The 72089-nt window shown below is 40.1% G+C and overlaps 1 protein-coding gene and 1 pseudogene across 1 annotated transcript; both read left to right on the top strand.

Moving 5' to 3' along the window:
- Positions 1 to 34723: 34723 nt before the first annotated feature.
- LOC140455553 (muscarinic acetylcholine receptor M2-like) lies at positions 34724 to 35707 on the top strand (annotated as a pseudogene).
- A 23365-nt stretch (positions 35708 to 59072) lies between these two features.
- LOC140455021 (muscarinic acetylcholine receptor M2-like) lies at positions 59073 to 60485 on the top strand. Its single transcript, XM_072549693.1, has one exon. It carries the CDS (start codon positions 59073 to 59075, stop codon positions 60483 to 60485), a length of 1413 nt encoding a protein of 470 aa, XP_072405794.1.
- The last annotated feature ends 11604 nt before the right edge of the window (positions 60486 to 72089 follow it).

Below are 72089 nucleotides of genomic sequence, written 5' to 3'. Positions count from 1 at the left end.
AAGCGAGTTGTTGACAAATGGATGGTTGCTTTCAAGCTCTCTAAATAAAGTTTGTATAGCACTCATCAAGCAAAATGAAAATATCCGGTGAATGTCATGATGTATGAATTATAAATGGGCTCTTCAAAGGCACAAAGCGGATTCATACAGATACAGTATCATATGGATGATTCGGCTATGATTTCGGTCATTCTTAAACTCCGCAAAGTTAATGACAGGATATTTAGCCAAGGAAATTTAATTCGATGTCAAGGAGAGATAGCATGTCTCACTCCTATTCGGCATCTTCATTGCCTGACACAGAAATATTGCTTGTCACTTATAAGTCCATGCTTAAAGGTTATCTAAGTATTCCTGCAAGTCACTACCCTGTGTGAGGAATTGGGAATGGTAATGAACACTGTGTGATCATCAGGAAAATTCTCAACTTCTGACATTATCTTGCTGGAGGATCAATGATGAAGCAACTTAATACAGATGGCATCAAAATATGTGACTGTGCAATCTTCCCTAATGTTCTTGCACTGGCATTCTTTCTTTCCCACAAGAGAAGTCAAGTTCTTTCTTCATTCTAAGTTTCCTCCTACTCAGTAGAGAGCTTGTAATTTCAGCTTCGTGAGGAAACCTAAATATCAATCTGAATTAAACAGTGACTTGATATCAGGGAAATCACTTTCACATGAATACACTTTTTGTAGTTATATGCAAGACATGACCACAGGGTCCTTGTGATGCAGTGATAAGTTCAAGAGCACCGACTAGCCACCAGTAGGCATGACCAAATATCACTGGTATCCATACACACAGATGAAGAGTGACACCAATTCGACTGGAACAATAGATCCATGCTGGGATAGGCTAAACAAGGACACGTGTGAATTTGAAGAGGCCTGTCATTTAAACCAGAACGCCATCAAAAAAGATAAAGATTTGGACCCCAATTACCAAATTCTCAGAAACAGAACTGAAAATGATACAACCGACCAAAACCTCCCAAGGCACATAAATAAAAACCGGGACTGACTGTGTGGACTTTGCACGTTCTCCCCGTGTCTGCGTGGGTTTGCTCCGGGTGCTCCGGTTTCCTCCCACAGTTCAAAGATGTGCAGGTCAGGTGAATTGGCCATGCTAAATTGCCCATAGTGTTAGGTAAGGGGTAAATGTAGATGTAGGGGTATGGGTGGGTTACGCTTCGGCGGGGTGGTGTGGACTTGTTGGGCCGAAGGGCCTGTTTCCACACTGTAAGAAATCTAATCTAATCTAATCTAATCTAACACAAACGCTTCACCGAGGATCACTGATGATGCTTACTAGCATGGTGACGAAACGTCTGATTAAAACTCACCAGCTGAACAAGCAAACCTACAACAGATAATTCACATATACATGAAGGAATAAAATCGTTTAAGAAGGTAACAAGGAGTGATAGAATGAAGGTGGTCATGGATGCACAGAGATAGGGTAGTGAATACAACTAAATGCTATCACAAAAAATATGAGTCTTGTAGAGCTGAAGTATTACACTAACTGCCAGAAGTTTCAAGGATGGACCGAGACAATACGTTTTGGGAGTTATCAGAAGTAGAGTTTGGGATGAATAGGAAATGTCATCAGCCATGAAAGAATGGTGGAGCATACGTGATGGGCTGAATGGATTAATTTATGCTTCTTTGTCGTATGGTCTTAAGTGTGAAGATATTGGATAAAACTACAGAGATAAGGACATATATCATGTTACAGCAACACAGAATGCTGTCAGAAGATAAAGCGTTTTCAGAAAATGGAATGTGTGCCAAGGCTGAATATATATACAGGATTAAGGAGTTGTCCAAAGTTGCAAAAATAAGACGGAGCTTAGAGACTGCAGCGTGTTGCAGACAGAGAAATAATTTTCAGGCTTGTTGAATTTTACAGAAAAAAGACGGATTGTAGAAACTTAAGGTAGTTTCAGAGATAGAATGATAAGTAGATGTTTTATTTAAAAGAATTTTTGTGTAAAGCCAGAATGCTTCTTTTTTTTTGATTGAAGATTATACAGTGGGGGGGGGGGGGGGGGGAGAGAGATAGAATAAATATGTAGAGGATGGTTTCTACATAATTCTTCTTTTACTTAGCCTGTGCTTTGTCAACCTTTCGGACCCATCAACTAACAGTATAACTTAGAAAAACTGCACAGCCTTCGTGTCTTCCAAATGACTTGTTCTATTCTATGGTTCCAATTTAGTTTAAGTCCACTACAAATCCTTAGGAAATGTCACCATGTGGTCCTATTTTTATTCAGATGTATCCACTGTGATTTCTGGTCTCACATCCCCCCAGCAGCGATCTGAATACCTCTGAAATCTAACAACATCCTCCCCAAACAATCTCTCCAGACACACAATTATCTGTTCCACATTTATATTCCTATGATCAGTTCTCTATGATGTGACTACCATTACCGTTGACAAACTGATTTTTAATTCGCTAAGATCTGTTTGCAGAATCATATTTTTTTCTTTCTTCCTGTGTTGGTGATCTACATGGATCTCGTACATCGGATATACAACCTTCTCCTTCAAAATTTGCTGTAGCCTGTTTTGTGTCATTATTCACTGTCGCACCCAGAAGACAATATATCCATTCTGAAGCCACATCGATGAGGGCAGAAACCCTTGGCTACTGCTCTCATTAATGAATCCCGCTCTTCCACACTTTTTGCACCAAGTTCGAAAGCAGCTGGACCGGCCACGGAGTGGTGGTCTTGGCTCTGGCTTGCCTACTCAGAGAGCAACCACTCATATTATTTTCCAAAGGCGAAAAATGTTTTGCAAGCAAGGACCACCAGTGGGATTTCTTCAGTAATAACACATCAATCGCTTCTATCCAGTGACCACCAATTTCCTGTCAGTCTGCACATTCTTAAGCTGCGGCTGACCTTCAAAAGTGCACTATCCACTAATGTCTCAGTGCAGGCAATGCCTCCAGTTGTCAGTCCATTTCTTGACCTGGAGGTGGAGTTCTTCCAACTGAGTACTCCTGTGCATCTGTGCCAACAGCTGATTTCATGATTTCGTACATAGTTGCAAGACGTGCAAAATTAAAAGTCTGAGATCCCCAGGTATATCTCAAATGAAAAGAAATGAATCCACCCTCTTTTTAAATCCTACTTAATTATGCACTTGGAAAAGTCTTAATCTTGTGTATGTCACACAAATAACCAGAACCAGGCAACACCATCAACAAAAATAATTGTTACTGGGGGAGACATGGGGGACGCCCCTGATACCCCCTTCTCTGATGCTCGCTTAAAGCCTTAACTTACATCAATACCCATTCTCAGGAGAAAAAGGAGAAATGACCACTAATTAAAATCATGTTTCTCAGTAAGCTCACATTTCGACTTCTATGAAACATGCTGGGCTATGTCCCACCTTCCAGGACATCATCACTTCTGTTATTTCTGTTAACCTTGCTGCCAAAACTCACAAGTCACTTCTCACTTCTTTTGGGAACTTCCACACTCACTGTTTATTTTAACTTCCTGATTCGTCTCCCGAGTCCAGCACAGGGCTACCACTGGTTCATCTGTTTTTATGGGACTTCTTGACGTGCACTGCTCTTTTTGTTTAAATTTTATGTCCAGTCCTGGAATTCAAGACAGATTTTCCAACATCCCTCTCTACAACTGGGATGTCTTCTCTCTGGTGACATCACTTAACATTTTTGCTTCGGCTCTCTAGTTTCAAACCTTTCCAGAAGTGGCCTACTCCACTTCTTTGTTTTGATCCACAACTTGACTCCCAGGAATGTGGACTGACTGTGACAGGGTGCTTACCTAGCCCCCTTCTGTGAATTCAGGAAAACATTTGACCTTGCTTCCCTGATCCCAAAGTCAAGCTGCATCAATTCCTCATTTCAATTAAGTCAAACTAACATTCCACGTCAAAGAAACTAGTGGTGCAATCAGATAGAATAATCAGGACTGTAAATATTTTGACTATCAACATCAGTGATATTGTTGTCATGATCATCGACATTGCCATGCTACCATCCATCCATAGTAACAGAATGATTTAAATCGTTGTCGTTAACCTGAGCTATGTAGGGTTTAGAAGCTGTTTTCTTGGGAAGGCTGAAATTATAATGTACATTGCTAAACCAAACGTGTTATATGCAAGATGAGTCACAAAGCGTGCAATAACAATAAGAAGACTTGAGATTCGCAACTCTGAACAGCAACAGTTCTAAGTGTTCTCCTTTGCAGTGGTGACACAAGGACAACATATGCATGAGAGGAAGAACGACTGAATAATTGTCAGATTTGGTGTCTCAGTCAAATCCTTGAGTATTCATGACAGAAAAACATCACCGACTCAAACGCTGCACAAAATGGCTTCTGCATTGCTCAACTAAATTGCAAAAACAGCAAGAGACAAATGGTTCCCTATGCTTGACTACTTAGAGTTAATAACTAAAGCTATACAAATAACTGACGACCAAAACCACCAGCATGAAGCAGGAAATGGAATAAATGAAGAAGTACTAATCACATTTGCAAGCTGCAAGATGAGGAAAACATTAACCACATTTTGCAAGCTGTGAAAATGTGACACAAGCCATTACAACTTAATCAATATCATTGGTTCAAGCTTCTACACATGAAGTAATTATAATTATTCATTGGTTGTAACTATGCGATTATGCTCCGTGTCTGACGATGATTAATTTATATAAACCTTATGCAAACTCTCAATAGTATGAGAGGGTTGTCTCAGTACCCAAGAAACAGTCCTGTCCAGCCATCATTACGGCCACATTGTTTGCCAATTGATATCAGTGATTGTCACGGACGCATACTCATGCTAGGGCAGCAAGGTCTGAACTTCTAATACGCCTTTGCCTCCCAGCCTGAGTGATCCTGGCATTACCAGTCCAGGTCTGCAAAGTTAATGGTCTCCAATTCTGAGTATGCAGGCCTGGCGTCAGAGAAGGGGGTATCAGGGGCGTCCCCCATGTCTCCCCCATCCCCGCTGCCAGGAAAAGAGCTATGCTCCACATCTCTATCACTATCATTTCTAGAATGATCAGTATCCCCAAGGACTTCACCTATACCTTGTTAAGAAGGGGTACTAGCCTCATGTGTGCCCTGTCTGTGTCCACATTCTTCAGCCTCAACTCTATTTACCTAAGTTATTAAGTTAGTTTGTGCGGGTGGGGGAGCTTCAGTACAATGATTAAGGTGGTACCATATGTGTGGTCCTTCCACTTGGATGGCGGTAGGTGATGCCTTAGTCACTACAAAAGGTCCCTCTCTCCTCGGCTTAATCCAGCGTCTTCAAAAAACCCATATACACCAATTCCCGGGCTTACTGCGTCCTCTCTCATTGACAGGTGTTGGTTCCCTTTGTGTTTCCTGCAGGTGGATAGTCTCACATATCATAGCTAGCTGCTGCATATATTGCTTAGGTTCTAAACTTAACTGCTCCAAGTTAGGCCCTTCGTATGGACGTCTCCTCCTGGCACAGGTCTACCTGTGAGAATCTCATGCGGTGTTAGATTGGTCATGCGATTAGTCTGCATGTGATAACGTTTTAGTGCCAGCAGCAGCACATCAACCCAATTAACATTGGTGCTTGCACAAATCTTGCTTAATTTGGCCTTCAATGTCCCATTAATTGTTTCCACCATACCTGGTGACTGGGGATGATACACGCACCCAAACCTCTGTTTTATTCTCAAAGACTGCAGCACCAACTTAACTACTTTCTGAATGAAGGCAGACCCATTGTCTGAAATAATTTCCTATGGAATACAAAACCTTGGGGTAACTTCATAACTACTGTCCCTGCATCTTTGGAAGGCACAGTTTCTACCCATCGACTAAATCTATCAATCACCACTTACATGTACCTTTTCCCTCGAACTTTTTTTTATCATGTCCACGTAGTCAATTACTAAATGCTTAAACCCCTGGGGCATTCTTGTATAAGTGTATTGCTGACCTTTGTATGTAAAAGCAAACAGATACCGGCAGCGCTCTGCTAGGGGAATGCTAAAATTTGCAGAACATAAATCTACCACGGAAAACCAAGCGCCCCGTGGGGGCACATTATTTAGCAGTATGTGCAGATGAGGAATGACTGCTGGCCAATCCTTCACTACCTCATTTACTGCTCTTAACTCACGTTCAAGTCTGCATTTTGACCCTTCTGCCTTTCAGACTTGTAACAAAGAAATGTTGCAGGGACTAAAAGTTTCTTTGAGTACCCCTGCCTCCAGCAATCCTTGCATTGTTGCTGCTATTCCCTCTACTGCCTCTGGATCTAAAGAATACTACGGTCTCCTAGGCAGGATAGCTCCTGGTTTCAACCTTATTGCCAGTGAGCTAGCTGATTTCACTCTCCCCACAAATGTATCATGCTATGACCACAAAGTGGCTGGTAATGTATCCAATTGCTCATTACCATATTGCTCATCTTCCTCCACTGTCACTGGCATGCTCCACTGGGGTGTTACCTTGACTTCCTTCTGACTCCCTGTCATGTCGCAGCATGCTAGGGTTTTAATATATCTGCCATCCCCGGATTCTCAAACCCATGTCGTGAGCATATGCCATTCCCTTCTGTTTCTACATGCTTAGCCATAATCCTAAATCTTTAGATTGATATCCCTTATTTGCTAGTAAGGTTACATGTGGTGTGGTGCCTAGAAAATTACCACTTTTCTAGGAACACATTTCTCTCTATTTGCAGAATCACTCCCTGCTCCCCAATACTATTGCTTCGCTTATCAAATGTTGTGGGGCAGTGACTTCCTGCTGTCAATGCCTCTCTAACACCTCATCCTGAGACTCGTCAAATATCACTAGACAGTGCAGCTCAGACTTCGGTGGTCTTGCTTTCGTCAATACTCCTGCTTCCCACATCCCCCAAATGCCTTGATCATCACTTGCTATATCCCCTATCCAATACACATCAACACATTTAAATGCTTGCATCAGTAATTATGTATTGGCCTTTTCTACGACCAAGCCCTGCTGTGTGCATTCCAATCTTGCTTCTAACTTTAGTAAAGCATCCCTACCTTTCAAGTTATTTGGCATCCCTTTAGACACTAATATTGGCAGATCTATCTCCCTAACTTCCATTTCTAATCTCACTGGAACTGTAAAGCGAGTTAAATGTGATTTCCCTGAGAACTCTACAGTTTTAACAAATTTACTTGGCATGGGAAGGTGAGAGGTATACCGTGGCTGCACACAAAGTGTATCTAGCTCCAGTATCTATCATCACCGGTGTCTGCCGTCCTTCTATGTTGACTTGCAATGCTGGTTCTTGGTCAGCCTCCCACCCAAGTTCACATTCCCACCCAAGTTCACAGGGCATTCCTAGCACATCCCATACAGGTTAACAAGTCCTGCTGAAACTGTAGGCGTCTGGTAAGTAAGCACTGGGCATTCCCGCTGTCTTGGCCTGCTGTAGGGCAGAGAGGGCCCGGTCTAATAAGGATAATTCCTCCTAAAGTGGCCTAGTCGATGGCATCCCTAGCAAATCATTTGTGGTCTCCCTTGAACCTGATTATTTATCATGTAGCTTAGGCTCCCATTCCTACGTCCCTGTCCTTGGGGACTCCAGTTCTGTTAAGGCAGTTGTTTAAATCTGCCCTGCCCTGGATACATCAACTGCAGGAAAGCTTCTCTAAAAATCTCCATTGCTGCCATAGGACTTTCTGGTGCCTGTGTGGCGACCTGATAGGACCCCCCTTGCGTCGGCACTTGGTTCACGCCAGTGTTGATTACTGTGCCGGTTCTTAGTGGCAACACCTTTTCAGCCTTCCCTTTGTCTTTCTTTTTAAGCTCTTCGAGCTGCATTTGCGCCAGCTTCCTTTGCACCTCCTCCTGCTGCTAAGACAGTTTCTCTTTGTCTTTTCGAAACCTTTCAACTGCATAAGCTACATGATCTCTAAATTCCTGATGGCTCAGTGATGATGTCAGACCCAACACGTCCTCCAGTCTTGACTGACTTGTGGGCATTGCCTCAATGATGGAATTTCGGAACATTGTGGTCAGCAAGTGTTTCGTCTTCATGTCTTGCTCTATTTCCAGCCTCCACTTTTTAAAACTGTTTCTCCAAGTATGCAGACAGGTTTTCACTACCTGTCAGAGCCTGGGGGTCCATTTTGGGTGGATAACCGTCTCTTAAGGCCTGCCATACATTCTGTCTTACTCGATCAAACCTGACCCCATCAATCGTTGCTGCATTTTTCTAATGGGTTCGCACCATTATTTCCTTTAACATCAGAAGCCTACCAAACTCACCAGGATTGCCTCCACGTCTCCTCTATCCAGCAATCGCCATGTGGTTTCATCTTCAAAAGCCCTGATCCACTTTCCCGCTCACTGATGTAAACTGGGCAGTGCATTCTTCAGCCCTTCCCTTAGGAACGTATTTTGGGTTTTTCTATTCTTTTATAAGCAGCGGTAGCATTGTTCCCTGTTGGCCCCTTTTCCCTTCACCTGCACTGCTTCTCAATAAATCCTCCTCGGGCTCTGAATCTGACGCTATTTCTAATCCCTCCTATCCTTTGGCTACTGGGAACCTTTTCTTTCTTCATCTCTCATCATCCCTTTCTGCTTCCTCTGCATCACTTTCACTGCTTTTCTCTTCAGCCGTACTTTCATATCACCAGGACTATTCCTCAATTGCTTTTTGTTCCCTTAGCCAACACAGCACACTAATCTCATGCTTCAGCTTTTCTTGTTCTCGTTGTATGGCTTATATTTGCTCCTGCCTGTCCCTTTTCTGTCTTTCTGTTCTTTCCCTCAGTTCATTTTTGTCTTCCGCACTTCCATCCCATTCGAACTGACCCTTTATTTCTACTGTCCCCTTTATTACTGAACACTGCTTCAATGCCTCTTCATTCAAGTAGGGAGGAGGTCTATTGAAATCCTCCACATCTTGGTATCGGGAGGGAGGTGGGCGGGAGGTGGGGCTAATTCCTGCTTTTCTGTTTCCCATAACTGCTCAGCTTGTTCTTTTGCAGCTTTCCCAGTCAGCACAGGTGCCTGACAAGCTGCCATCAGTTTCTCACTCTCTTTCCTGAAAAGTTTCAATCTTTCCAGCTCCTGATCCCTCTTTTGGTTTTTATTTTTAGCTTTATCTTTCAGCTTATAGTTCTTAATTAGTCCTTCCATCTCATTGCACATATGTATATCAAAGGTATCTTCTTTTGGCCATTTAGTCAATAAATCTTTAGTTCTGTTTTCCAATTTCTCAGAATTTTTTACAATATCATTTCTTGCCAGTGGAAAGTTCTTCCTCAGTATCTCAACTGCAGTTCTTTTCTGTATCCTAACACATATTTCAGTCCAGCTAATGTATTGTCTCTACGCTCACAAATTACTTCCTCATACCATTCACCTCCAGTAGGGCTTTGTCAACATTATAAGCAATCCCTAACTTTATAACTTGCAATTGTCCCTTACCAATGTATCAATTCCTAAACGTTCTCAATTGCAGCTAGTTGATACAAACAATATATTCTCATTTGTTCAGTCTCAACCAATCTGACACTGCATCTTCAAAATGCACCAATCACTAACGGTTTCTTGAAATCTCTCTCTCAAAAAAACCCCTTTAATTCTTACAGTGCAAAACAAAATCAAAATACCCCAATTTTCCCCTACCAATCTATCAATTCCTAAACGTCCTCAGTTGCAGCTAGTTAATGCAAACAATCTATTCTCATTTGTTCAGTCTAAACCAATCTGACACTGCATCTTCAAACTCCACCAATCACTAACAGTTTCTTGAAATATCTCTCTCAAAAAAAATTATCTTAAATTCTTACGGTGCAAAACAAAATCAAAATACCCCTGGATCTCGAGTTCCAGGGAAACAAAACACAAGCATTTAACCACCAACAAACAATTCTGTATACAAATCAGATCACAATGATTAAATGATAAAGTCTCTCCTTTACACACACACACACACACACACACACACACACACACGCTGAAACATTCTGCAAGCTACAGCTACTCTCTCTCTCTTTCACTCTCTATCTCTCAGCCAGAGCTTTACTTAAAGAGACCTTTGTTCATTCATAAAAGTACAGTCTAATTATCCTACAGGCCTTGTCTAAAACATTTAACAGTCTACTAACACTTTACCACTATGACTATTCTCTGCTATTTTACTTTTAATCATTCACTACCAATCTGCTGGCTTTCTAAACACGTCTATCAGCGCTTTTAGTAAAACAATTTCTCCTTAGTTGTTCAGCCCTATCTATTCGGGCCCTCATTTACTGTGAGGCGACATCTATAGGGTCTTATATTCACCACGCGGAATTTTTACTACCACCACATGCACATTTATTAAGGCGATAGCTACGTTCTCTTCAGTGACAATTTACCCCTCGCCTCTGGATCTTGGATTGGAGATACCCTCCAGCAGGTTCCCGTACCTCCGAGTTCTCAAGTAACACTCCAAGCCAGCAGAATATAATCAGAATTCACAACAAACCAATCTAACATTTTTTTGTTGGGTACTCTTATTCTATCAGTCTGGGGAGTGTCGCCAGTGAACCGAGAAATGCTCTATTACTGCCAGCCTCTTTCCAGGTGGGTCTCTGCACGACCCTGCTCACAGCGCCAAATTTGTCATGGAGAAAATGTAGAGCATCAGCAGGAGGCGTAGAGAGTTCTTCAAGATGTAAGTCTTTTATTTGCAAACAAAAAACTGTGACACTGAGAAAGCAGATTTTCGAATGTCCCCAAGCCTCAGGATCCATTTTATTTTATATTTTTTCATCATGTTTCTGTTAGCTTATCAGCATTTTCAACTATATTACTCAAAGTACCTCACTCCAGCTACACAATAAACCAGTGATGTTAATTCCCATTGTCACTTTAGTCGTACATTCTACTGAATGTTATTCTAATGTCAAGGTTAGATATTTATTATCACCTCTGCTACAGTGATCTTCCATTCCAGACTAACCTGTCATTATTCGATATTTATCTATTCCATCTATTACAATAGTCTCCTGTCTCAAGCTGACTCTACTAATTATTAATTAGATATTTAATGTCATGTCCAAAATACGTGTCATAATGTCACTTAACAAGGAGACTACCTTTACTAACTGTTATCTCAACTCGCCATAGTGATCTTTCAGTCTGAGCCTCTGCTAATTGGTGTAAGAGCATTCCATTATTCTTATCCCATCCTGTCTTCCACAGACCACAGATTGGCAGTGGTGTTCATGCTTTAAACCTTCCCATGCTTTCATGCTCTTTATTTTCAAAACCCATTATAAATTAAAATCTATCTCTTCCTTTGATCTACTGTGACCCTGCCACCACAGAACTCTCAGGGTGATGACTTCCAAAGATGCATGATCCTGTGAGAGAAATAATTTCTCCTCATCTCCGTTAGTAATCTGCCACCCTCTATGCTCGAATTCTACATTGCCCCCCAAGGGAAAACATCCGCCTAATTTGTCAATTCCCTTAAATATCTACTGTACCTACATTAGATCTCTGTTCGTTCTTCTAAACTCCAGAGATATTTGATCAAAACTGTTCTTTTTTTTTCAAAAGTCAATGTTTGACACTGAGATTCACTTGAAGGTATTGAAATTCTCAACACAGGGTCTGTAAGAAAAGGACAAAATGTGTGCAATTTGATGTCTTTTCAGGTTCAGAACAATACATCTCCTGAGTGCATCCTGAATCACATTCCCAGTTTATCAAGTGAGCACACAATGCCTCTGATCAAAAGAGGTGAAAAGAGAAGTTTGAGAATGTTGGCAATGATTTGTGCAGAAATTTCGCAGATTTGGCCGATGACTGTGAGACATATTTACTGGAGGACAATAGGTTGAATTTTTTATGTGAGTTTTTGCAATTGTTATGGTGTAATGGTAAAGGACAAAAGTGTTTAAGCTGAAAACAATTACTGTGTGGAATATCGGGAATATTTTGCTTTTCTCTAATTCTTTTTTCTTCTTATTTTCGATTTTGCATTCTCCTGCTGAGGGGACAAAAACTGCATTTGCCAACATAATTCATACCTGCCTTCTTATGTTCGTTTCCTGTTTCATTTATCCGGAAAACACTTTTTGTAGACCTCGTATTATTACAGACTATCAGATCCTGCAGAAAACATTTTATCACGTTTGGAGGTTGTAACGTTTAATAAAGGATGTGAGGGTGGAGTGGACCGGACACACTCAGCCAGAAATGGAGATAGGTAATGTTCCAACCATTACAATGTGCGAGCGGTGATATGCCTGATAAGGAAATTATATACAAATGCACCCTCTTTTGGTCATGCAGGTGGTCTGTTTACAAAACCAATCGGATTCAATTCAGAAAAACCATTTGGCCAAAGAACTGATATCTTCTAGGTATCGGTTGCAGATCCTTTGACCAGAATACAATATCGGATTCCTTAGTTGGTTCGAGGGGTGTCCAAAGGTTTCATATTGACCAATCAAGATGTTTGTGTGTGTTGTTTCTGTAAGAATTGGGATGAGAAAGCAGGTTAAAAAATACCTATACTTCATATAGGGGAGGAGCGACTTTGAATTATAGTTGCAGCAAGAGATGTTCAAGCAGAAATAGAGCCATGGCTTATTCTTTTTTATGGCATTACATTTTCTGCTGGTGATATCTATGCTACTATTATTGACATCGAAGGTTCTACCTCTGAACTCGTAAGCTTGGGTTGTTGTGGAAGAATCACTCAATGCTCTATAAAAAATACCAGGAGATGCAGAAAATCCTTCATGAAATTAAACTTTAATCTTGAAAAATCAAAGCTGTGAGAGCCAGCAAAACATCTTCCTAACTCCCCACAATCTCTTTGTTCTTTTGCAATTATACAGGAAATCTTCCCACACTTATCTGATAGCATTAGCATACCCAATCATACTTGCTTGCTTTGCCTTTCCAAACTAATGATCGTCTGCCACACCAGTTCCCTCCATCACATTTAACCTATCACATTACAACAGCATCATCTTCAGCAACAGCTCATCTCCCTCCTATCACAATGCACTACCATCACCTGTTATTGGACCCCTGTAACATGATCCCGAGCATGCCTTGCAACACCAAGTTAACCATTTAACTGCCAGAATAACTTCCATATAGTTCCCCTTTGAGGCAAACATGTCTCACACAGAGAAAGAATACAAGGAGGCTGAACACCCAAAGGCCAAATCGATTCACAGAGCACCAAAAGCAGGAAATAACAATTTCCAGGGTCCAAACCTCAAAGGATTCTTCATCCACATCTGGGGTCACAGGCCAAAAATCCATCCCACAATAACAGGAACAGCAAAACAAAAATCCCGAAGACCCTGCACAATCTAAACGCGCATGCATCACTTGCAAGTCAGACATCTCCATTGGAACAAGGCTCCAGCACGACAGCAGATGTCAGATCTGTGAAACAGAGCAGCGATCCCACAGTGGAAGAGGTGGCTGGGCCAGAGTCCACTGGAATAACAGGGAACCATCGCGCAGCAAGACACACTATAAAAAAAGACTTAACAAGAGGAAGAACACAGCAACAGACAAAGGCAACAACAAGCAACACAAAACCCGCAACAATCCTAAATGTAGTGAACCAAGCCCCCGATCTGAACAAAACACCATCCAACCAGCCCAAGGCCTTCTGAGTCTGCCATGCCACCCAAACAGTTGCATCCAATTGGTCACCCAATGCAGGGAGGGCATCAGCAGAGTAATCAATAAAATTGCTGCTGATCGTAACAGATACAATTAATCTACGCAATATTCATACAAATTCCAAAGGCAGCAATAAGTGACTCCCAGCCCGTGGCAATCTCACTCCTGGCCCACAACATATTGGGGACACCCCTGGGTAAACCAAAACTAAGAATGTGTATTACCGGATCAGGGACACACTCCCGTTTAGGGCGGTGCAGAATCTGTTATGATAGGGCAGTGGCACAACCAACGAGATCTGCCAGGTCCACCAATCGGCCCCTTCGTGTTATCAGACACTCCCTCCCTCAGTATTTCCTTTGTGTGGATAGATTCATGTATCATAGTTAGCTGTTGCATGTGTTACTTAAGTTCAAGTTCCAGTTGTTCCAAGCTAGGCCCCTCATTTGAACCCCTCACATGCACACTGGCATGGTCGACCAGTAAGCATTTCATGAAATGTCAAGTTAGTCATGCAGTTAGTTTGCATACGGTAGCTCATTAGTGCCAGCAGCAGCGCATCAACTCATTTTATCTTAGCCTGTTGGCACATTTCCCTCATTCCTGAAGAAGGGCTTATGCCCAAAACGTCGATTCTCCTGTTCCTTGGATGCTGCCTGACCTGCTGCGCTTTTCCAGCAACACATTTTCAGCTCGAACAAATCTTACTCAGCTTAGCTTTCAGAGTGCCATTCATCCATTCCACAATAGCTTGCAACTGGGGATGATACACACAGTCAAACCTCTGCTTAATCTGCCAAGTCTGCATCACCAATTTAACCACCATCTGGATAAAGGAAGACACATTACCCAAACCGATCTCCGATGGTAGGCCAAACCATGGAATAACTTCTGTCGTTAAAACATTGCCACTGTGCCTGCCCCTGAATCTTTTGATGGGGTGACTGCTACCCATCTACTAAACCTGTCAATGACCACCAAAAATATCGCTTTTTTCTCACTGTCGGTATTATGTCTGCATATTCGATAACCAAATGCTTAAATGGCCAATCACGTATAGGCATATGCCCTATAGGGGTCGCTATCCCCTTTCTGACATTACTTTGAGAATCGACATCCCATTGCAATAATATATAACCCACTAAACCCTGCATGTAAGGTGACCAAAAGCCATCCATCTCTATTGACCTCAGCACTTCCGCTCTAGCACAGTGATACAACTCATGCGCCTCCGAGGTGAGAATGGTCGACAAAGGGATAGGTGCCACCTACAAACATTCTTCTATGTACCACAGGCCTTCCTGGTTACGCCTGCCCACCCCTACATCACCCTCACTTTGTCCCCACAGCAGCTACCCAGCTAGAGTCAAAGAAAGAACCAAGAACAAAGAACATTTGCAGCCCAGGAATAGGCCCTTTGGCCCTCCAAGCCCAAGCCGATCCAAATCCACTGTCTAAAAATGTCCATATCCTTCATGCTTTTGTAAACCTCAATCAGGCCCCCTTCAATCTCCTTTTTTCTAATTAAAACAATCCTAACCTACTCTTCATCGCCAGCACCTGCCACAACAGACAATATCCTCGTAAACCTTCTTTGCACTCTTTCCAAAGCTCCACATCCTTTTGGTAATGTGGTGACCAGAACTGTACACAGTATTCTAAATGTGGCCGAACAAATATCTTGTACAAATTTACCTTGGCCTGCCAGCTCTTATACACAATACCCCATCTGATGAAGGCAAGCATACCAAATGACTTCTTGTCCACTTTATCTACCTGTTCAGCAACCTTCAGGATACAATGAACCTGAACTCCCAGATCTCTGTGCTCAGCAACATTTCCAAAGGCTCTTCCGCTTACAGTATAGTTCACTCTAGAATTGGACTTCCCAAAATGCCTCACCTCACATTTGCCTGGATTGATCTCCATCTGCCACTTCTCACCGAACTCTCCAATGTACCTGTATTCTCCTGCATTCTTTGATAGTCCACTATGCTTTCTACTTCTTCGTGTCATCTGCAAACTTGCTGATCAGATCATCAGTACCCTCTTCCAGATCATTTATGTGTATCATAAACAACAAAGGCCCCAGCACTGATCCCTGTGGAACACTACTGGTCACCTTTTTCCACTTTGAGAAACTTCCTTCAACCACTACTGTCTCCTGTTGCTCAACCAGTTCTTACCGACCTAGCTAGAACACCCTGCACACGATGTGACTTCGCTTTCTTGATTACTTTACCATGGAGAATCTTATCAAATGCCTTACTAAAGTCCATGTTTTTACATTTACAGCACTTCTTCATCCATCAACTTGGTCACTTCCTCGAAGAACTCTATTAAGTTGGTAGTGCGCAATCTCCCTCGCAAAAAACCATGCTGCTGATCAATGATAATCCCACTCTTTTCCAAATATATATATATATATATATATATATATATATATATCCCTCAGTACCTTCTCCAGCAACTTTCCCCACCACTGTCGTCAGGCTCACTTGTCTGCAGTTTCCTTGAATAACCTTACTACACTTCTTGTACAGGGGGACAACATGAGCAACCCTCCAATCCTCTGGCACCTCACCTGTGATTAAGGATGCGGAAAGATATCTGTAATGGCCCCTTTTAGCCCACTTGATTCCTCCTTTAAGATTGGTCTTGCTCTCTCAATATTCCTTCGAAGACTGTTCTGTTCTTAATTGCCTGGACATCATGTACGCTTCCCTTTTTCTCTTGGCTTGTTGCACAATTTCTCCTGTAATCCACATTCACAAATCTTTAAAGGTCGTGTCACCTTGTATTGCAATGATGTCGGCTACGATTGCCTCCAGATCTAAACACACCTGGAGTGCAACAACAGCTGAAGCGCACACCGAACCCAGTCTAGCTGCTTCATCTGCTGCCTGATTACCCTTAACCACCAAATCACCATCTTCCTCATGTGTCAGACACTGTATAATCATCAATGCTGCTTCATCATAGCGGTTGTCAACTTGACCAGCTGCTGACAATGTTGTATGGGATTCTCACTGCTCCTCCTGAAGCCCCTTCACTTACTTATCACTATAGCTTCACTCTGTAAATGCTGTGGGGTGACAACTTCACAGTGCTACCATTCCCCTGAGACTTTACACCGAACCTCGTCAAAACAAACACTGTAAAATGCAGTTCAGAGTAGGGTTGCTCAGCCAAAGGCAGTAAACCTCCATTTTCCCCAAGATTCCCAAATATAACCATCAATACCGCCTATTCAATATACATTGGCCTGCATGGCTTCCTGCAACACCAACTGAGAAGTCGCTCTATCTTCATTAAACCCTTCATGTGTACATCCCAATGTTAATTCTAAATGCAATAAAGTGTCCCTGCAATCAAATTAATTGGTGCACCCCAAAGACGAATAAAGGCAAAACGACCAGTTAACTATCCTTTTGTAAACTTACTGAAACTGTAAACCTAGTCAACTGTGGTCTATCTGAGAGCCCGACCTAATAAATTTACGTGGCATATGAAGGTGGGGAGGGTGTGGTTGGATACTAGCATACGTAGCTCCAGTATCTATCATCACCGTGTAGCAGGTCAGTTGGTATCTAACCTGTAAAATAGGTTTCTGTTCAGCCTCCTGTATGCAATCGCAGGGTACTGTCCCTTCCCACTCGGGTTCCCTGGGCGCCCCAGCACATCCTATACTGATTAGCAGTCCCATTGGGCCCGTAGGGGGATTTTGTGGCAGGACCTATACGTCTACCTTGGGGCAGGGGCCGGGGGGGGGGGGGGGGGGGGGGGGGGGGTTGGGGGGGGGCGTGCAGGTCCAATACTTCTAAAATGGCCAAGTAGATAACACCCCCAACACACTATTCCGATCTTCTCTGAAGCTGATTTCTCTCCAAACCCCATGGCCTCGCCATCTTATCATCCATGTTCTTGGAGACACCAATTCTATCTAGGCAGTTGATTAAGTTTGTTTTGTCCTTCGTATGGTACTTGTGGAAAAACCCCTTCAAAAACTATTATTACCATCATGGGGATTTCAGGCCCTTGCAAGGTGGCATTAGACGGTGCTCCTTGGACCTGTATATTATTCATAACAGTAGCACCAACCAACCAAGTTGTCAGTGGCAACATTGTTTTGCTTTTCTCTCATTCTTTCTTTTTAAGTTCCTGAACTGCCGCAGTGTCAACTTTCATTGCACCTCTTCCTACTGGTCAGCCAGCTCCTTAATGTCTTTGTAGTTTCGTTCAACTGCGTGGACTACATGTTCTCTGAACTCCTGGCAGGCCATGGACGTCAGACCCACTACCTCCTTCAACTTAGATTTGACTTGAGGGGGCTTTGCTTCAGCAAAGCAGTCAAAAACATCGTGGTCAGCATCTGACTATCTTCCACAGCCTGCTCGGTTTCAAGCCTCCACCATTTCAATTGATTGTCCAAATAGGCTGTTGGGTTTCCACTGTATCCCAATGGATCCCCTCTCAAAGCTACGGGATCAACCTTAGGTAGGCAACAGTCTAAGGGCCTGCCATATCCTTTGTTTTATTTGATCAAACCCAGGACCATCAATCATCAGATTGTCCACCACATTCTTCCGGTGGGCTCTTAATGTCAGGAGTCCCACAAGCTGTATAAACAGTGCCTTCAAATCCCCCATAGTCAACAACCAACCTGTTGTTTCGTCTTCAAATGCTCTATTCTACTTTCCTACTCCACTATGTAAACTGGGCAACACATTTCTCATCCTTTCCAGCTACTGTGTTCCCCAAGGAATGTATAGCAGCTGTCTCCCCTCTTATCAACAAATGCAGCATCTTCCCCTGTGGAAGCTTCTTTCCCTTATTACATTTGCTGCATTGTGATTCCTCACCATATTCAAATTCTACCCTAACTTGTATTTCAGCATCCTCCCCAGTGTTACTGCCTCGTTACCTGTCCTGTCTCTTGTTACTTTTTTTTTCAAAAAAACGCGTTTTATTCTGGTCAGTTGCATCCAAATTCCCCCATTATCTCTGTTGTCCCCTTATCACAAGACAATGTGTTACATTCTCCGCACCCAAATGGGGGAAGGTTGACCCAAGCCTTTCAATACAGGATGTATACCCCTGCTGGGCCTCCATACGTGGAGATGTTCTCATCCCAGCCTTTGTGCAGAGAAACTGCTCATCCTGTTCTCTGGCACACCCTGGTCAAAACTGGTGCTTGGAAAATCATTCCCAAACTGCCTCTACAATTCCATACATCGATAAAATTTCCAACTGCTATTCCCTCTTCAGTATTGTCTTTTTTGATTTACTCTTATCTCAGTAACTTTTAATTAATCCTTTCATTTCAGTGCACATATTTCTATTAAAGATACCCTCTTTAGGCCATTTAGTTCATAAATCCTTAGTTCGTCTTTCATATTTTCTAGAATTTTTTATAAAACTGTGTCTTACTATTGGACGTTTCTTACTCAGTGTCTCAATTTCAGTCTCTTACCAATCTTATCAATTCCTAAACGTCCTCAGTTGCAGCTACCTAATTCAAACAATTTATTCTCATTCGCTCAGCCTAAAGCAATCTAGGAGTGCAACTGCAAATTGCATTAATTGCGAACGGTTTCTTGAAAAATCTCTCTCAAAAAATTCCAAAATTCTTACAGTGTAAAATAAAATCAAACACGCTTGGATCTCGGGCTCCAGGGAAATAAAACACAAACATTCAACCATCAACAAACAATTATGCATACAAGCCAGACCACAATGATTAAACAACAGCCTCTCTCTCTCTCTCTCTCTCTCACACACACACACACACACACACACACACACACACACACACACACACACACACACACACACGCGCGCGCACACACACACACACATACACGCACGCACACACACACACACACACATACACACTACAGCTGCTCTTTCTCTCACACTGACAAAGCCTTCCTACAAACCAGAGCCTCTCTCTCTCTCTGTCTCTTTCTCAGAGGCTTGCCTAAACAGACCCTTTGTTCATTTCCAAAAGTACACTCTAATTATCATACAGGCCCCATCTAAAATATTCAATAGTCCAGTAACATTTTAACACTATGACTATTCTCTAATATTTTACTTTTAATCATCCACTATCAATCTGCTGGCTTTCTAAACAGGTCTATTGGCGCTTATAGTAAAACAATTTCCAATTATTTATTCTGCCCAAGCTGTTCAGTGCCCTCGTTTCCCACAAGGCATTATCTATAGGGTCTTATATTCACCACGTGGAATTTTATTCACACCACGTGGAATTTTACTAATCCATTTCTTCGATATCACTCACCCCTCTGCATAGCGTTCCTGAACAATCCTCTGCGTCACCTCAAACTTTAATTTACCATTAAACTTCTGGTTCTTTGAATTGGAGAGAACCAGCAGCAGCTTTCTTTGCACTTCTGCATTCCCGAGGACCTCCCTTTCCTGAAAGATAACCGTCCGAATTAACAGCAAAATGTTTATCTTAGTGGTGGGTGGCCAGACCTTCTCTGTCTGCTTCAGGGAAGTTCTTGGTTCAGCTGAAAAATTCCATGAAGCCACAGAGGGAATGCCTTTTCAGAGGGAATGGTCTCTTTCTGATCCCATTCTTGTCGCGAAATCTTTTGTGGAAGAATCACTCAGTGCACCATTTTTTTAAAAATTACCAGGAGACACAGAAAATCCTTCCAGAAATTAAATTTTAATCTTGCAAACTCAAAGCTGTGAGAGCTGACAAAATGCCTTCCTGACTCCCCGCAGTCTCTTTGTCCTCTTGCAATTTATACAGGTATTCGTCCCACGCTTATCTGACAGCATTAGCATACCCAATCATACTGGCTTTTTTTGCCTTTCTAAACTAATCATCGTATGCCACACTAGTCCCCTCCACATTAACCTATCACATTGCCATGCTATCATCTTCAGCTTTAGCTCATCTCCCAGTGATTTAACTAACCTATCACAATGAACTACTATTATCTGTTACGGGAGACATGTAACATTATCCCGGCCATGCATTGTAACACTACATTAACCATATAACTCCCAGATTGGCTTCCATAGTGTTCAACCCCTACTTGGTCCAAAGAAGACATCTCTGCACATATTGATTTCAAGAACATTGTATTTGAAGATTGTAATGATGATACCTGCCTGCGGGTGATTTTATGCCAAATGAAAATGCAAAATTCTTGTCTGAAATGCGTTTGGAGGTGAATTAATCCGCCAAGAATCTGTTCCTCTAGCAAATGCGGGGCACTGTCGGGGGTTTCCATTATACACAGCAGTGCTGCAATTCCAGTGATTTCCAAATCACAGAAATCTGTCATTTAGCAATAAGATCAAGTAAGGGCATTGCAAGCGTTGTCATTGACTTGGGACAAAAATAACGTGAGAAATATATTTAGAAAACCATCAAAATCATACAGGGAAACAGAAAGTTAGACATTCCATATAAAAGCCATGGAGAGGTCTGTGGTGTGCAAAAATCGAACAGTAACTTTAATTGATGGAGAAACATCTAGTTTCACTTGCATCCCTCTGATGTTAGATTGTTAGAAGCAAAGATTTCCTGTCTTACTCGTATTGAATGTATTGATGAGTATGATGAGTATGATGTACCAGAAAGAAACATAACTCAGAAAGCTAATAAAATCACTGCTAAAGGAAAAAAATCTTTTAAACAAATGCCAATTCTGAATCTAAAATGTTGTTTGAAAATAATAAAGACTCCCTCACGAAACATTGCAAGAAATTTTATCTTGAAACAATAATGTTGTATACATTCAAAACATATTCCAAACAGAATAATCCTAGCGTGAAAGAGTACATGTACAGAAATAAACTATAAAAATTGAAATTATTCTCTTGGAGAGGAGATGGCTTACGCTAGATGTGATAGAAGTTTACAATATCATGAGATGTCTGAAGAGTAAAGAGGGAAAAGATGTCCTCACTTCCTAAATGATGGAGAACGAGAAAAGACATTTAAAGGAAGTGGAAAAGGTAGCAAATTTGACGTCAGAATAGAAACAATTTCACACAATAAGTGGTGAGGACCTAGAATGCTCAGTCTGGAAATGTGAGGGAAACTGTTCAACTGAGCCATTTAAGAGGGCCTGAGATTGCTTCTTGAACATAAATAACGCATAAAGGTATTCAGAACGTGAACATGTGTGATGCAAACTCACTCAATGGATACGGACTGTCCACATGATGGGAAAAATGGCCTTCTCCAGAAACGTAAACCTGCGTCATTGTGCAATTTTCAAACTGGTACAGAAGTCTCAATCAAAAGATACAAAAATTATTATTATCGCTAATTTAGAGAGATACGCCTCTAACCGACAATGCCACACTGCTTACTCGTCCTTAAGTGGCTTTCTGATGAACTGCAAGTTTGTCTACTTAAAATATTGCAGTCCGTATGGTAAATGTGTTACTATCTTGCTGTCAGCTCCAGATCTTCTTTCCCAATGAACTGAACTCATGGTGATTTAGTTCTATGAGACTATGACGTTTGACTTGCAATGCAAGTTGCACATCATGTTCTTTTAATATGTCTGCTGCCCCCGTCTTTCCACGATTTAGCTTTCACAGACTTTGAACGTGCATTAATGCAATGTTAGTGATTTTCTGCAGGTTGCTAACTAAGTCTGTGAGTTGTTGAGATAGTGCATATGAAGCGAGTTGTTGACATATTGTTGTTTAGTTTGAAGCACCCTAAATAACGTTTGCAGAGCACATATCAAGCAAAATGAAAATATCCATTGTGTGACATGGTTAAAGAAATATTGCTTGTCATTTATAAGTCCATGCTGAAAAGTTATATAAATCTTCCTGCATGTCACTAGCCTGAGCGAGGAATTGGGAATGGTAATGACCACTGTGTGATTGTCATGTGAATTCCCAGATTCTGACATTATGGTTGCTAGAAGATCAATAATGAAGCAGCTTAATGCAGATGACATTAGATTATGTGACTGTGCACTCATGTATGGTGTTCTTGTACTGACATTCTTTATTTCCCACAAGAGAAGCCAAGTTCTTTCTTCATTCTGAGCTCATCCCTAAACAGTGACGCGCTTATCCTAATTCTGATTGATTTCAGTTTGGTGAGCATGCTTAAATGTCACTCTGAATTAAACAGTGACTTGATATCAGGGAAATCACTCTCAGGTGAATGCATTTTCTGTAGTTATATACAAGACACGGCCACAGGGTCCTTGTGATCAATGATATGTTCCTGAGCACCAAATAGCCACCAAGAGACATGACCAACTATCACTGGTATCCATACACACAGATGAAGAGGGATACCAGTTCGACTGGGACAATAAATCCATGCTGGGATAGGCTAAACAAGGACGCACGTGGAAGTTTGTTAGAGACTTGTCATTGAAACCAGAATTCCATCAATAAACATAGAGATTTGGATCCCATTTATCAACCTCTCAGAAACAGAACTGGAAATTAGATCACCGACCACAACATCCCAAGACACATAAATAGCAACCGGGACAGAACACAAAAGCTTCAGCGGAGGATCACAGATGGTGTTACCTAGCATGGTGATGAACCGTCTGAGAGAAAACTCACCAGCTGAGTAAGCAAACCTACAATCAACATTTAACATATACATGGAGGAATGAAGTGGTTTGAGAAGGTGACAAGGAGTGATAGAATGAAGGTGGTCATGGACGCACAGAGAGGGCAGTGAATATAACTGAATGATATCACAAAAATATGGAGTCTTGTAGAGCTGAAGTATTACACCAACTACCAGAAGTTACAAGGATGGACAGAGACAATAAGTTGTGGGAGGTGTCAGAAGTAGAACTTGGGATGAATGGGGATAAGACACACTATCAGCTATGATTGAATGGCGGGGCAGACTCAATGCACTGTATAGCCTAAAGTCTTCTTCTATGTTGTATGGTCTTATGTGGGAAGGGATTCGAGGAAACTACAGAGATAAGGACACATATTATGTTACAGCAGTACAGAATGCTGAATGAAGATGAAGCGTGTTCAGGAATTGGAATGTGTGCCGAGGCTGAATACGTGCACAGAATTAAAACGTTGTCTACCATTGCATAAATAGGATGAACCTAAGAGCTGCAGCGTGTTGCAGAGAAATGATTTTCAAGCTTGTTGAATGTTATAGAGAAAAGATGGATTGCAGAAACTTAAGGACCTTTCAGAGATGGAATGAAGAAATGTTTTTAAAAATGAAATTTATAAAGGCCAGGATGTTTTTTTTTCTTGACTGAAGAAATAAGAATAAGAAGTGATAAGAATGGGTAAAAGAGAATAAATATGTAGAGGATGATTCCTACATACTTCTTTCATATCTAACCTGTGATTTGTCAACCGTTCGGACCTTTTAACTAACAGTATAACTTATTAAAACCGCACAGGTGTAGCCCCCTCCGAGTGACTTGTTTTATTCTATGCTGCCAATTTATTTTAAATCCACCAGAAATCCTTAGCAAACGTCACCATGTAGTCCTATTTTTTATTCAGTTGTCTCACTCCTTTCAGCAGCGATCTGAGTACCTCTGAAATTTAAAAACATCTTCCCCAGACAATCTCTCCAGCTACGCAATTATCTGTCCCATCTTTCTATTCCTAGTCTCAGTGCTCTCTGATTTGCATTCTACTACCGTTAACAAACTGCTTTTCAATTCCCTAAGATCTGTTTGCAGAATCATATTTTTGTTTCTTCCTACGTTGGTGGTGTTCAATGAATCTCGTAATTTGAATAAACACCCTTCTCCTTCACAATGACCTGCAGCCTGTTTTGTGACATACTTCATTGTCGCACCCAGAAGACAACATATCCATTCTGGAGTCGCATCAATGATGGCAGAAACACTTGGCTACTGCTCGCATTAATGAATCCCGCTGTTCTCCACGTTTTGCACGAAGTGCTACAGCAGCCAGTCCAGCTACAGAATGGTTGTCTTGGGTCTGGCTTGCCTACTCAGACAGCAGCCACTCTCATTATTTTCAAACGGTGAAAAATAGTTTGCAAACAAGGATCACCAGTGGGATTTCTTCACTATTACCACATCACTCTCTTCTGTCCAGTGACCACCAATTTCCAGTCAGCTTGCACTTTCTTAAGCTGTGACTGACCTCCAAAAGCATGCTATCCACCAATGCGACCGGTTGCCAGTCAATTTCTAGACTTGTAGGTGGAGTTGTTCCAACTCAGTGCAACTTCGATCCATCCGGACCAACAGCTGACTTCATGATTTCCTATATATTTGCAAGACGTGCAAAATTTAGGGCCTGGGATCCCCAGGTATTCCTCAAATGAGAAAACATGAATTCATCTTTGTATTGCATCCTACTTAATTATACACTTGGCAAAGTCTTAATCTAGTGTATATCACACAAATAACCAGAACCAGGCAGCACCATAAACAAAAAGAATTATTACGTTTACATGCTGCATCACTATCCAGTGTCACGACAAAAGGGAGAAATAACTACTAATTAAAATCATGTTTCTCAGTAAGCTGACATTTCGACTTCTGTGAAATGTGTTGGTCTAACTGACATTTTCTGGGACATCATCAATTTTGCAATTTGCTGCTACCATTCCCAGGTCACCTCTCGTTTTTTTTTTGGGAACTTCCAGGTCAAAGATTATTTGATCTTCCTGATTCCTCTCCCGAGTCCAGCTCAGGGCTGCCATTGGTTCATCTGGGACTTCTCGGCGTGCACTGCTCTTTTATTAAATTTCCTGTCCTTCCTCGGAATTCAAGGCAAGTTTTCCAACGTCCCTCTCTATAATTGCGATGTGCTCTCTCTGGCTACATCATTTAAAATCTTTGCCTCGGCTCTCTCAAACCACTCCTAAAGTGGCCTACTCCACTTCTTTGTTCAGATCCGCAACGTGACTCCCCAGGAATGCTGACTGACTGTCAAGGAGTCCTTACCTGGCTCCATTCTCTGAAATCAGGAACACATGCGACCCTGTTTCCCAGATTCCCAAAGTCAAGCTGCATCAATTCCTCATTTCAATGAGGTCAAATTAACATTCCACGTCGAAGAAACACCTAGTGGTGCAATCAGATAGAGCAATCAGGGCCATAACGATTTCGACTATCAACATCAGAGATACCTTTGTCATGATCGTCAACACTGTCATGCTGCCATCCATCTATAATAACAGAATGATTCAAGTCGTTGTCGTTAACATGAGCTATGTAGGTTTTAGAAGCATTTTGATTTTTGGAAAGCTGATATCGTAATGTACATTGCATGACCAAAGCTGAGTCGCAAAGTGTGTACTCACAATAAACTGACTTGAGAATCACAACTCTTAACAGCAACAAACTTCAGTGTTCGCCTTTGCAGTGGTGACACAAGGACAACATAAGTATGAGAGGAAAAACGACTGAACAATTGTCAGATTTAGTGTCTCAGTCAAATCCTTGAGTACTCAACACAGAAAAACATCGCTGACTCAGAAGCTCGCGTTAAAAAGCACCAGTCCCTAAGCCAAAGACATGTGTTCAACATCAATGACATTCAGAGGATAGACGATGTCTGTATACATGAAGACCTCTTGACAGTGAACTGACACTAACGGTGACTTCAGCTAAAAATCCATGCCTTCAGTACCTGGAGACTGAGAAAAGAGTGTGAATATTGCAGTATCGATCGAGATGAATCGCCACAGAAAGTCATGACTTCTGGACGCTCTGTATTTCGAGAGATTTGTGGGTTCATGAGCAGAAATAGAAAGATAAGGTGGCTCAGAAGAACCACCTGGGAAAATAAACGTCAATGATTTGCTCACTTCTACAAGATCCTTTGTTCCTCTTAAACAAAGAAAGCAGTGGGAAAAAATTGGATGACTGACCTATACGAGGCGATCTTAACACAACATCGAGCACCAAAGTTATGACATAAAGAAAACAAGTGAGACATTTCGAAACAGATTGTGTTTAGCTCGAGAAGATAATTGAAGTTCATGGTTGTAAATGCCACACAATTCACACACAATCAATATAAATGCTATGCTACAAGGTGATTTGTGGTTCAGTGTTAATATCCCAACCACTGACCAAGGAGACACACATTCAAATCTAAACTGTTCTAGAGATCATACAGTCATAGAGTCATAAAGATGTAGTGCACAGAAAGAGATCCTTCAGTCCAAGCCGTCCATGCTGACCAGATATGCCAGCCTAATCTAGTCCTTTTTTCCAGCATGAGGCCCATATTCCTCTAAATCCTTCTTATTCATATACGCATCCAGATGGCTTTTAAGTGTTGCAATTATACTAGCCTCCACCACTTCATGTGGCAGTTTATTCCAGACACACACCACTTTCAGTGTGTAAAAGTTGCCTCTCAGGTCTTTTTTATATTTTTCCCCTCTCACCCTAAACCTATCGCGTCTCGTTCTGGACTTGCCCCACCCAAGGAAAAAGACATTATTTATCCTATCCATGCCCCTCATGATTTTATATACCTCAATGTGGTCACCGCCCCGCCCCCCAGCCTTGGTTCCTCCAGTCAAAACAACCCCAGACTATTCAGTCTCTCTCTATGGCTCAAATCCTACAACGCTGGCAACATCATTAGAAATCTTTTCCGAACCCTTCCAACTTTCATAACATCCTTCGGATAAGAAGGAGACGAGAATTGCACGCATTATTCCAAAAGTGCCCTAACCAACGTCCTGTACAGCTGCAACATCTCAACTACTGTCCTCAATTGTCTGACCAATAAAGGAAAACATACCAAGCACCTTCATCACTATTCTATCTGCTTGAGACTCTACTTTAAGGAGGTATGAACCTGCACTCCAAAGTTTCCTTGTTTGGGAACACTCCTTGGAGCATACATTGAAGTGTATATCACCTGCTAAGACTTGCTTTCCCAAAATTCAGCACAACGCATTTATCCAAATTAAACTTGATCTTCCACTCCTCGGACCATTGGCTGATCTGATCAATATCCCATTGTAATCTGAAGTAACCTTCTTCACTGTCCATACACTTCCAATTTCTGTGTCATCTGTAAACTTACCTCTTATGTTCATATTCAAATCATTTATATAAAATGATGAAAAGTAGGGACGCAGCACCATCCACTGGTGACACTCCATCAGTGGCACTCCCCTGATGACCTGCCTCCAGTCTGAAAACCACCCCTCCACCACCATCCTCTGTCTTCTCCCTTAGAGCTAGTTTTGTATCAAAATGGTTAGTTCTCCCTTTATTCCACGAGATCTAACCTTGCTAACCAGTCTCCTATGGGTACCTTGCTGAACGCCTTCACTGAAGTCCAGATAAATTACGTCTACCACACTGCCCTCATCAATCCTCTTTGTTACTTCTTCAAAGAACTCAATTGCGTTTATGAGACATGATTTCATACGCACAAAGCCATTGTTCCATATATGTGTAAATCCTGTTCCTCAGGATCCCTTCCAACAACTTGCCCACCCCCAACGGCAGGCTTACCAGTCTATAATTCTATGGCTTGCCCTTACCAGATTTCTTAAATAATGGTTACATGTTAGCCAACCTTCAGTCTTACTGCACCTCACCAGTGACTATCAAAGATACAAATATCTCAGCAAGGGGCCCAGCAATCATTTTGATAGCTTCCCACAGAGTTCTAAGGTACACCTGATCAGTTCCTAGGGATTTGTCCAACTTTATACATTTCAAGACATCCAGCACGTCCTCCTCTTTGATATGGACATTTTTCAAGATGTCACCGTCTATTTTCCTCATTCTATACCTTCCATGTTTTTCTCCACAGTAAACACTAATGCAACATACTCGTTACTTATCTCCCCATCTCCAGCAGCTCCACACAAAGTCTGCCTTGCTATTGGCATTCGCTCCAAGTTAATGTATTTGTGAAAAGCCTTTGGGTTCACCTTAATACCATTTGCAAAACCTAACGTATGACGCCTTTTTCGCCCTCCTGGTTTCCCTCTTAGATATATACCTGCTGCACTTACACTTTTCTCAGGATTCACTCAATCTCTCTTGTCTACACCTGACATATGCTTCCATCAATTTCTTAACCAAACACTCAATTTCTCTAGTCATCCAGCATTCCCCACACCGACCAGCTTGTCCTTTCACGTGAACAGGAATATACTGTCTCTGGATTCTTATGATCTCATTTCTGAAGGCTTCCAATTTTCCAGCTGCCCCTTTACCTGCGAACATTTTCCCCAATCAACTTTTGAAATTGCTTGCCTATTACCATCAAAATTAGCTTCCTCCAATTTAGAACTTCAAATGTTAACTCTGTTCTATCCTTTCTCATTACTCTTATAAAACTAATAGAACTAATAAAAATAATAGAATTTTGATCGCTGGACACAAAGTGTGCCCCCACTGACATGTCAGTCGCCTGCCCTGCATTGGTTCTCAAGAATAGGTCAAGTTTTGGTCCTTCTCTCGTGGGTACATCCACATACTAACTCTGTGAACAGCTACATTCAGTAAATGCTATGATAATCAAATGGTTGAATTGGCCCTGTTTAACTGCACCTGTTATTTTTTTTCCTAGTGACTACAACACCAGTCTCTATAGAATTAAACTGTGCCATGAGAGGTTTTCCTCTTTTATTAATAAGAGGCCGCTTTCAATGCATTATATCGCTTACTTCAAGAAAGTGAAACAGCTCCAATACTAAGACAGGAATGAACGAGTGGAAGACAAGTTGTATCATCGTTCATGTGGAAAGCCTTCCCTGTACATTCGTTGCAGTCATTGGTATTCTTGGTGAATCTGCACATTCACATACTTTTTGTCTACTGTATTGCAGATTGAACAATTTTAATTCAGCAAATGCAGATATTTTGATCTTTATGCGAACTTATTTCCTGCTGTGAATGAAAATCTTTTAAATTGACTTGACTTGATTACCACACAACAGTTCGTTCTTTCTGAATCCAATCAATAACATCTGCCCACAGTCGCCAGATGTTTTGATGGCTCCTTCTCATGATTACGTAAAACGTTTCTGAATATGCAGCACATAAAAATCAGAAGCTATATTGTAACAGATACATGGAATACTTGCATGATTGGATAGCAGGTATGACACGTAAAATAAGGATAAATGTTGAAATCGTTTGCTTTAACGACTCAGAAAGCAGTTTCATTCTGCAGCTCACTACCTTCCATATCGATTTCATTCCAATGTTTCACCTTCCACATGGTGTGATGTTATAAAAAGTATAAATTGTCTTTCATAAAGCAGGTGACGTATTCCATTCAATTTCAATTGTGCGTTTCCGATCATTGCTTCAATATTATGACATTTTACGTTTTCGCTCACCTACTAATGACTCTGTCAGTCGGCCCCACAGGTAATATTCCATCAGGTCATTCTCACCTTGACTGAGGATGTTACCTTCTCCAATGTAATATTTTGTCCAACAATCAGATCTTCTTCCTCGAACATGGAATAAACTGTATTACTGAAATCAGCCTTAACACACTGCAGACGTGCATGAGCGATTTTATCCTAAGTAGTCATTATTTCATGTGTTTATTTTGAGATAGTTAATGTTTCAAACAGATAACGCAGCCACAAGCAGATCACTATTGATTTCGGGTCGGTTGTGTCTCCTGAGGGACAGTATTATAACAGGCTCAGAATTTAGTGAGGTCTTATGATGTCAACCGTTGTATGGTCTTGAGCGGCTGAATAGCTCAATTGCAGGAAGACAATGCGTAGAACAAATGTGACTCATGATTCAGACCTTATTTCAGGTCTCAGATCTGATTAGCACGGTCAGAAATCATATCTTAAGGAAGGAAATACATTAATAATCGCCCACGTGAGGCATTTTCCTCTACTGCACAATTCTTAATGCAAATTTCATCAGAACACAAATCAGCCTTCCAGGTGTCGCCCTGTGGACGAGTAGAAATTTCAGAACTCGGCAAGACATGGATTTCCCAAATGCTTGCCGACTACTGGCCAAAACGAATGGACGGATACTGTCCCAGTGAATATGAGCGAGCGCCAAAAGAGTAACGTCTGGGCATAATTCGCTGAAAAAAATAAAGATACATGCCAGCGTGATTATGAGAAGAAGAATCACTTTACATTATGAATGTAAAATTGACTTTTAAAAGGAACATGCTCAGCAATTCCTCTATCAACGCCATTCATTAGCTCTTCGTGCTCAGTTTTATTATGAGTAATTGTTCTAATAGAAGACTTTAAACATGTTAAAGCGTGAAATTATTTTGATAAAGTACAACATGATCGATTAGTTAGCAAAATTAATCGGGAGCCTGTATGATTAACAAAGTTCAGTTACGAATTCCATGTGAGATATGAAGCAGATTCCAGTGATGAATTTGGTCATTTGAAGTTTATAATTATGACTCCAAGAATTATTAATGTAGAAACTACCCTTTCTGGATATTTTACTGACAAGGAGTTTTCTCGACAAGGAGCATTCGATGCTAGTGGAGATGCAGAAGTCAATCTTAATAAAAAGAAGCTTGTAATATCAGATATTGACCTGTAAAATGTGCAACCACCTGGCTGATTAAATGTAATCGACATGAATATAAAAACAGTGCACAATGAGCACTGTTTTGGAACAATGAGCAAAATCAAAATAAACTAAGTCAAACAGTCAGACGTTAACAAATAGACTAATTTAAACTCATGTATGTCAGCAGCAGAAACCACTACTGGTAGGCTCTGCAACAGCTGCCCTCCAGCTCCATGGCAATAGTAACTGAAAGTGGTGTCTTACTGAAAGGGTGGAGGAGGAGGACATTAAGGGGGAAAAAAGTAAAGCAGAATCTTAAGACAAGCCGAGAAAATTCAAGTCAATTTGACATGCATGCTCGTTATGCAGGGCACATTAGAGAAAAGTGATAAATTTACGTTTCCAATACTGTCGAGGTATACTCTATTCTGTCTTTAAGCAATTGTTTCAAACGTTGATGTTGTTTAATGAAGAACTGTTGTAGGTGGTCAAACTCCTATGCAACCCTTTGACATAGGGTCAGTTAGACTCGAAACGTCAGCTCTTTTCTCTCCTTACAGATGCTGCCAGACCTGCTGAGATTTTCCAGTATTTTCTCTTTTGGATAGTCGAATAGATATTTCCACAACTCATTAAGAATTTAGTGGGTTGTACTGTCGGAGACAAAAGCAGTAAAAGAGCACTGGACAGTTGGTGGGGCAGTATGACATAATAATGTAGCATGGGGATCAGTGCTGGGATATAACTGCTCTGTGATATCAGAGGGTCAGTGCTTACGAGTGACACATTACTATCAGGAGGCAACATTGAAGTGTTGGGTGGGAGGACTGAAACAACATTCTGCCCAGTTGCAAGGGGAATGCAAAAGGATTGGTGCACTGAGATGCCAAAATAATGATCTTGTAGACCTCCCTTCATGGGATGAAATTTTCCAAGCCATTCTTTCGCTGAATAGCTGGCTTATATTCTAGCGTGGAATGATAAAGTTTACAAAAAAAGATTATCTTGGCATTGTCACAGAACTTCTTTTGGACATTTGCTGTACACAAATTATCTGTTCATTTTATTTTCAACAGATATGCCATTGAAAATGTAGTTAATTCGCTTTGGCACACTTTTGAATATCAACAGCCCATGATGAGTGCTCAAATTATCCATTTATCATGGCATGTCGAAAGGTAATAATTTGTTACCTGACTGCAAATATTATTGAATGGAGACATTCATAATGAAATGCGTGAAACGTCGACTCTCCTGCCCCTTGGATGATACCTGACTTGCTATGCTTTTCCAGAGCCACAATTTTCCAATCAGACTCTCCGGCATATATAGACCTCACTTTTTCCTTTTCCTCTCATGCCACTAACTTCCTTGTCTACAATTGTTTGCACAATATCATTTTGCTGTGTTTTTCGACTGAAACATTTTATAAACGTCAGACAAACAGTTAGCCTGCAGAGACTTGGTAAATATTGTATTTTCTGTCAGAATATTGAATACACTGAAAGTGAGGCATTAAAAATACATCAAAAAATCTTTAGCATACATTTCAAAAGAGAAGAATCAGATAAAATGTCTGTTATTCTAGATCTTGCATTTTTTTAGTTTTGAGAAGAAACAGCAACCGAAATCTGATACTAGTATTGTATTCAGCTCCTCTTTCATCAAATGATTGTAATTACATCAATAGGAAATAATAATGTGTTGTTAAACATTATTTAATATGCCACTGCCAGCAATGTGAAATTCTCAACATCAAAATCGATTACTCAACCTTTGAAAGTTCTTTGTATCCCAGACGTTTTATTTTGGCATCACAAATTTATCAGATCGAGAAGTGATCAGGTATGGTGTCTGCGAGCTGATCTTAATATGATGCATATATTCTTCTTTCTCACCTTACTGAAATTATTCTGTTTCTCCGTTCTCTCCTTGAGCTTCTAGTTATGATGCATGAAGTTAAGGGAATCAATCAAATGTCTGAAAATATTCTACCCTCAGCAGCTAAATTTTCGCTGAGTATAGATTTATTTTAACAAGAATTCTTCAACTAACGGACCTAAAATCTTTTGAGACAACATTTCAACGCCACTCCACAAATCTTCATTCATTTCGAAGCCAGACATTAACGATAAATTATAGTACTGATTTCAAATACTGCTGTAAAAATGTACATTGCATCGAAGCTTTTTGAAAAATTTCACTCATTGTCACTAATTTGAGGAGAACTATCACTTTCACTGAATGAAAAGCGTGTGATATTTCGCTGACAAATGAACTTTACTTAGCAGAGTATGTGCCATGCAGTATACATCAGTTAATCATGATTGACAATTAACTGGCAGAACATTTTATAAAATTCAAGCTGTCATGTTTCCATTGTTCAGAAAAAAAGTAAATTGGCCATTTGCCATGCAAAAAGAGAAACAAAAGAAGAATATTATCTACATGGGGAGAAATTGCAGATTTCTGATGTTCAGTAAGTTCTGAGTGTCTCATACTTGAATCGCCAATGTCAGTCTGCAGTTACAAGAAGCAATTTGGGAAGCGATTGCAAATGTATAACTGATGCTGAAGCGCATGGCATACAAAATTGAAATATTAAGCTTCATTCTGCAATGCATTGGTGTAACTGTATCAAATGTGTTGTGCACAACGTTGCACGTCTTCTTAAAGAATGATCCAAAAGTGTTGGAGACTGTTCTGAGAAGAATCACTAGATCAACGAAATGAGGGAAGGTATAAGGTGGGTTGTCTTATAAGGAAAGATTGGACAGGCTCGAACTGTAACCACATCGTTTTAGAGTCCATTTTCTTGTAAATTAAATTATAAATTTAAATATAGATCCTCTGCGTTGCCCTTACTGCAATGACTTTGTTTCCGTAATGTATACAAATGAAAATGCTACTCAATTTGTGGCAGAATTATTGAGTCATGCAGCTCCAGGTTAACATTCCTGCTCTTGCAGTTTATACCTCCGATGATGAATGCAAAGTGCACGTATGCATGATTTAATTATCTTTCAATTTTCATTGCCACATAAAGGTATGGAGAGACCAGAATGATGTGGACGAATCAATTCATTCATAATCGAAGGCCCAGGTCACGTTCCTTTGGGTCGGTGCTCCTCTTCCACAAATGGAAAATGCGAAAAATAACACCTTAAATATCGACTATAAAGTTAAGCTCAAACTGGTGATCGCAAAGCTGTCATCATTTGTTTTAAAATGTTAGTTTTCCAATCATCTGCCAACTTACTGAATATCCGTCGTATGTGCAACTCATTACTACATACAACTGAAAATGAGCTGCAAATGTTGAACATTGTGGAAATGCTCATTTAACAAAAGACTAAACGAACACGAAATACTTAAGGCTTAAAACAGCACTACTTAAAACGTCTTCCTTGTTGAATTTTAATTCGTAGAAATGTTTTTTTTCAACTGTGGAATATTATTTTCCTAATCCTTTGCTTTTCTCCTATTCATGCATGCATTCTTAGTGCTAACTACAAATCAGAGGAGACTTATGGCAAATGCAACAGAAGCAAATCAATCTCTCAACGTCTTAATAGATTTGTCTGGAACTGGAGGATGGTGTCCTTACAAAACGGTGAAGTGATCTGCATTGTGATTGTGACAGGAGCATTAAGTTTGGCGACCACCACTGGAAACATTCTGGTCATTGTTTCTATCAAAATAAACAGACAATTACATACTACTAACAACTACTTTATTTTCAGCTTAGCCTGTGCTGATTTGGTCATTAGAGTATTCTCTCTGAACCTTTAGACCATTTACCATGTAAATGGATAATGGCCTTTGAGTCCAGTTTAATGTGATTTATGGCTTACTGTAGACTATGTTGTCAGTAACGCCTCTGTCCTGAGGCTCCTTATCATAAGCTTATCATAAGAAGTAATGTAAACTTCTTTGTTACAATGCCCTTATCTACCCAGTGAAAAGAACAACTAAGATGGCAGGGCTATTGGTTGCAACCGTTTGGGTGTTGTCTTTTTTCCTGTGGGCTCCTGCTGTTCTTTTCTGGCAGTTCATTGTAGGGAACCGGGTTTTCCAAGAGGCTGAGTGTCTTGTATTGTTCTTCTCAAATTCACCTTTCACTTTTGGTACTGTCAGAGTTGCCTTTTATATCCCAGTTACCATAACGACGATTTTATATGTGTACATATCTCGTGCGAGCAAGAATCGAATGAAGGACGATAGAAATTAATCTGAATTATGTAAGGCCACAGTTACTGCAAGTGTAGTGAATGGCATATTAATGAAATCAAACCACAGCAAAACAGCAAATACTTTTGACGATTTGCTGGAGGTCGCAACGAACATTGCCACAATAAGTAATGAAATGTCAGGTGTTAGCGGGTTTCAAAGAAAAGAGGGGGCACTTTTCAGGGAGTCTGACTTATCCTGCTTGGCATCATCAAATGCAAACAAGGAAGATGCTACACAAAAGAGCACTAACGACTTAATAGCACTCCACTATATCAGGTAAGGCAACTTGACACTCCCTTCAATAGATATTTGCAGCAAAATTCAAAAGAATGATGTCTGTGGCATCAAGGTGCGAACAGTATCAGAGTTAAACATCAGGAATAGGAATGACAGAAAGGCAGAACAATAAATAATTCTATTAATGTGACCACAACACATACTAAGAGGACAAAGGATGCGTTATTACGAGAAAAGAAGGTAACTAGGACCATTCTGGCTATTCTCCTGGCCTTCATAATTACATGAACTCCGTGCCATGTCATGGTTCTCATGGATACCTTCTGCTTAATCTGTGTCCCCAGCATAGTTTGGAACATCGGATACTGGCTCTGTTATATGAATAGCACCCTAAACCCTGCCTGCTACGCATTGTGTAATACGACTTTCAAGAAAACGTTCAAACATCTTCTCCTGCGTTAGTGCAAGAATATAAGTGCAACAAAATAAAATGTCAGTAATAATCACAATATAGCGAACACTTCTTTAAGTTACATCCAACAATGCAAGTTTTTTCAAGCTCATTTGGAAATGTTATGAGTCAAATTAAGATGCTTATATGCCATAATGTCAAAGATTTGAATTATATCAATCGAAATCGTAAAGTCTTTTCTGAAAAATGTCGATATTGAATATCGGAACATATGTAATGTAAACTGAAATGCCTTTGCCCAATGTTGTAACCATCATTGCATGTACTGTCGTATTCTGGTGTTGAAGAACGTTTCGATTTCGACTTAATTCATTATAAGTATTCAGTTGAGTCTCCAGTACATTGTATAACGACGAGTTATTGCTGTTTATCTCCATTGGCGTTGATTTCTTGCTCGTGGATTACTATGATGTTTACATTGCAGAGTTCGATCTCCCTTCTGTCTGGTGCAGCTCTGAACTGTATCCATACTTTATATGAAAATAACACATTTGCAACGGAATACATTGGCAGATCTGTTTCTTTCACTGGAGGAGGTAAGGAATCTTCCTTTAATCCTGTCAAATCAGGCAACAAGTCCATTTGGGCTGCTAACATGTCAAGTAATTCATACGTTTGAAAAAAAATGAAAGAAATGAATTATTTGTACTCTAAGCTTCACTGTCTCGTCTTGATAACTCTCGGAATTTGTATTCAAATCCTTGCTAATGACAATACAGCAAATGTCTGCCCCAAACAATTTCTCACGTGCATCTGTTTTAAAATCTTCCTCCAAATTATTTAGACTGGTACAATCCTGAGTTCAATTCTCACTGAACATGATGTATTTTTTTTTAAAAAAGCTTCATTAGAATGGGCAAGAATGCAGCCACGTCTCTGTGCATATAAAAAAATGAAAAATACCACCACTGCATATTATTTTAGAATGTTATTTCCATAATGCCTGCTCGGTGACTGGATGTGTTTGCCTGCATAAGTCAGCTGAGGACAGGAAGACTTTCGTGTTGTTTCTAGGATTAGCTCCCGATCATTACACATGAGGTGTATTGCTCTAATGTTGTCCAACTGCAAAACATAACTATCGAGTACCTGCAATGTAGATACGAAAACTTCACGGCTCAATAAGCAGAAACCAACATATCCAGGATCTTATTCTGATCAAGCTATTATCAATAGTACACTTACTTAAAACAGAATTGACATTGCATGAACTTAACAGTTGGACCCATGTTGGTGTTCGTTTTTCAGTTTCGATCATGACCCGTGATATTTCCACTAGTATGTAGCATGTCCAATTGAGGCTGAAGTAAACTAATTAACATAAACTCTCCAAACAAATGAAAATGGATGCATAGATTTACAAATAAGAACAAAATACAGTCATAAAACGCTTTCCAAGCATGTGTTGACCTTATTTTCAAACACTCATTCTCACAAGAAATCTGAACAAAAGTAAAATGATGCACATGCTGGAAATCTGAGCAAAAATAATAGGAAAAGCAAGATTTAAGGGTGAAAATACTCCACAGTGACAACAGTTAAGTGAAGAGACAAACATCGTTTTTTTTGTAAATATTCCCATCCTTTTCGAGGCAAATTAGTATAAAAGAAATTCTCTGCAAAATTTATTTCTGTATGGTCCATTGCTTTATTTGATTATGACAATTTTCATGCCACAAAACTGCCTTTCTCAGCTAGCTATTTCTTTGGCTGCACTCTTCCAACCTTGCCAATGAGGCGAATGATTTTCAGTTTCATTGATGATAAGCAGCAGTTTTGACGTGTCATAGTGCATAGCTCCAGTCATATACATTCAGAGAAAACTGTTCATGAATTGTCTGTCATCAGAGAGTACTTGTGCTGTTTGACATGAATTAAAAACTCGATGGAATGCATTTCATTTCCAGAAACTCACTTCTTTCCAGCGACATACTCCTATTTCTAATTTTTAGCTTTCTATTTGGGCATCTGAGGCAGATGCGTGTTCTACCTTTGCTCAGGATAACAAAACCAATCGGTACCATCAACAACAATGTTGTGAGTATCTGCAGTAACATAGAGAGCCATTTAAGCTTCTTTCTCATCATCTGCATATCTCACCACAGATGCAGATATAAGAAAACGAAGCTTTGTAGCTGAAATAAACATTTCAGCTCCTCGAGTCTGTTCTACCATTTATTACAATCATGGATGATCTCATTTTGGCCTGAACTGTTTCCTGCATGCTCTCCTTTACCCTTTAACCAATTAAAATCCATCTCTTCCCTTAATCTACTGTGACCCAGCCACCATACCACTCTCAGAGTTATGACTTTCAAAGATTTATGATCCTTTGAGACAAATAATTTCTCCTCATCTCTGTTTGAAATGCTACTCTCTATGCTCGAATTCTACATTGCCCCACAAGGGGAAACATCCGGCTAATTTGTCAATCCCCTTTGACATCGACTATACCAACATCAGATCTCCGCTTATTCTTCCAAACTCCAGAGATATTTGGTCAAAATTATTTAATATCTCTTCAAAAGTCAATGTTTGACACTGAGATCCAATTGAAGGCATTGATATTCCCAACCAAGGGATAAAATGTGTGCAATTTGAAGTCTATTCGGATTCAGAACAAAACACCTGCTGAGTGCTGAATTTTGTTTTCACATGCTGAATCGCAAATGGCTTCCCAGTTTATCAAGTGAGCACACGTGTCACTGATCAAAATATTATTTCGGCAGAGGAATGACAACTTCTTGGAGTGTACACAACTCACTGAGCCATGTTGTGACTTCAGCCAGAAGACCTGAAAAGAGAAGTTTGAAGGTACTAGAAATGACTTGTGCAGAAATTTCGCAGATTTGTCAGATGACCATGAGACATATTTACTGGAGGACAATAGGTGGAGTTCGTGAGTTTTTTTGCAATTGTTATGGTATAATGCTAAAGGAGAAAAGAATTTCAGCTGAAGAAAATTACTGTGTGGAATGGACAGAATGTTTTATTTTTCTCTACAGTTATTTCTCAATTTTTTCGAGTTTCCATTCCCCTGTTGAGGGAACAAAAACTGCATTTGCCAACGTAAGTCATATCTGCCTTCTTATGATCGCTTATCGTTTCATTAATCGAAAAAGCTTTTTTTGTGGACCTTGTCTTACTACAGACTGCCAGATATTCCAGAAAAATTAATTGTCACTTTTGGAGCATTGCAATATTTACTTAAAGATGTGGAGAATGGAGTGGACCAGACACGCTTTGGCAGGAATTGAGATAGGGAACGTTCCACAGTTAACTTGTGGTAGCAGTGATATGCCTGATAAGGCAATTATATACGATTGCTCCTACTTTTGGTCATGCAGGTGGTCTGTTTACAAAACCAATCAGATTCAATTCAGAACAACCGTATGGCCAAATAACTGATATCTTCTAGGTATTGGTTGCAGATCCTTTGACCAGAATACAATCATGGATTCATTAGTTGATTGGAGGGGTGTCAAATGTTTCATATCGATCAATTAGGAAGTTTGTGTGTGTTGTTTCTGTGAGAATTAGAATGAGGAAGCAGGTAAAAAAAGACTATGCTTCATATCTGGGCGGGGTGACTTTGAATTATAGTTGCAACAAGAGATGTTAGAGCAGAAATAGAGCCATGACTCATTCTTATTATGGCAATACATTAGCAACCGGTGATATATGTGACTACTATGAATGAGATTGAAGGTTTTACTTCTGTACTCGAAAGCTTAGGTTCAACGGGCTCCAAAGATGACGTCTGTGCACATATTGATTTCAAGAACACTGTATTTGAAAATAGTAATACTGACATCTGCCTGCGGGGCATTTTATGCTAAATTAAAATGCATCATTCTTGACTGAAATGCGTTTGTAGTTGACTTAATCCGCCAAGAATCTGTTCCCACAGCAAAACCAAATGCAGGGCACTGACGGAGGTTTTCATTACACACTGTGTTGCTGCAATTCCAGGGATTTCCAAATTGCAGAAATCTGTCATTAAGCAATAAGATCAAGTAAGGACATTAGAGGCGTTATCATTGACTTGGAAAGAAAATGATCTGATCATTGCAATTTTGGAAATTACAAAAGCGGTTGCAGCGTGATAGACAAATTTGCATGCTAAATACTTATTACATTCACAGTCACGAGCTGACTTTGACAAAGTTAATTGCCTACATCCTTTGCGAAGAGCAAACAGTAATCATTGAATGTGGATCTGGGATATCCTGGAGTAAAGCCAACCACTGAAATTTTAATGAGGAAGCAACCTTGTTAAGGAAAGGGTGTATGATTATACCACAAAGAGACAGCCAACGCTGGTAATTGATTTCGAAAGCAATACATTTTGAAATGCAGAACATGATGTGCCAATTGACAAATGCAGCCAATCCAGCAAATTACATTCACGCTGTTTTTGTGAACATGATGACGGGCACTCAAGGACATTTGTGAAAATGCTAGCATATGGTTGTCAGGTTCAAACAGATTTAGACAGTCGTATTTGTCAGCATAGATGGTGTATCGCAGTAGAATAGAAGCAACCATCTGTGCATGCTGCAGATATGTTTAGCAGAATAGAAAGGACAATATTATGATAACAAGACATTATAAGATACTTCTACAGTGTGAAAAGGGAAAGCTATGATAACAAGACATTATAAAATACTTCTACAGTCTGAAAAGGGAAAGCTATTATACTAATTCTACTCGACTGTTTGTCGGATTTCACAGGAAATTGAGAATGACAACGGACCTACCTACTTTCCTCCGCTAAAAATGTATAGGGATCAATGTTGTAAAATGTGCCACGTTTTCTTTCTCCATTTCAATGGACCAGCAGAGGACATAAATTTTGTTTCAAGCTAGTTGCAAATTGTTAACTATTGTATCGAAATTTGCAGACAAACCAGTTTTATTTGGATCATAGTCAGCACACTTTCGTTTCCTTCTTGAAACATACCACAAATTCCAATTGAAGAATATCAGTTCAAAGAATGGTTAGAGCCTTGCTGCATATTTAATCAACACCACATCAGTGAAAACTAGGTTTACATCTATATATCATGTTGTTACTTCAGGGGAAAGGAAATTGCGAAAAAAAGACAAACAAACTGAAATGCATGCTGCATAGTTATAAGTAGATCAATAGAAATTCCAAAACAAGGCATGTTTGATCCAGCTCGAGGTGTAAGTCAGAGTTCAGCTCCAAGTCAGCGTGAAATAGATAGGAAGTTGCATATTCAAATCTTCATTAAGATTGCAATCACTCTTTGTTCAAAAGACCACTGCTCAGACCCAAGCTAAATTGGGCCCTCACCCTTACCAGACATTCTAAATATTTCTGTTCACGAAACATGAAGCCAATTGCCCTTTTGATTTGTGAGTGCATAAAAATAAATTAAGGAAAAGTTTCAGGTTGGAGTTGGAAGTGCGAAGGGAAAAGAGAGCTTCACGTGAGAAATATATTTCAAAAGACAAGGGGAAGCGAAACGTTAGATATTCCATATACAGCATTGAAGAGGTCTGTGGTGTGCAAAAATCGAACGCTAGTTTCAGTTGACGGGCAGATACAAAGTTTAATATCAAAACAGAAAAACATGTAGTTTCACTTGTGTTCCTCTGATGTTAGATTGGTAGAAGCAAAGGTTTTCTGTCTTACTCGTTATTGAATGTATTGAAGGGTATGATATCAATTCATTTGCAACACAGCTAGGAAGCACATCTAATTATAATCCAGATTCTCCCCGATATCCTATTGATCATTGAACCACGATCAGATCCACCTATATGTGTCATAATGCTTTAAAGAGCACTACACTCAAACGTGCATTTAGCAATAAAATTTCCAATTTTCCAAGGACTACTCTATTGCATTTAAGCGTGTCAAAAACCTTGTTACATTTGTCTATTAAATTAATTAACAATCGCGGTGGATTAGTGTCAAGATAGCATGAAACATTACAATCACTCTCACGTATATTGTACCAGAAAGAAACATAACTCGAAAAACTAATAAAATCACCCCCAAAGGAAAACTTATCTTTTCAACAAATATAAATTCTGGAGTTGAAATGGTGCTTCGAAAGAATAAAGACTCCCACACCAAAATTTTGTTTCGAACCAATAATGTTGTATGCATTCAGAATAGATTCAAAACAGAATAATCCTGAGGTGAAAGAGTACATGTACAGAAATTAAATATAAAAATTGGAATTGTTCTCTTGGTGAGGAGACGGCTTACACAAGATGTGATCGAAGTTGACACTATTCATGAAATGTCTGGAGAGTAAATAGGGAGAAACTGCCCTCCCTACATTAACGATGGAGAACGAGAGAAGACGCTGAAGGAAGTTGAAAAGGTGGCAAATATGATATCAGAAAAGAAACAAATCACACAATAAAAGCCTGGAATGCTTCATCTGGAAAGGTGAAGGAAGATGTTCAAATGAGGCATTTAAGGGGCCTGAGCCTGCGAGTTGATCTTAAATAACGCGTAAAGGTGTTCAGAATGTGAAGATGTATGTTGGAAAGTCATAATGTTCATTGGATATGGACTGTCTACAAAATGGATAAAATGGCCTTCGCCAGAAACTTAAACCTGCGCCATTGTACAATTTTCAAACTGATTCAGAAATCCGAATCAAAAGATGCAAAAATTATTATTATCAGTAATTTGGAGAGCTGCCCCTCTAACTGACTATGCCAGACTGCTTACTAGTCGTTAAGTGGCTTTTCAGAGTGAGTGCAGATTTGTCTACTTAAAAAATTGCAGTGCGTGTGGTGAATATGTTACTGCATTGCTGTCAGCTCCAGATCTTCTTTCCCAATGAACTGAACTGATGGCGATTTAATTCAAAGAGAGTATGGTGTCTGATTTAGAATGGATGCATATGGTGTTATTTTAATATGGCTGCTGCCCTGGTCTTTCTACAATTTAGAATTCAGAGATTTTGATCGTGCATTGATACAATTTTGTGAGTTGCTGCATGTTGCTAACCAAGAATGTGAGTTGCTCAGATGGTGCAAATGAAGCAGGTTGTTGACATATTGTCGTTTGGTTTCAAACTCCCTAAATAAAGTTTGCCTAGCGCGTATAAAGGAACATGAAAACATCCATTGAGTCTCATGATTTATGACTTATACATGGGCACTTCAAAGGTACAAAGCGGGTTCATACACCTACAGTATTATGTGGATGGTTCAGCTATGCTTGTTATTCTTAAACTCCAGAAGTAAATGACAGGATATTTAGCCGAGGTAATTTAATTGAATGACAAGGAGCGATGTCATGTCTCACTTCTGTTTAACATATTAATTTCATGACATGGAAATATTGCTTGTCACTTTTAAGTTCATGCTGAAATGTTATCTTCCTGCATGCCACTACCCTGTGTGAGGATTTGGGAAACGTAATGAGCACTATGTGATCATCAGGGAAATTCTCAAATTCTGTCATTATGGTTGCTAGAAGATCAATGAAGAGTAAGCTTAATATAGATGACATTAGACTGTCTGCCTGTGCACTCTTGTGTGATAATCTTGTACTGGCATTCTTTCTTTCCCACAAGAGAAGCCAAGTTCTTTCCTCATTCTGAGTTTACTCTGACACAATCGAGCGCTGGTCCTAATTCTGATTCGTTTCAGCTTCGTGGGAATACTTCAATATCACTCTGAATTAAACAGTGACTTGATATCAGGGAAATTCTCAAATTCTTACATTATGGTTGCTAGAAGATCAATGATGAAGCAGCTTAATACAGATGACATTAGACTGTATGCCTGTGCAACCTTGTGTGATAATCTTGTACTGGCATTCAGATTAGTATGACAGGGGGGCGCAACATCGAGGGACAAAGGGCCTGTACTGTGCTGTAATGTTCTATGTTATATGTTCTATATGTTCTATGAAATCACTCTCATGCGAATGCACTTTCTGTAGTTATGTACAAGGCATGACCACAGGGTCCTTGTGATGCAGCGAGAAGATCATGAGCACTGGCTATCCACCAAGAGACATGACCAAATATCACTGGTATCCAAACACACCATGAAAGGGGACACCAACTCGACTGGGGCAATAGATCCATGCTGGGATAGGCTAAACAAGGACACACGTGGGAATTTTTAGAAGCCTGTCATTCAAACTGGAATCCCATCAATGAATAGAGAGATTTGGATCCCATTTATCAAGTTCTCAGAAACATTACAGGAAATGATATCACCGACCACAACATCCCAAGACACATAAATAGCATAAAGAACACAAAAGCTTCAGTGGAGAACCATCGATGATGTTACCTAAGATGGTGACGAAACATCCAAGAGAAAACTCACCAACTGAACAAGCAAACCCGAAACCGGCATTTAACATATACATGGAGGAATGAAGTGGTTTCAGAAGGTGGCAATGAGTGATAGAATGAAGGTGCTCATGGATGCACAGAGATAGGGCACTGAATATAATTGAAGGATAACACTAAAATATGGAGTCTTGTAAAGCTGAAGTATAGCACCAACTACCAAAGGTTACAAGGATGGGCATACACAATAAGTTGTGGGCGTTGTCAGAAGTAATGTTTGGGATAAATGGGGATGAGAAACCTTATCAGCCATGATTGAATGGTGGAGCAGACTCGATGCGCTAAATGGCCGAACTTCTGCTTCTATGTCATATGGTCTTATGTGGAAAGGCATTGGAGGTAACTGCAGAGAAAATGACACATATTACATAACAGCAATACAGAACGTTGTCAGAAACTGAATCTTTTTCAGGAATTGGAATGTGTGCCAAGTCTGAATGCATGTCCAGTATTAAAGAGATGGCCAACGTTACAGAAACAAGACGGAGTTTAGAGGCTGCAGCGTGTTGCAGACAAAGAAATGATTTTCAAGCTTGTTGAATGTTATAGAGAAAAGATGGATTGCAGAAACTTAAGCAAGTTTCAGAGATAGAATGGTAAGTAGTTTTTAAAAAAATAAATAAGTTTATACAGGCCAGGATGTTTTATTTTTTCTTGACTGAAGATGATACGAGATAAGAAGGGGTTAAATGGAATGGACATAAAAAGGATGCTTCCTACGTACTTTTTTTTTCTTCTTTGCTACCCTGTGCTTTGTCAACCTTTCGGACCTATTAACTAACAGTATAACGTATAACGTTTGCACAGTCTATATGTCCTGCGAATGACTTGCTCTACTCTACGCTGGAAATTTAGTTTAAATCCACCCCAAATACTTAGCAAACGACACCACGACGTGCTACCTTTATTCAGATGTATGCCCTCTGATTTTTATTGTCACTTCCCCAGCAGCGATATGAATACCTCTGAAATCTAAAAACCTCCTGCCCCGGTATACATCAAATTAGAGAATATGAATCCACTCTTTTATTACATCCTGCTTAGTTATACACTTGGTAAAGTCTTAATCTTTTGTATGTCACACAAATAACCAGAACCAAGCAACAATATAAACAAAAAAGAATTGTGAAGTCTTTTAAGCTGTACTTAAGTCCTTAACTTACATGAATATCCAGTCTCAGGAGAAAGGGGAGAAATTACCTCTAGTTAAAATCATGTCTCTCAGTAAGCTCACATTTTGACTTATGTGAAAAATGCTGGGCTATGTTCCATCTTCTGGGACATCATCACTTTTGATATTTCTCTTAACCTTTCTGACACAACTCAAAGGTCACCTCTCGCTTCTTTTGGGTTCTTCCACGCTCATTGATTATTTTAACTGCGTCATGCATCACCAGGTCCAGCACATGACTGCCGCTGGTTCATCTGTTTCTGGGACTTCTCGGCCCGCACTGCTCTTTTTTAAAAAAAATGTCTTTCCATCCTCGGAATTCAAGGCAAGATTTCCAATCTCCCTCTGTACAGTTGGGGTGTCTTCTCTGTGGCTACAACATTTAAAATCTTTGTTTTGGCTCCCGAATCTCAAACTTTTCCTAAAATGGCATACTCCATTTCTTTAGTCAGATCCACAGCTTGACTCCTCAGGAATACTGACTGACTGTCAAGGAGTCCTTACCTAGCCCCCTGCTCTGAATTCAGGAAGACGTTCGACCTTGCTTCCCTGAGTACCAAAGTCAAGCTGCATCAATTCCTCGTTTCAATGAAGTCAAACTAACATTCCATGTCAAAGAAACACCTCGTGGTACAATCATGTAGAATAATCAGGACTGTAACAATTCTGACTATCAACATCAGAGATGCTGTTGTCATGATTGTCGACATTGCCATGCTGCTATCCATCCATAGAAAGAGAATGATTCAAGGCGTTGTCATTAACATGAGCTACTTAGGCGTTAGAACCTTTCTTTTTTTGGGGGAGGAGGGTGTGGGGGGGAATGCTGAAATTATAATGTACATTGCAAGACCAAAACTGTTAAATGCAAGCTGAGTCACAAAGTGTGCACTAACAATAAATTGACTTGAGAATCTCAACTCTTAACAGTAACAATCCTCAGTGTCCTCCTTTGCAGTGGTGACACAAGGACAACATACAGTGAGAGGAAAAGCTACTGAACAATTGTCAGATTTGATGTTTCAGTCAAATCCTTGAGTACTCATGACAGTAAAACATTGCCGACTCATAAGCTCAAAAACCGACAGTTGCTAAGCCAAAGATGTCTGTACAACATCAACGACATTCACAGGATAGATGATGGCTGCACACATGAAGACCTCTGGACAGTGAACTGAAACCAATTGTCACTTCAGCTAAAAATACATGCCTTCAGTACCAGAAAACCTAGGAAAGGAGTGTGAATAATACAGCATTGACAGAGATGAATAGGTTGAACTCACAGAATCATAAATTCTGGACGCTGTATATTTGGAGAGATATTTGAGTACATGAGCAGAAATAGAAAGAGAAAGTGGCTCAGAAGAACCATCTATAAAAATAAACGTGGGTGATTCGTTCACTTCCACAAGATCCTCTGTTCTTCTAAAACAATGAAAATAATGAAAACAATTGGATGTCTGACCCACACCAGGTGATCTTCAACACAACGTCATGCACTATAGTTGTGAGATAAAGAAAATGAGTGAGACATTATGAAACAGATTGTGTTTAAACCGATAAGATAACTGAAGGTCACTGTTGTGAATTCCACAAAATTTAAACATAATCAATATAAATGCTGTGCCACAGGGTGCATTGTGGTACAGTGTTAAGGTCCTGACAACTGACCAAGGAACCCACGTTCAAATCTAAACTGTTCGAGAGATTATCGTCATAGAGTCATAGAGATGTATTGCATTGAAACAGACCCTTCAGTCCAACTCGTCCACGTTGACCAGATATAGCAACGTAATCTCGTCCCATTTCCCAGTACTCGGCCATTATCCCTGCAAATCCTTCCTATTCATACACACATCCAGATGCCATTTAGCTGTTGCAATTGTACTAGCATCCACCACTTCATCTAGCAGTTTATTCCAGACACACACCACACTCAGTGTGAAAACGTTGCCTCTCAGGTCTTTTATATATTTTCCCCCTCTCAACCTAAAAATATGGCCTCTAGTTATGGACTCCCCTACTGGGAAAAAAGACTTTCTCTACTTTTCCTATCCATTCCCCTCATGACTTTATAAACCTCAATGTGGTAACCCTCCACCCTTCAACGCTCTCGGCAAAACAGCCCCAGTCTATTCAGCCTTTCTATAGCTCAAATCTTCTAACACTGGCAACATCCTTGGAGATCTTTTCTGAACCCTTTCAACTTTCATAACATCCTTCCAATAGGAAGGAGTGGAGAATTGCAGGCAATATTCCAAACGTGGTCTAACCAACAACCTAACAACATACACTTCTAATCCTTTCCTCAATTGGCTGACCAATTAAAGAAAGCAAACCAAATGCCTTCTTCACTATCGTATAGAACATACAACACAGAACAATACAGTGCAGAACAGGCCCTTTGGCCCTCGATGTTGCGCTGACCTGTGAACTATTGTCAGCTCGTCCTCCAACACTATCCCATCATCATCCATGTGCTTATCTAAGGATTGTTTAAATCCCCCTAATGTGGCTGAGTTAACCACATTAGCAGGCAGGGCATTCCACGCCCATACCACTCTCTCTGTAAAGAACCTGCCTCTGACATCTGTCTTAAATCTATCACCCCTCAATTTGTAGTTATGCCTCCTCGTACAAGCTGGCATCATCATCATAGGAAAAAGACTTTCACTGTCCACCCTGTCTAATCCTCTCATAGTCTTATATGTCTCTATCAAATCCCCTCTTAGCCTTGTTCTTTCCAATGAGAACAGAACCATGTATCTCAGCCTTTCCCCATAAGACCTTCCCTCCAGACCAGGGAACATGGTAAATCTCCTCTGCACCTTTTCCAGTTCTTCCACCTACTTACCGAAATATGGTGAGCAGAAGTCTACATAATATTCCAAGTGTGGCCGCATTAGCTTTTTGTTTAGTTATGGCATGATATTGCAGCTCCGGAACTCAATCCCTCTATGAATGAAACCTAAAGCACCGTATGCCTTCTGAACAGCACTATCAACCTGGGTGACAACTTTCAGAGATTTATGTTCATGGGCTGCAAGATCTCTCTACACTACGGAGAATCTTTCCCTGGACATACTACTCTGCCTTCCTCTTATTCTTCGCAAAGCGTGTCACCTCACATTTAGCTGCATTTGCTACCTCTCAGCTCAATTTTGCAATTTATCCAAGTCCCCCTGCAAACTGTAACATCCTTCCAAACTCTCCACGACTCCACTGACTTTAGTGTCACCTGCAAATTTACTAATCCACCCACCTATGTCTGCATCTAAGTCATTTATAAAAATGACAAACAGCAGAGGTCCCAAAACAGATTCTTGTGACACACCACTAGTAATCGGAGTCCAGGCTGAATATTTCCCATTAGCCAACACTCGCTGCCTTCTTTCAGAAAGCCAGTTTCTAATCCAAACTGCTAAATCACCCCCAATTCCATGATGTGCATTTACTCCAACAGCATACCATGTGGAACCTTATCAAAGGCTTTACTGAAGTCCATGTATACCACGTCAACTGCCCTACCCTCATCTACATGTTTGGATACCTTCTCAAAAAACTCAATGAGGTTTGTGAGATCCGACCTGCCCTTGACAAAATCATGTTGACTGTCTGAAATCAAATTGTCGCTTGCTAGATGTTTATAAATCTTATCTCTTATAATCCTTTCCAAAACATTTCTTACAACAAAAGTAAGGCTCACTGGTCTATACTTACCTGGGTCATCTCTACTGCCCTTCTGGAACAAGGGCACAACATTTGGATTCCTCAAGTCCTCTGGTACTAAACCTATAGACAATGACGCCTTAAATATCAAAGCCAACGACTCTGCTATCTCCTCCCTAGCTTCCCAGAGAATCCTCGGATAAATCAATCCAGCGCAGGGGACTTGTCTACTTTCACTCCTTCCAGAATTAGTAACACCTGCTTGAAACTAACCTCAATCCTTTATAGTCTAATATCTCGTACCTCATTCTTCTCCTGTACAATACTCTCCTTTTCCTCAGTGAAAAAATGAGAAATGTTCGTTTAGCACCTCTCCGATGTCTACAGGGTCCACACTCTGTCTTTGACAGGCCCATTCCTACCCTAGTCATCCTTTTATTGCTCACATACCTATAAAAAGTTTTAGGGTTCTCCTTTATTTTATTTGCTAAAGAATGCTCTTTGCTCTTCGTAACTCTCTCCTTAAATCCTTCCGAGCGGATTTGTAATTCTCCATCACTTCATCTGAACCATCTTGCCTCATCAACGCATAAGCATCCTTATTCTGCTTAACAAGAGATGCAATTTCTGTAGTAAACCACGGTTCCCTTACCTTATCACTTCCTCCCTGCCTGGCGTTGAAGTGGACACATTTCAAACCAGTTTGCTGACTGCCAGCACATTCCTGTGACCCTGAAATATTGTCCCTGTCCTCACTACTCTCATCCTCCTATGAACTGCAACTAAACCTCAGCTTCCCAAACCCCTGCTGAGCTACTTTATACTCACCAGGATAGCACCAGCAAATTTACCACCCAGGATATTAGTACCCCTCTGGTTCAACTGAAGACCGTCCTGTTTGTACAGGTCCCACCTTCCCCATAATGAACCTCAGTTATTCACGTACTTGAAACCCTCCTTCCTGCAACATACTTGCAGGCAAATATTTAGTTGATATCTCTCCCTCTTCCTTACCTCGCTATCACATGGAATGGGTAACAAAGCAGAGATAACAACTCTGTTTGTTCTAGCTCTTAATTTCCACCTTAGTTCCCTGAAATCCTGCCTTACATCCCATCCCTACTTCTACCTATGTCGTTAGTAATGACATCGACCATGTCGTGAAGAGGCTGGTCACCCTCATTTCAGGACCTCAAAGATACGATCCAAGACATCACGAACCCTGGCAACACAACAAATGTGAGTCTCGTTCGTTGCCAACAAACCTTCTATTGAGCGTCTAACTATTGAGTCCCCAATGATGAACACAATGACTATCTGCCTGTGACTCTGCTTTCAACCTCTTGTATGAACCTGCACTCCAGAGTCTCTTTGCTCAGCAACGCCCCCTAGGAACTTGCCATTAAGTGTATAGGTCCTGCTAAGATTTGCTTTCCCAAACTGCAGCACATCACAGTTATCTAAATTAAACTCCATCTGCCACTCCTCAGCCCATTGGTCGATCTGATCAAGACCCCGTTGTAACCTGAGGTAAACTGCATCACTATCCATACACTTCCAGTTTCAGTGTCATCTGCAAATTTACTAACTGTACCTCCTATGTTCATATTCAAACCATTTATATAAAATTACGAAAGGTAGTGGACCCAGAACCAGCCAGTCATGGCTCTCCATCAGTGCCACTCCATTGATCACAGGCCTCCAGTTTGAAAAACCAACGGTCCACCACCACCCACTGTCATCTACCTTCGAGCCAGTTTTATATCCAAATGTCTAGTTCTGCCTTTATTCCACGAGATCTAACTTTGCTAACCAGTTTGCCATGGGGACCCATGTCAAACGTCTACCACTCTGCCCTCATCAATCCTCTTTGTTACTTCTACAAAAACCCAATCAGGTTTGTGAGACATGGTTTCACACACACAAAGCCATATTTCCAAATACGTACAAATTCTGTTCCTCAGGATTTCTTCCATCAACATGACCATCACCGACAACAAGCTTACCAGTCTACATTTCCCCGGCCTGTCCTTACCACCTTTCTTAAATAATGGCACCATATTAGCCAACCTCCAGTCTTCTGGCATCTCACTTGTGACTATTGATGATACAAATATCTCAGCAAGGGGCACAGCAATCACTTTGCTAGCTTGTCACAGAGTTCTAAGGTACACCTGATCAGTTCCTGGGGATTTATCCACCTTAATGCGTTTCACGACATCCAGCAGGTCCTCTTCTGAAGTATGGACATTTTTCAAGATGTCATCTTTTATCTCCCCACATTCTATACCTTCCATGTTCTTTTCCACAGTAAACAATAATGCAACATACTCGTTTAGTATCTCCCCCATCTCGTGCAGCTCCACACAAAGGCTACCTCGCTATTGGTATTCACTCCAAGTTAATATTTTGTCCTTAATGTAATTGTGAGATTCCTTTGGGTTCACCTCAACACCATTTGCCAAAGCTATTTCATAACCTCTTTTTAGGCCTCCAGATTTCCCTCTTAAGCATACGCCTGCTGCTTTTATATTGTTCTTGGGATTCACTCAATCTCTCCTCTCTGCACCTGACATAAGCTTCCGTGTTTTCTTAACCAAAGGGAATATACTGTCTCTGGATTTTCATGATCTCATTTCTAAAGGCTTCCCATTTTACAAATGACCTTTTACCTGTGAACATTTTCCCCCAATCAACTTTTGAAGTTTCTTGCCTAATACCGTCAAAATTAGCCTTGCTCCAATTTAGAACTTCAACTGTTCAATCTGGTCTATCCTTTTCCATCACTGGTCAGTCACCTGCCCTCCGTTGTTTCCTAAGAGTAGGTGCATCCACAGCTAGATTTAGTAAATGCTATGATAATCAAATGGTTGATTTGACCCAGGTTCACTCCACCTGTTATGTTGTTCCCCAGTGACTACAACACCAGTCTGTACAGAATTAAACTGTGCCACGAGAGGTTTTCGTCTTTTATTAATAAGAGGCCGATTTCAGTGCGCTTTATGTCTTACTGAAAGAGGGCGAAACAGCTCCATTACGAAGACAGGAATGAACAACTGGATGACAAGTTGTATCGTCGTTCATGTGGAAAGTCTTCACTGTATATTCGTTGCAGTTATTGGTGTTCTTGGTGAGTCTGCACATCCACATACTTTTTTTGTCTACTGTATTACTTATTGCACAATTGTAATTCAGCAAATGCAGATATTTTGATCTTCACACAGGCTTAATTCATTCTGTGAATGATAATGTTTAAATTGACTTGACTTAATTTTCACTCAGCAGTTCGTTCCTTCTGAATCCAATTAATAGCATTTGCCCATAGCTGCCATATGTTTCGATGGGTCCTTGTCAAGATTAAAAATAAAGTTTCTGAATCTCCAACGCAAATAAAAATCCGAAGTTATATTGTAGTCGATACACTGAATACTTGCAGCATTAGATACCTGGTAGGACACGTAAATCAAGGATAAATATTGAAATCGTTTTAGAAACCAGTTTCAGTCCTGCAGCTCACTACCTTCCATTTCGATTTCACACCAATGTTTCACCTTCCACATGGTGTGATGTTAGAAAAAGTATGAATTGCCTTTCATAAATCAGATGATATGTTCCATTCATTTTCAATTGTGCCGTTTCCAATCATTGCTGCAATGTCGTTAAATATTATGTTTTTGCTTACCTACGAGTGACTCTGTCAGTCGGCCCCACAAATAATATTCCATCAGGTCACTCTTACCTTGACTGACGATGTTTCCTTGTCCAATGTAATATTTTGTCCAACATTCAGCTCTTCTTCCTCGAACATGGAATAAACTGTATTACTGCAATCAATCATAATCTCATGATTTACACACTGCTGACGTGCATGCGCGACTTCTTCCTAAATAGTAATTATTTTCCTTTTTTTATTTGAGTGATAGATACTCTCTCCAACAGATAACGCAGCTACAAGTAGAACAATGTATATTTCAGGTAGGTCGTGTCTTCTGAGAGACAGTACGAAAACAGGCTCAGGATTTAGCGAGGTCTGATGATGTCAACCGATGTATGATTTTCGACGGCTGAATAAATCAGTTACAGGAATACAATGCGTAGAACAAATGTGCCTTATAACCCTGACCATTAAAATAGTTCCCTGTCCTAATTTTAGGTCTGAGATCTGCTTTGCAGGGTCTGAAATCGCATTTAAAGGAAGGAAAGGCATTAATAATCACCTACGTGAGGAATTTTCCTCCTTTTCATAACTTCTTAATGCAAATTCCATCAGAGCACAAGACAGCTTTCCAGATATCTCATCGTAGCAGAACGGACGAATGTCAGATATCGGCAAGAGATGAATTTCCAGTTGCTTGCCGACCAGTGCCCGAAAAGCAATGGATGGATATTGTCCCAATGAGTAAAAGCGAGCGCTGAAAGAGTAATGTAAGACATAATTTGCTTTATAAAAATAAAGACACTTGCCAGTATGATTATGAGAAGGAAGAAGCACTTCACATTATGAAGGTAAAATTGATTTCAACAAGAAACATGCTCAACAGTTCCTCTATCAACGTCATTCATTAACCCTTAGTGCTCAGTTTTACTACGGAGTATTTGTTCTATTAGACGTCCTTAAACATGTTAAAACGTGACATTATTTTGATTAAGTACACCATGATCGACTAGTTAGCAACATTAATCAGGAGCCTGTATAATTAACAAAGCCCAGTTACAAATTCCATGTGAGATATGAAGCAGAATTCAGTGGTGAGTTGGGTTATATGCAGTTTAGAAGGAACGTCTATAATTATGGCGACAAGAATTATTAATTTAGAAACTACTCTTTCTGGATGTTTTCCAGACCTGCGGTTTTCTCAATGAGGAACATTCGATGTTAATGGAGATGCAATCTTAATAAAAACAAGCTTTTAGTATTAGGTATTGGTATGTAAAATGTGCAACAACTTTGTTGATTAAACCTAATAGACATGAATATAAAAACAGTGAACCCTTTTTGGAAAAATGAGTGAAATCAAAATAAACTTAGTGAAACAGTCAGACATTAACAAATAGACTAACTTAAACTCATGGATGTCAGTAACAGAAACCCATGATTGGATGCTCAGAAACAGTTGCCCTCCAGCTCCTTGTCAATTGTAACCGAAAGTGGTATCTGACAAGTGGAGGGTGGAGAATGTAGACACAAAAGGTAAAAAGGTAAAGCAGACGCTTAAGACAATCAGAGAAAATTCACAGCAATTTGACATCCATGCTTATTATACAGGACACATTTGAGAAAAGTGATAAATTTACGTTCCAATGATGTCTAGGTATACTCTATTCAGTCTTTAAGCAATTGTTTCAAATCTTGATGTTGCTTAATGAAGAAATGGTGTAGATTAGCAAACCACAATACAACATAGTCGAATAGATATTTCCACAACTCATAAAGAATTGAGCGTGTGTTGTATTGTCAGAGGGAAAAGCAGTAAAAAGAGAACTGTGTAGTTGATGGGGCAGTATGACAAAATAATGTAACTTGGGGAATCAGTGCTGGGGAAAAAATGTTTTGCAATGTCAAAGGGTCAGTGCTTAAAGGTGATGCATTATTATTGGGAAGAAGCATTGAAGTGTTGGATGGAAGCACTGAATGAATGTATTGCCCTGAAGCAAGAGGAATGCAGGAGGATTGCTGCACTGAGATGCCAAAATGATATCCTTGTCGACCTCCCTCCATGGGCAAAATTTTCCACGCCACTCTTTTGCTGCACATCTGGCTTATGTTCTATTGGGGAATGATTAATTTGACCAAAAAAAAGATAATCTTGGCATTGTCACAGAACTTCTTTTGGACATTTGCTGTGTAAAAATTAGCCGTTTTACTTCTTTTTCAACATTGCCATTGAAAACGTAGTTAATTCACTTTGGTGCACTTTTGAACATCGTATAGCCCATGGTGAATGATCTAATTAACGATTTTTCATGGCATGTGGAAAGGTGATAATTTGGTACCCGACTGTAAACATTATTGAATGAAGGCATTCATAATGAAATGCCTGAAATGTCGACTCTCCTGCTTCTTGAATGTGATCTGACTTGCTGTGCTTTTCCAGAGCCGCAATTTTCGACTCAAATTCTCCAGAATATGCAGACGTCCCTTTCTCCTTTTCCTCACATGTGCCGAACTTCCTTATCTATAATTGTTTTTACAACTTCATCTTGCTGCATTTTTTGTTTGAAGCATTTCATAAATGGCAGATTAACAGTTAGATTGCAGAGACTTGATAATTTTTTTCCATCAGAACCTTGAATACACATAAAGTGAGGCATTAAAAATACAGCAAAAACATCTTTAGCATAATTTTAAAAGCAGAAGCTTCAGCTAAAATTTCTGTTATTGTAAAACTTGCATTACTTTTTTAGCTTTGAGAAGAAATAGCAACAGAAATCTTATCCTTGTATGGTATATCCTCTTTCATAAAATGTTTGTAACTATAACAATCGGAAAAGTACATTTTGTTAAAGTTTCATTAATATGCCACTGCCAGCAATTTGAATTTCGTGACATCAAAATCGAATAATCTTCCTTTGAGAGTTGTCTCTCTCCCAGACGTTTTATTTTGGCTTCACAAATCTATCAGAACGAGAAGTTATCAATTATTGTGTCTGTGAGCTGATCTTAATATGATGCATATGTTCTTCTTTCTCAACTAACTGAAATAACTGCCTTTCTCAGTCCTCTGCTTGAGCTCATAGATATGATGCACGAAGTTAAGCGAATCAAACAAATGTGTGAAAATATTCTACCATTACCAGCTAAATTTTTGCTGAATATAAAGTTATTTTAATACAAATTCTTCAACTAACGGACTTAAAATCTTTTGAGACAACTTTTCAATGTCACTCAACAAATCTTCATTCATTTCAACACCAGACATTGACGATGAATTATATTTTTCGATAGTACTGAATTCAAATACTACTGGAGAAATGAAGATTGCATCAAATCTTTTTTTTTAAGTTCACTCACCAGGATACATCGCACCATCAATAATTTCAGGTGAACTATCACTCTCACTGAATAAAAAGAGTGTGATGTTTCACGACAAAGGAACAAGGGTTAGCAGGGGATGTGTCATAAAGTATATATCAGTTATTGATGATTGACACTTAACTGGCAGAACATTGTTATAAAATTCAAGCTGACATTTTTTTTGTTCGGGGAAAAAAAAGAAAATGGCCATTTTCCATGCAAAAATAATAAAAAGGACGAATATTATCTCTAAGGGGAGAATTTGAAGCAGACTTCTGATGTGCCATAGGTTCTGGTGTCTCATGCTTGAATCACCAATGTCAGTCTGCAGTTACAAGAAGCAATTTGGGAAGGTATTGCAAATTTATACTTGCTGCTGAATCGAGTGGCACATAAAAACCATAAGACATAGGAGTGGAAGTAAGGCCATTCGGCCCATCGAGTCCACTCCGCCATTTTAATCATGGCTGATGGGCACTTCAACTCCACTTACCCGCATTCTCCCCGTAGCCCTTAATTCCCCGAGACAACAAGAATCTATCAATCTCTGCATTGAAGACATTTAGCGTCCCGGCCTCCGCTGCACTCTGTGGCAATGAATTCCACAGGCCCACCACACTCTGGCTGAAGAAATGTCTCCGCATTTCTGTTCTGAATTGACCCCCTCTAATTTTAAGGTTGTGTCCACGGGTCCTAGTCTCCTCACCTAACGGAAACAATTTCCTAGCATCCACGCTTTCCAAGCCATGTATTATCTTGTACATCTCTATTAAATCTCCCCTTAATCTTCTACACTCCAATGAATACAATCCCAGGATCCTCAGCCATTCCTCATATGTTAGACCTACCATTCCAGGGATCATCCATGTGAATCTCCGCTGGACATGTTCCAGTGCCAGTATGTCCGTCCTGAGGTGAGGGGATCAAAACTGGACACAGTACTCCAAATGGGACCTACCCAGAGCTTTATAAAGTCTCAGTAGCACAATGGTGTTTTTATATTCCAACCGTCTTGAGATAAGTGACAACATTGCATTCGCTTTCTTAATCACAGACTCAACCTGCATGTTGACCTTTAGAGAATCCTCGACTAGCACTCCCAGATCCCTTTGTACTTTGGCTTTACGAATTTTCTCACCGTTTAGAAAGTAGTCTGTGCTTTTATTCTTTTTGCCAAAGTGCAAGACCTCGCATTTGTTCACGTTGAATTCCATCAGCCATTTCCTGGACCACTCCCCTGTCTAGATCCTTCTGCAGCCTCCCCACTTCCTCAGTACTACCTGCCTGTCCACCTATCTTCGTATCATCGGCAAACGTCGCTAGAATGCCCCCAGTCCCTTCATCCAGATCATTAATATATAATGCAAACAGCTGTGGACCCAACACTGAACCCTGCGGGACACCGCTCGTCACTGGCTGCCATTCTGAAAAAGAACCTTTTATCCCAACTCTCTGCCTTCTGTCAGACAGCCAATCCTCAATCCATCCCAGTAGCTCACCTCGAACACCATGGACCCTCACCTTGCTCAGCAGCCTCCCGTGTGGCACCTTATCAAAGGCCTTTTGGAAGTCTGGATAGACCACATCCACTGGGTTTCCCTGGTCTAACCTACTTGTCAACTCTTCAAAGAATACCAACAGGTTTGTCAGGCATGACGTCCCCTTAGTAAATTGAAAGTTTAAGTTTCGTTCTGCAAGACATTGGTGTAACTATATCTACTGTCCTGTGCATAGCATTGCTCGCCTGCTAAAGAATGATACAAATGCGTTGGAGACAGTTCTGAGAAAGGTCACTAGATCAATACCTGAAATGAGGGAGAGAATAATGAGGTGGTTTTTCTAATAAGGAAAAAATGGACAGAATAGAACTATCTACTGAATTGTAGAGTCTACGATTTGGACATTTAAAATGCAATCCCCATTCTGTACTTACCCATAGACACACACATACATATACTCACACACACACACACACACACACACACACACACATACACACACACACACACATACACACACACACACACACACGTGAGAAACTCACATCCTGATGAGCTGGGGAATGGAGAATCTGAATACTTCGAACGTGAAAGCAAATTCCTGTGAAGCAAAGACGCAAATTTACATCAATAGTAGGCAGGTGTGCACAAAGGATCAGCAATTGAATGGCAGAACAGGCTAGGTAGGCTGAACGCCCTACGCCTGTGGCTAATTCATATTTTCATATCTTTCTGTGCCTTAAGAAATGCACCAAAGAATCCCTGTCGGGTCGGTATTTGAATCTACAAAAGGAAAATGCAAAAAATAACTTCTTAAATATCGACTGTAATGTTATGCTCAAAATGGCGATCACGAAGTTGTCATCATTTGTTTTAAAATGCCAGTTTTCCAATCATCTGCCAACATATTGAAAATCTGTCATATGTCCAACTCAAATGACATGCAACTGAAAGTGAGTTTCAAATATTGAACGATGTGGGAACGTCCATTTAAAATAACATTCTCAGAACACGAAATCTGTAAAGCTTATGAGTGCACATTTTCAAAGATCTTCCTGGTTGAATTTTAAACCGAAAACATGTTGTTTCTTTTTTAAATGCACAATATTTAATTTCTTTTTCCTAATCCTTTGCTTTTCTCCTATGCCTTATTATGCCTTTCTCCTATGCCTTTCTCATTTATACCTTATTAGTGCTAAGTACAGATCAGAGGAGAATTATGGCAAATGGAACAGAAGCAACTCAATCTCTCAGCAACTTAACGGACTTGTCTGCACCTGCTGGATGGTGCCCTTACAAAACGGTTGAAGTGGTCTGCATTGTGATTGTTACAGGAGCATTAAGTTTGGTGACTATCATTGGAAACATTCTGGTCATTGTTTCTATCAAAATAAACAGACAATTACAAACTACTAACAACTACTTTATTTTCAGTTTAGCCTGTGCTGATTTGATCATTGGGGCATTCTCTATGAATCTTTACACTATTTATACTGTAAATGGATACTGGCCTCTGGGTCCAGTGGTATGTGATTTATGGCTTACTGTAGACTATGTTGTCAGTAACGCCTCTGTTATGAACCTTCTTATCATAAGCTTTGACCGCTACTTCTGTGTGACAAAGCCCCTTATCTACCCAGTGAAACGAACAACTACGATGGCAGGGATGATGGTTGCGGCTGCTTGGGTGTTGTCTTTTTTCCTGTGGGCTCCTGCCATTCTCTTCTGGCAGTTCATTGTAGGTGAGCGGGTTGTCCAAGAGGGCGAGTGTTACGTACAGTTCTTCTCCAATCCACCTGTCACTTTTGGCACTGCTATAATTGCCTTTTATATCCCAGTTACCATAATGGCGATTTTGTATGTGTACATATCTCGTGCCAGCAAGAGTCGAATGAAGGATGATAGAAATCACTCTGAATTATGTAAGACAACTGTTACTCCAAGTGTAGTGAATGGCAAATTAATGCAACCAAACCGCACCAAAACAACAAATACTCTTGATTTGTTGGAGGTCAACACGAAACCTGACACAATAAGTAATAGAACATCAGGTGCCAGATGGGTTCAAAGAAAAGCGGAGGCACTTTCCAGAGAATCTGACTTACTCAACCTGGTGTCATCAAATGCGAACAAGGAAAACGCTACACAAACGGGCACCAACTGCTTTACTGCATTTCACAATTTCAGGTCAGGCAACTTGACATGCTCTTCAATTTGCAGCAAATTTCAAAAGAATGATGTCTGTGGCATCAAGATGCGAACAGTATCAGGGTTAAACATCAGGAATAGGAACGACAGAGAGAACAGAACAACAAATGACATTGTTAATGTGACCAGAACACATGTTAAGAGGGCAAAGGGTGCTGTATTACGAGAAAAGAAGGTAACTAGGACCGTTCTGGCTATTCTCCTGGCCTTTGTAATTACATGGACTCCGTACAATGTCATGGTTCTCATGGATACCTTCTGCTTAATCTGTGTCCCCAGCATACTTTGGAACATCGGATACTGGCTCTGTTATATCAATAGTACACTAAATCCTGCCTGCTACGCATTGTGCAATATGACCTTCAAGAAAACGTTCAAACATCTTCTCCTGTTTCAGTGCAAGAATATAAGTGCAACAAAATAAGATGTCAATAATAAGCACAATATAGCAAACACTTCTTTAAGTTACATCCAACCATAATAGGAAACTTCAAGCTCATTTGGAAAGATCATGAGTCAAATTAACATGCTTATATGCCATAATGTCAGCATATTTGAATTATATCAATCGAAATGGTAATGTGTCTTCTGAAAAAAAATCTGTATTGAATATCGTGCATATGTATGAGTAAACTGAAATGCCTTTGCCCAATGTTGTAAGCATCAATTCATGTAGTGTCTGATTTTTATGTTGAAGAGCGTTTACTTTTCAAATGAATTCATTATAAATACTTGCAACTGACCCTCCATTGGTTGGTTAATGGCGAGTTATTGTTGTTTACCTCCATTCACATTGTTGTCTTTCTTGTGGATCGGTATGACGTTAACATTGCAGAGTTCGATCTCCCTTTCGTCTGGTGCAGCACCTGAACTCTTGATATGAAAATATCATTTTGACACCGAATATATTGACAGATCTGTTTCTTTCACTGGAGAAAGTCATGAACCTTCCTTTAATTCGGTCAAAACAGGCAAAGCACATGCTGATGTAGGCGAGAGCATTTGTAACAAGTCGATTTGAGCTGCTGAGGTTGCAAATAATTGATTATTTTGAAAAAAAGAAGGAAAATAATTATTTATATTCTAAACATCACTCTGTCCTCCTGACTCTCAGAATTTGTATTCAAATCCCTGCTGATGACAATGTAGCAAGTGTTACCTCTAATGAATTTCTTATGTGCATCTGCTTTAAACACTCTCTCCAAATTATTTAGACTGTAGCAATTCTGAGTTCAATTCTCACTTATCACGATGCAATTATACAAAATAAGCTTGATTTGAATGGATAAGAATGCAGCCACGTATCTATTTGTGGTCCAACGCCTCATGTGTAAAACATAAAGTAAAATAATGCCACTACATATCGTTTCAGATTTTTTTTCTAATAATGTCGGCTCGGTGAATGAATATGTTCGACTGCATAAAATCAGCTGACGGTAAAAACGCTTTCATTCTGTTTCTAGGATTAGCTCCTGATCATTATACATGAGGTGTAATTTTCTTATGTTTTCCAACTGCAAAACACAATTATCGAGCACCTGCAACGCAGGTACGAACACTTCACGGCTCAATAAGCAGACCCCAATATAAGCGGGATCTGATTTTAATCACGCTACTATCAAAAATGCACTTACTTAAACTAGAATTCACATTGCATGTACTTCACAGTTGGATGCATGCTGGCGTTCGTTTTTCAATTTCTGCCATGACCCATGATATTTCCTTTGGCATGTGGGCAGCATGGTGGCACAGTGGCAGCACGGTGGCACAGTGGTTAGCACTGCTGCCTCACAGCGCCGGAGACCCGGGTTCAATTCCCGCCTCAGGCGACTGACTGTGTGGAGTTTGCATGTTCTCTGCGTGTCTGCGTGGGTTTCCTCCGGGTGCTCCGGTTTCCTCCCACAGTCCAAAGATGTGCAGGTCAGGTGACTTGGCCATGCGAAATTGCCCGTAGTGTTAGGTAAGGGGTAACTGTAGGGGTATGGGTGAGTTGCGCTTCGGCGGGTCGGTGTGTACTTGTTGGGCCGGTGGGCCTGTTTCCACACTGTAATGTAAATCTAATGTAGTATGTCTATTTGAGGCTGAATTGAACTAATTGTCAGAGACTCTCCAAACAAATGATTGTGGATTCGCACATTTACAAATAGGGCCAAAATGTTGTCCAAGCATGTGTTGACCTTATTTTCAAATTCTAAATCTCATGAGAAATCAGAACAAAAACAAAACGGTGCAGATGCTGGAAAAGTGAGATACAGCACGAGGAAAATGCTCCAAAGTTGCGACACAGTAAGTGAAGAGACAATCATAGTTACTTGTGCTAATATTCTGTTTGAGGCAAATTTAGTGTAATAGAATTTCTCAGGAAAATTTGTTTCTTGATGGTCCATTTCTTAATTTAATGGATACACTTTTCATGACACAAACCTGCCTTTCACATTTCGCTGTTTCCTTCGCTGTGCACCCTCAAAAGTGCCAGTAAGACGAGTGACTTTCAATTTAATTGATGATGAGCAACAGTTTTGGTATGTCACAGTACATAGCTCCAGTCATATACATTCAGAGAAAACTGTTCAGGAAGTGTCTGTCACCAGAGTACGTGCGCTCTTTGAGAGGAATTGGAAACTTGATGGAATGCATTTGATTATTCGGTATGTCACTTCTTTCCAGCCACATACTCCTATTTCCAATTTTTATCATTCTATTTCGGCATCAGAGGCAGATGATGATCTACTTCTGCTCAGGATCACAAAACCATTCCGTACTACCAATAACAATTTCATGAGTACCTGCAGTGACATTGTGAGCCACTTAAGTTTCTTTCTCATCATCTGCATATCTAACCACAGCTGCAGATATAAGAGCATGAAGACTTGTGATAAGAATAGGCATTTTAGCTCCTCGAGTCTGTTCTACCATTTGATGCAATCATAGATTAACTCATTTTGACCTCAACTCCACTTTTCTGCACGCTCTCCTTTACTTTTTAAACCATTACTAATTGAAATCTATCAGTTCCTTTAATCTACAGCGTCCCAGCAACCACGGCACTCTCAGGGTGGTGACTTCCAGAGATTCATATTCCTTTGAGAGAAATAATTTCTCCTCATCTCTGTTTGAAATCTGCCACCCTCTATCTAATTCTACATTGCTCCACAAGGGCAATCATTCATCTAGTTTGTCAATCTCATTTACCATCCAGTACACCCAAGTTAGTTCTCTGCTCATTTTTTTTCTAAACTCCAGAGATATTTGGTCAAAACTGTTTAATATTTATGCAAAAGATAAAGTTTGGCACTGAGATCCAATTGAAGCTATTGAGTTTCCCAACACAGAGTCTAAGCAAAGAACAAAATGTGTACAATTTGGTGTCTTTATCAGGTTCTCAGTGTGGAATTTTGTTTCACATCCTGAATCACGGATGGCCTCCCAGTTTATCAAGTGAGCACACACTGCCACTGATCAAAACATTATTCGGCACAGAAGTGACAAACTTCTTGGAGTGTGTACACACCTCACTGAGCCACGTTGTGACTTCAGCCAGAAGTGGTGAAAAGAGAAGGTTGGGAGTGATGGAAATGATTTGTGCAGAAGGTGGAATTTCGCAGATTTGGAAGATGACCGTGTGACATATTTACTGGAGGAAAATGGGTGGAGTTTGCTTGTGTGTTTTTGAAATTGTTATGTTTTAAGGTGAAAGGAGAAAATTGTTTCAGCTGAAGGTAATTACTGTGCAGAATCGTGGGTACGTTTTCATTTCCTTTACTTCTTTTTTCTCCTTTTTTTCGATTTTGCATTCTCCCACTGATGGAACAAAAACTACATTTACCAACTTAATTCATATCTGCCTGTTTATAATAGTTTCTTGTTTAATTTCTCCAGAGAACCTTTTTTTGTAAACCTCGTCTTACCACAGACTGTCAGATACTGCAGAAGAACTTTTGTGATGGATGGAGGATTGCAATATTTCCTGAAGATTGTAGATGGTGGAGTGGACCAAACACGTGAGCCACAAATGGAGATAGGCAACATTCCACCCGTTACCTCGTGGGACCAGTGATACCCCTGATGTGGAAATCATATGAAATTTAACCCTCTTTAGTTATGCAGATGGCCTTTTTTACAAAACCAATCAGATTAAATTTGGAACAACCATTTGCCCAAAGATTTGATCTCTTCTGCACATCGGTTGTAGATGCTTTGACCAGAGTACAATCATGGATTCCTTCATTGGTTTGAGGGTGTCAAAAGTTTCATATTGACCAATCAATAAGTTTGTGTAGATTGTTTCTGTGAGAATTAGGATGAAAAAGCAAGTGAAAAAAAATACGTGTGCTTCATATGGGGTGGAGTGAACTTAAATTATAGCTTCAGCAAGGGATGTTGGAGAAGAAATTGAGTCATGACTGTATTTTTTATGGCATTACTTAAGCAGCTGGTGATACCAAGAACTACTATGAATGACCTTTGAATGGCCCTGAGTTCTACCTCTGAACTCCAATACTTGGGTTCAAGTTGCACTTGTTTCAGAGATGACATCTCTGCCCAGATTGATTTCAAGCACACTGTATTTAAATATCGTAATAATATTATCTATCTGCGGGGCTTCTTATTCCAAATGAAAATACAAACTTCTTGACTGATGATGCGTTCAGAGGTGATTTAATCCACCCTGAATCTATTCCCCTAGCAAAACCAAAGGTCAGCCACTGTCGAGGGTTTTCGTTACACATCGCAGTGCTGCAATTCCAGTGATTTCCAAATTGTAGAAATCTGTCATTTAGCAATAAGATAAAGTAAAGACATTGTAGACGTTGTCGTTGACTTGGAAAAGAAAACAATGTGTTCATTGCAATTTTGGAAAATTACAAAAGCAACCACAGCAGGACAGAAGAATTTGCATGCCAAATACTTATTACATTCACAATCAGGAGGTGATTTTAACAAAGTTAATTCTCTACATATGTTGTGAAGAATAATTGTTGATCTTTGAATGTGAATCCGGGATATGCTCAAGTTAAGCATCCCACTGAAATTTTAATGTAGAAGCACGTAGGTGCACCTGTTATAGCAAGGATGTTGATTGCACCACAAAGAATTGGCCATCGCAGATAATGGACTTCAAAAGCAATACAGTTTGACATGCAGAACTTGATGTGCCAATTGACTAACGCTGTAGATCCTGTAAATTGCACTCACACTGTTTTTTTGTGAACATTATGATGGGCACTTAAGGATATTTGTGCAAAATGACAGTATATTGTGGTGAGGTTCAAACAAGGATTTAGAGACTGTATTTGTCAGCATAGAGGGTGTGTCACAGTAGAATAGAAGCCATCATCTGTGCATGTTGCAGATATATTTATCAGAATACGATGGATAACTTTATGATAACAAGTCATTCTAATATACTTTCAGGATCTGAAAAGGAAAAAATATCATACTAATAATATTTAACTGTTTGTCAGGTTTCACAGGAAATTGAGTCTGACCACTGACTATTGCTAAAGATGTGCAGAAAAAAAAAAACAGTATTGAATGGAAAATCGGCAGCACACTTCCTTACCCATCTTGAATTACCTCATATTCTGGCAGAAAAATATAGGCTTAAAGGATGCTTAGAATGCAGCCATACTAAGGCTTCTTTGCGAGGGACAAGATAGGCAAAGCGAGGATACAAGACTTAAGCAATACAGAAAGGGAAGTCATGAAAATCATTTTGGGAGAGAGGGGAGACTGAAGGTTTGAGTGAAGAATCATCACTGGCCCTACTGTCAAGAGGAAAGAAAATATGTCGCCCCTTCATCATTTAGGTCACAGAAACGGTAAGTTTTCGAACATCTTTCTGCATATTTGATCAATCACCGGTTGAAAATTAGGTTGGCATCTATATATCATGTTGTTACTTCAGAAGAAAGGAAATTGCGAAATAAAGACAAACAAACTGAAATGCATACTGACTAGTTTTAAACAGGTCAATGGAAATTCCAAAACAAGACATGTTAGATCTAGTTCGAGTTGTAAGTCAGAGTTCAGCTCCAAGTTCTCGTGAAATAGATATAGAACATAGAAAAATACAGCGCAGTACAGGCCCTTTGGCCCTCGTTGTTGTGCCGATCCAAGCCCATCTAACCTACACTAGCCCACTATCCTCCATATGCCTATCCAATGCCCGTTTAAATGCCCATAAAGAGGGAGAGTCCACAACTGCTACTGGCAGGGCATTCCATGAACTCACGACTCGAAAGTCTGATGAAGTGACAGTTTCAAATCTTGGTCAACATTAGTATCATTCTTTGTTCAAGAAATCCGCTGTTCAGACTCAAGCCAAATTGGGTCCTAATCACGACCAGACATTCGAAATGTTCTTGTCTATGAAATATGAAGCCAATGGTCCCTTTTAATTTGTGAATCAATTAAAATAAATCAAGGACTTGTTTCATATTTGTGTTGGAAATAAATTTTATTTTCATTCTGCGAAGGAAAAAGAGAGCTTCGTGTGAGAAATATTTTCAAAAGGCATCGAAGTCATACAGGGAAAGTGAAATACAAAAGCAATGGAGAGGTCTTTGGTGTGCAAAGATCGAACAGTAACTTCAGTTGACGGGCAGATACGTAGTTAAATATTAAACGGAAAATCATCTAGATCCACTTGTATTCCTCTGACGCCAGTTGGGCAGACACTGAAGTTTGCTGTCTTCCTCATTATTGAATTATTGGAGAGTATGATATTATCATATTAGCATCACAGATAGAAAACACATACCATTATCATAAGATGACATCTATTCTATTTTAATTACGCTATAAAACACATGGAAATTTATCATTTTCGGTACTGAAAATGGGCATCCAAAAGTGTGATATCACATTGCTTCACTTCTAATTGGAGCTTCTGAAAATCTCGCATTTTTTAATGTAGTGTTCTGTCGTGTGCATTTCACATATTTATCATTTCCCTTTCCATTTAATTTTCAGTACTTGATTTCGTGATCAATTTACTTTACTCCCTTCTCAATTTTGCATTTATAATCTCCAAATCCTTTGGTCGATGTGCATTTGCTTTCAAGGTTCATTCAAGCCCTGGATTTCACATCAGGATCAGCAGCTGAGGACGCACCAATGTGAATGCTTAAAATAGCTCTCTGAAACCTGAATGGAACAATGTTTTATTACACTGGAAGAAAGGGAGAAGGAATATTTTATGAAAATTGCACTGAGTTGGAAATTTTGCAGACGTGTGAATAGTGCAGTAGCAAATAAGTAATGCCTGGCATTAGTTGAGGCATGAATGTGTAAAAGGTAGGGGTAATTTAACGTTGAAGAATAATGGAAAATTGTGAGTTGGTGAAAGAAGAAGGGAGAAGGTATTGGGGAAATGGTAAAGTAGATATGAAAATTGAAAAGTTACAAAGATGCTTAGATTTTTAAAAAATAGATTGGTGGCTTAGCGTGGGGAATGTGGAAGGAGTGAGTTAGTGAGAAGGGAATGGGGTCGGGTTGCAAGGTAGAGTGAATATATTGGAGTAAAGGGGGATGTGGAAGGTTTAGCCTCGAATGTAATGTATTGTGTGTAATGGAAAGGGATTAGTGGAGAAGGGAAATTGTTTTGAATCAGACAGCATAGCGGGCACATACTGGGGAAACTGACAGCTACAGTATGTTTTACACATGTTTTGCAAATGCAAATCTCATCAAGCCAGGGGATCATTCAAAATAGAAAGACAACTCTTCGGTACAACGAGTCCACAACCTGTTATAAACTTAAACTGAAATCGTCTCACCGAACTGTGCATGGTCTATATCCTTCCAAACATTTCGTATTCATCAGGTCCGACGTTTGCTTGCTGAGGTGGTAGATTTATTCTTAGACGTTTTGCCACCATATTAGGTAACATAATCACTAAGCCTCTGGTGAAGCGCTGGTATTATGTCCTGCTTGCTATTGGTGTGTCTTGGTCTGTTGTGGTGAGTGATATCACTTCTGTTTCTGAGAGTCTGGTAAATGGGGTCCAAATCTATATGTTTGTTAATGGAATCCAGTTTGAATGTCAGGCCTCCAAGAATTTGTTTAGCCTATTTCAGGATGGATGTGTTTTCCCAATCGCATCTGCCCGTCTTCATCTGTATGTATGGATACGAGGGATAGATGGTCATGTCTTTTGGTGGCTAGTTGGGGCTCATGTATCCTGGTATCTAGTTTCCTGCCTGTCAGTCCATGTAATGTCTGTTGCAGTCCTTGTAGAATAGTTTGCACATGATGTTATTTCTGCGGCTGTTGGTGTCAGGTCCTTAAAATTTGTCAGTAACTGTTTCAGTGTGGTGGTAGGTTTTGGGGTTACCAGGGGCTGATGTCGTCTGATCGTCATCGACGAGATATCATTTTTGTATGACAGGAGGGCGAGAATCTCTGGGTGTGTTGTATTTTGTCGTTTAGTCTGCACTGAGTTAATTGGTGGATTGTGTTCATCAGGGACCCGTTGTTCATGAATACATAGTATTGGTGTTTTTCCTCAGTGTCTCGTAGTTCCTGGGTGCTGATGTGTGTCATGAGTCATTTAAATAATGTCTTCATGCAGCCCCGTTTGTGGGTGTTGGGATAGTAGCTTCTGTAGTTGAGATTCAGGTCAGTATGTGTGGCTTTCCTGTTGACGTAGGTCTGCAGCTCTCCACTGGCTTTATATTCTACTGTGATGCCCAGGAAGTGGAGATGGTTGTTGTTCTCTTACTCTTTGGTGACCTTTATACCGGTAAGGCTGTGGGTTTCTTCTAATTTCTTGCGTTTTGTGATGACAAAGGTGTCACACATACAACAAACCCATCCCTTGGGCTGGATCATTGAAAGAGCTGCGCATTCTAATCTCTGCATAACTGCTTCTGCTAATAGTCCTAATATTGGTGATCCCATAGACGTCCATTGATTTGCTTGTAGATCCTGTTGCTGAAGGTGGAGTGGGTTGTGAGGTACAGGTATAGTAGTTACAGGATGATGTCCTCGCTGATGGATCTGCTGTTGTCAGGTTTTTTTTACGTTGGTTCGTCTAGCAGTGAAGTTAGTGTTTCTTTGGCTAGGGTGATGTTTGTTGATGTGAATAGGGCCTCACTTCGAAGGAAACCACGACCTCGCCATCCTCTACCTTGGTGTCTTTGGGGACGTTAAGGAATTCCTGGGTGCAGTGGATGGAATGTCTTGAGTCTTCTACGAGGTGTTTCCGTTTGTGTTGCAGATCCTCTGCTAGTCTGTATGTCGTTGTAACAGGAAATAAGACTTTGGGTCAGAGGGAGGCGCCTTGTTTATGAACCATTGGTAATTCATAGAATTCTTATTCAAGTGGTATCCAAAAGTCTCTTGAACGTTGTAAATGTACCCACATCGGGTAAGTCTTCTGGAAATTGATTCCACATGTGAACCACTCTGTGCAAAAAAAAAGTTTTCACTCTCGTTTCTTTTATAAAAATCTTTCTTTACTCACCTTAAGGGTATGCCTCCAGTCTAGAAATAGCTCAATGAAGTGAAAAGGCAACCCACATTCACTTTATCCAAAACTCCTCATAATTTTGTGCATTTTTATAAGGTTTCCCTCAACATCCTATGCTCAAGTAAAGAAAAACATTCTGCCTATCCGCCCTTTCCTTATAACTCAAACCAACCCCACCCACTTCACTCCCAACAAAATTCTTTTGACAGACAACGAATGACTATGGATAGTCAGAATGTTTTCATATTCCAATGTATTTGCAATATATTCCATTTCCAAGATATTGCAGTGTTTTTCAATTTCCACTGCTGTCAAAGGTTTGCTGTGGTTGTACAAAAGCAAACACAGTATCTGTATTGTCCACACTCGTGTCTCAAAATGTCAGATTTTCTTTTCCGGTGATGGTTATGACTTAAACGTTAGCCTCCCGACAGCCAGGACATTCACAGTTCTCTTCTTCGAAATTGTCCTTGTGGTCCCTGCCATATCTTTCAATGCCAGAGTAGGCCTCCCCTTTTACATCTTATCCACAAGAGGACACAGCCGGGCGAATGGTTTTCCTCATAATGTTTCAGAAAACATCATGTGAGAGCTTTTAATCACATCGTTGCATGGGACATATTCAGACGCAGGAGTATAAACATGACGTAAAACTGACCCCCAAATGAAGCCATTCTGTCTGGTAAACTGTGTTTAAACTATACTAAAAGAAGTCATAGCTGAGATAATGAATGAGGAGAGCATTGGTACTAAAGGCATACAGGAAACATGAACTCTGCTTAAGGTTAGTCATGTAACAGAATCGAAAGTACTTAAATTGGGAACCAAAGGTTTAAAATGTGCTTGTAGAATTTCTCAAGCTGATGGCAAAGTGTTAAAGATCATGATATTTGAAAATTTTTAGAGCATTGTCCAGAGAATGAGCAAGGATATCCCCAGCAATGACGACCATTCAGTTTAATGTGACTGGTGAGCAGCAGAAAGTAGCAAGAATGAGTAATAGAATAGTTAAGAAGACATACGAGACATTTATCTTTCCAAGTCATAGCATAAAGTTATAACGTGGCGTTGCAATTGTTGGACAGGGGTGGACAAATTCAGAAGTCATAAGGCACAGGATCAGAGTCTAACAGGTTTATTTGAAACCACACGCTTTTGGGGCACTGCTTCTTCATCTAGTGGAACAAACAGCAGCAATCTGGAAGCTTATAAATTTATAAGTGCAGGAAACTTAAACTTGTTCATAACTGTGGTTAGGTGACAGTTGAAGTTCTTTATGCAGTTCTGGTCACTACACATCACTACACACTTGATAAGGTTGATTACACTGGAGGCCTGCAGAGAAGCTTAACGGTGATGTTACCAGAGATGGAGCAATTTAGCAATGAATCGGGTCGGGATGTGTTCAGGCAGCTTTCTTTTGAGCAAAAGAAGGTGTGGGAGGGCCAGTTTAATACGTTCATCACGACAAGATGTATTAACAAGGGTTGCAGCTTTTCTCACTTGTTGAAGAGTAGATAGTGAGGCAGCATAGATTTAAGATAAAGTGCAGGAAGTGTGGATAGGACTTGATGAAAGAAAATTCATTGTGATGTTGATGGAGGTCGGTAATACACTGCCTGAGAGTATACTTGAGGTGAGAAAACTTTAAAGTTAGTGTATTTGGATGATCAGTTGAATATAACAATCGTATGATTTTTTTTCTTTTTTTGCTGCAGACTCACGTTGAGCCAAAGAGACATTTTATGAGCTGTATGAATCTATGAATATGTGATACCACACAAGAACGTTATATATACTTGACAGTAGTTTTGCAACATCGTTGATTATATTGGGGAAAAAAGGCATGATTTCATTTGGAACAAAGTAATTTTAATTGTTTTGATTCAATTGATTTATCGATAAACACAGGAGATCTTTCAAGAATAATTCAGTTATTCTTGTGCCCATGCTCTTTAGAAAAGCAACAAAAAGTTTCATGTGAAAATGTTGGCAAGTGAGATGAAATCCATAACATGAAAAGTGGGCAAGCCACATTTTCTGATGGCATGAAATGATATCTTAGGCAGCACTGATAAAAGTTTAACAATTCAAAAGAGGCATAGATATATTTGTTGAACTTTGGCAAATTAAATTAAAGCATGGCAAACATAAAACCATTCACTGTGAATTGAAAACAGACAAAACAGAATATTTCGTTAATAGAGAAAGCTTCAAATAGTTGCAGTTCCAAGAAATCATTGTCAACATGGGTTTCTTGAAGGAAAACCATGCTTATCAAACTTCTTAGTACTTTTGGGGATGTAACTGCTAGATTGTAGCAGTGACGATGGTTTAGTGGGTAATGTCACGACATGACTGGAAATATTCATTCTCAATTTGCGACTCTTTCCGGCACACTGATGCAGGTGGAAAAACAGAATTTTGCTTCTTTATCATGCACATTACCGAGTGGGATCCTTCAAGCACTGGCATCTACAAATAGGCAAGTGACCAGATCCAGAATATCCATGTATGAAATCAGGAACAAGCATGCATATGTGTCCTGTATG

The sequence above is a fragment of the Chiloscyllium punctatum genome, chromosome 30 (assembly GCF_047496795.1).
Source record: "Chiloscyllium punctatum isolate Juve2018m chromosome 30, sChiPun1.3, whole genome shotgun sequence".
Lineage (NCBI taxonomy): Eukaryota > Metazoa > Chordata > Chondrichthyes > Orectolobiformes > Hemiscylliidae > Chiloscyllium > Chiloscyllium punctatum.
The sequence above is the reverse complement of the archived record's forward strand: the minus strand, read 5'-3'. Positions and strand labels throughout refer to the sequence as shown.

Excerpts from the sequence above, each read along its gene's own strand:
- LOC140455021 (XM_072549693.1), top strand. The coding sequence starts at position 59,073 with ATGGCAAATGGAACAGAAGCAACTCAATCTCTCAGCAACTTAACGGAC.